At 38.1% G+C, this 72089-nt stretch overlaps 1 pseudogene; it reads left to right on the forward strand.

The window, feature by feature from the left end:
- Positions 1–6555: 6555 nt before the first annotated feature.
- On the forward strand, positions 6556–24839 carry LOC121426053 (annotated as a pseudogene).
- The last annotated feature ends 47250 nt before the right edge of the window (positions 24840–72089 follow it).

Genomic DNA, 72089 nt, shown 5'->3' on the forward strand with positions numbered 1-72089 from the left:
ACTTGTTAAGGGTAGGGTTTCACACGCCAATACTTGTTAAGGGGTGCATTTTCAGAATATGGAAATTACGTGTTTAGGGTGCTTTTCGAGACCCATGCATGGTCGCGCAATTGTATCCACTTGTGAATGGAAGTGGCCCCCGCTAATTTAGGTTTTCCCGTCCAATTTCATCAGAGTTGCAATTAAATTAATGAAAGGACGTTCAAATTCGAAATATTTCGTCCACCCTCTACACACATAGTTCATTTTCATTCATTTAGCATTCAATTCCGTTCTATATCATTCCTTTGAATTTTGTAGAAATTCAATTCAGAGAGAAACTCTTTCAAATTAATGGCCCTAAGGTGTCATTTAATTTCGCGACGACTAACTGATCGTTTAATTTCGCCTGAAACACCATTTTCAATTTCATTTATCGGCACACATATTTGCACTTTAAACTTCCAAATTCAGATAATGTTTCTGCATTCATTTTTTTCTTCAAACTTTACACTTTATTTCTATTTTTTGCGGATCTTTTCAGTTAGAATAATTTTATGATTATGTTTGATAAAGACGTAATTCATGTAACACTTATAGGATATGGTTATAAACGCTTATTCTTTTAGTGATTGAGTGGGCGCAGGGGCGGATCCAGGATTTCCCAAAAGGGGGCACATTTTAGGGAGGAATTTGACGAGTAAAAAAAAGAAGGTTTTTAACCAAAGAATAAGGGTATTTCGTCCACGCAAAAAAAAATAATAATTGTGCTTCTAAAGGGAGGGGGGGGGGGCACCAGTCGGCTGTGCCCTCCCCTGGATCTGCCATTGAGTCTGTCGATGACCTAGTATGCCAATGGTAGGTATTTTTTCTTCATAATCTTGTCCTTTTTTATTTTACATAATTGTATATATTTTAAATCGTTTTGGGGAAGGGATGGGAATCATGGTATTGACCACAGTCTATAGTTATAAAAGTGGAACAAAAACGAGTTGTTGTCCCGATGATGGTCTGTCAGATGTAATATTTCTAACATCCAATTTAGGGGTAAAACGCATTTCCATAATTATTCAAAAGAAGTAAAAAAAAAAAGCAACAACGAAAAACACTGTCCATACCTTGTGCGTGATTGCATATTAATGATTTTGAATTCCTAAACGTTCGCAAGGAATTATGTACCGGTGCGAATTTGAAAACACTACTCAGCTATTTTAATTGTTCGTTCTTTATAAATGTTTAAATGAAATAACTATGAAATCGCGTGCCAGTAGAATTGAATTAAATTAAGTATTTTGCTATTAAATGCTGATCTCATAGGTCATTCAAATTAGTTGCAAATTGAATTATTACATCATTAAATCGGTTGAATTTTGACGAAATTGGACGGAAAACCTATAATAGAGTACTACTGGGTAGAAATAAAAAAGACAACCAACACAAAATAATATACTGTCCATGGGTGAATTAGAGGTGAAGATATCGCGTGTCGTAGGGGTCATTTCCGAGTCCCGTACGACACACAACATTTTCGCCCTTAATCCAGCCATAATCAAATATTATTTTGTTGGTAATCAGTTTTTCACATGACTACCCACTATAACTTTATTATTGACCAAAAAAATTGTTCATTACTCAAACATCAGTTAAGAGACTAGACATTGTTGACAAAATGTCCCGTACGACACGTATGGAATCGCCCTCAAGACTTTGACGATTTCTCCTTTCACCGGTATTTTCACGCAAGAATAGCGGGAACAGGAACATGAAATTTCGGGGTCAGTAGTAGTAATTTGACCATTAAAGCTCGTTCAACATCAAATACATGGATATTTTTTACGCAAGGATATAGCGAGAACCGGAACATAAGATTTCGGGGTCAGTAGTAGTATAATGTGACCATTAAAGCTCGTTCAACATCAAATACATGGACTACCCCATTCCAACTTGCTAAGGAAGTTCATAGGACTAATCATAAAGGTTATGTATGAATTAAAGTTTAAAATTTATACCGTCAGAATGTATTAAAAATAGGTAATTAGTTAAACATCGACCTTTGACATTGTTTATCGTCAAAACTTTCTTTGATCATAATGTCAAACGTGTCTAATCCGTATGCCTTATTTATCATCTAAAACTGCATCAAACCTAATTTCAGCTCTTAACATGCTTAAGGGGATGTGACGTTTAGTGCTTGCGGCTAAGGGTTCAAGTTTTAATTGTTTATTTCATAAACCCTTAAGACTTTTAAGACTTCTCCTTTCACTATTATCACGTAAGAATAGCGGGAACCGGAACAGGAAATTTCGGGGTCAGTAGAAGTAAAGCTTGTTCACCGTCAAGTATGGACATATTATTTCGGGGGGGGGGGATCTTTAATGGTATTAAAGAACAATTTATTTACCACCCGAGAAAAGCAACTGAGCTGATGCCGGAGGTGTTTTGTATTCAAACAAGTCATGTTTAATGATCTGGTCCACGTTGAGCTATAGGGGCTCTTGTTTTCAAAAGACAAGTCAATCCCAATAGAAATATGATTTGAATAGAAATAGAAAAATAAAACAAGAATAACACTGAAAATTTCATCAAAATCGGATCTGAAATAAGAAAGTTATGACATTTTAAAGTTTTTCTATATTTCACAAAACAGTTATATGCACATCCAGGTGAGTATGCAAATGAGGGGAACCGATGACATCACCCACTCACTTTTTCTTTTGTATTTTATTACATGAAATGTGAAATATTTGAAGTTTATCCTCATTGTCATGCAGAAAAAGTTTTATTCCTCCCTGGTCATGTGGAATTCAATTGTTTTAACAGTTTGTGGTTCAAACAAGATGGTCATAAATGTCAAACCCGTAAAAAATGAAATATTGTATAATTAAAACAATGACACAAAAGAAATAGTGAGTGAGTGACATCATCGACTCTCTCATTTGCATATTACTGAGTTGAGCATAGAACTGTTAGTCGTGAAAAATAACCGACACTTAAAAATGTCATAACTTTCTTATTTTCCATCCGATTTTGGTGAATTTTTCAGCATTATTCTTGTTTGATTTTTCTCCATTTATTCAAATCATCTTTTGTCAGGGGTGGACTTGACCTTTACATACTATGCAATAGAATGATTTGAAATAGACCAGGTCCATGCCCCTCGTCACCACCCCTTCCAACTTGCTGAGAAAGTTCGTCAAGGGTGACAGAAAAGGTCGCTTATGATTTTGATTCTTCTCGAATGACCATTATTGTTCGCAATATTCCTGTTTTGATAGAGTGTTTGATACAAGATTTCCTGTTATCGTACTTAAAAATTACAATCATCACAGGTGAAGCGGCCGTCAAAGATAATGGGTCATTTCGTGTTCACTGTTCGGGGTAGATTGCAGGTTGCACGGACCTATTAACGACGGGAATGTAAAATATATTCATTCTCATTTTTTTTTATTGATATAGCTAATTGACAAAGTGTGTGAATATGATTAGGGTAACTACTGAACTTCCTTTTCCCAAATTGGGAAGAAATATTACCAACTATTGAACTATATTTGAATGGTGGAAGGATTAGGGCTATTTTACTGTTTTTTGGATGAATTTGATCCCGCGCGTGCAGGAGATGTTTTCACAAATGCCGATTTATTTTTAAAAATGAATCGGTCGAGGTATACCCTCCGGGTGTACCATTTTCTGGTCAGATATGGATTGTCAGATAAATCCTATCAACTGGTAGTACACGTTCGATCCCTGAATTCCACCCTTATTTTTTACGATTTCTTTTTAAGTGCCACTATTACACACGAGACAATGGGAAATGCTTTAGGCCCATGAAACCTTCAAAAGCAGAATCAACTGGAATTTACAGCCCCTGTGACTCTTCATTTGAAGGAATATTTTTTATTTATTTAATTATTTTTATTTTTTGCTGATGGCGCCCTTGCACAATCTGATGCGCAAGTATTAAGCCGGGGTGCCGTGGCCGAGTGGTCTAAGACGTCTGACATGGAAAGTCCGGGGTACGATCCCGGCCGCAGCACCTATGCGCGTGAGCAAGACATTAAATCGGCAATGCTCTTTTATCCTGCATTCAATAAATGAAAATGCTATATTATTTGTAACTAGGTGTGCACTCGTTTGCTTTTGGATGAAAATAGAATAATAATAAAAAAAGTATTAATGAATAAAATATCTAGTCCATTCTCGGACATATTGATCCGAACTACTTCAGAATATTTAGCAAAATTTTTGCACTTTTAGTATAAGAAAAGTTAATTTCGTGACAGATTTCTATATTCTCGATCATGTCCTTAAAATAAATCGCCAAAACATGTAAACGTCAAAGTAAAAATGCTAATATTGTCGAGGAACATCGTTTTCATTCCCTGTTTTTAATTTACATGTCATTTCAATTATTATTGTTTTCTTTTTGTAAAATTGTGGTCATTCTATGTGGGGTCTCGATCCTGGCATATACCCAATTGCACATGAAACATTTTACGTCAAGATTAATCAGTCATAGCGGCAGACCATAATAGACGATAGAAATTACTCTCGGGCGTTTTTTGCATGCCGTTAAAATGGAGATAATCATAATAATTAATGACAGAGCTGGAATTTGAACTCACAACCTTTCAACCATGTATTTCTAGCTCGTAGTGATTTTAAAAGGGATCACTACGTCAAATATTAGGTTCTTGTCACAAAACTTAATTCAATTGCTGCGGTTGTGAAAGAAGAATGGTTCTATCATTTATTTACTTGAGATCACTCCCCCCCCCCCCGGAAAGTTAACACGTTCGCGTGCTCCCCCCCCCGCCCCCAAACCCCTCATCGTATATATGCGATTGAAATACATGTACATTATTGCTGTTATCCCGTTGCACAACTTACGTCTTCCTATTTTGAGAATATCGCACTTTTTAACCTTCTTTTTTTCCCTTTAAAATTATTTCCTAATGAACGAAGTTTTAAAATAGTTGGGCCTATCTTTATTTACATACAACACCAATAAATAAATAAATAAATAAGTACAATTTTTTTTCGGGTAGGGATAAAACTGGAAACGGGTGTGCACAGCAGACGGTTTATTTCCAATTCATCTATTCGTCCAATTGCCAACTCGTCTATACTATCATTTGATCAACCTTCAGTTCTTCTACTATCCACATGGTCTAATATAATTGCCAATTCGTCCACTTACCATTTCGTCCGATATCTTGTTATTCGAGTAGCCATTTACGGGGCCATTTAGTCCATGTACCAATTTGGTCTTATTGGATTTAGGGGGTGTTGCATGAAAATATTTGCGATCAATTGCAAATATTCTGTATCAATTTTACAACTGATAGACCAACTTTTGATGTAGAAAATCGGAAAGTTAAACCTCTTGTTTAAGAAAATGGGCAGATAAGCCAACAATCACTTATCTGCAATTAAAGGGGAAGTTCACCCTGACAAAAAGTTTATTGTAAAAATAGCAGAAAAAATAATAAAAAATATTGCCGAAGGCTTGAGAGAAATTCATCAAATAATTAAAAAGTTATTAGAATTTCAATTATTTGATTTGTGACGTCACATGCGAGCAGCATCCCTACATAGCGAATGGTAAAAAATCAATGAAATGTCATTTTCTCAGAAAATTGAAAATGGTTTTCACTGTAACTTTTGTATATCAATAGACAAATCGTTTCACACCCGATCATGAAAAGAAAACAAAATTAAGTCATCAGGAACCATACCAAATTTGAAATTCATACATTTTATATTACATAACACATGGGGCAGCTGCTCGTTTATGACGTCACAAATCCAAAATTTTGAACTCTAATAACTTTCTTACTCTTTAACGGATTTTCCTCAAACCTTCACCAATATTTTTTACTATTTTTTCTGCTATTTTTACAACAAAGTTTTCTTCAGGGTGAACTTCCCCTTTAACCGCAAGACATATGATTGATTTAGGGACCAAAAATTGACTTGCGATTGATCGCAAGTTTCTTGCAGCATGCACCCCATTAGCGTTAATATATTGTGCAAAATGAAAAGGAACTTGATATTGGACCAACTGGTTATAGACGAAATGGGGATTAGACGAGGTGATGATTTGACCAAATGATGAACCAAATGGTTGTTAGACGGAATGTTGATGGACGGAATGGCATAAGACTAAACGAAAATAGACCATGTGGTGAGTGGACGGGTATTTTCTATCCAGGAAAAATACGCATATAAGTCGACAATATTTATTTCGTTTCCAAGGGGATCATAGGCTTTCCAAGCTTTGCTTTTGGTGGACCCCTCATTTTTATTCATGCTCAAATGTATACTGTTTTTTACCAAGTAATAATGTTCATCTGTAAAAATGTATCTGATTTATATAGCTTTGTATCATGTTTTGAATGGAAATGGAATAAAGAATTGAATTGAAATGTCAGTAGACGAATTGGCAATTTAAATAGCAATTCCCCCGGTAGACTAAACAATATACATTGCGCCCTCACTCTGTTAGGTGTGGAAAATTCGTCTGGGGAGAGATCTAGAGAGAGTATTTTCGCCGTGCGATGACTTTCATATAGCGAGCTACATATTTTCATGTTCTGTGTATTGATATGTCCATATATCAAATTCATGGTGCAAAATGCCAAGATATTTCCGGCTATTCAATGGCGACGATTCGTCACTCAACACCGGTTACATTGATGATGGTGAGTGTATTCCAGAATATTATAATATCCCAATAATGGGTTCAACAACTACAAGTCTATTCTGTGATATGAGAGTAAACACCCCCGTTCAAAACATGTTGACTTACTATACATGCTATAGTACTGCCTATATCTATGAAAAAAGATCAATAGCTAGTGAATGAATGGAGGCAGTGCCGTGTCGTACGCTCTATGCATCGCAGTGTTTTCTTGTTTTGTATATTTGAGTAGTATTATGTATGCCCATGGTGCTCCACGGTTAGTCTTGAGGACGCAATGATGATGATTTTTTAGATATGTCATGTACTTCTTCTTCTTCATGAAGAAGTATATCATCATCATTGCGTCCTCAAGACTACTCCACGGTATGGTTTTGACTAAGTGTGAGATCCACGGAAAATCCCAGTGAAATCGAGTATGTAAACACGATGACAGTCTTCATGGTCTTACAATCTTGTGATTGAAATGATGGTTTTTGCCGTACCCACCCACTACAATAGAAGTACTAGTAGCATGCTAGTGGTGGTAGTATAGTAGTAGTAGTAGAAGCAGTAGTAGCAGTAGTAGCAATAGTAGTGGTAGTAGTAGTATTAGTAGTAGTAGTAGTAGTAGTAGTAGTAGTAGTAGTAGTAGTAGTAGTAGTAGTAGCAGCAGCAGCAGCAGCAGCAGTAGTATAGTAGTAGTGGTATAACTTAGTTACAGTAGTATTAGTAGTAGTGGCAATGGTAGCGGTAGTAGAAGCAGCAGCAGCAGCATCAGTTGTTTGTTATTATTGAAATAGTAGTAGTAGACTAGTAGTAGTAGTAGTATAGTAGTAGTTGTAGTAGTAGTAGAAGTAGTAGCAACAGCAGCAGCAGTAGTAGTAGTACATGTAGTAGTAATTGTAGTAGTAGAAGAAGTATTAGTAGTAATTGTAGTAGTAGTAGTAGTAGTTGTACATGTAGTAGTAGTAGTAGTAGTAATTGTAGTAGGAGAAGTAGTAGTAGTAGTAGTAGTAGTAGTAGTTTTAGTAGTACTAGTAGACAGTAGTAGTAGTTTTAGTAGTAGTAGTAGTAGTAGTCGCAGCAGCAGCAGCAGCAGCAGCAGCAGTAGTAGTAGTAGTAGTAGTAGTAGTAGTAGTAGTAGTAGTAGTAGTAGTAGTAGTATAGTCGTATTAATATAGGTTTTCCCATCCATCCAATTTCGTCAAAATTTCAACCGATTTAATGATGTAATAATTCAATTTGCAAGTAATTTGAATGACCTATATGAGATCAGCATTTAAATAGCCAAATACTTAAATTAATTTTATTGTACTGGCACGCGATTTCATAGTTATTTCATTTAAACATTTATAAAGAACGATCAAATTAAAATAGCTGAGTAGTGTTTTCAAATTCTCACCGGTACCTTCCTTGCGAACGTTTAGGAATTCAAAATCATTAATATGCAATCACTTACAAGATATGGACAGTGTTTTTCGTTGTTGTTTTTTTTTTTACTTCTTTTGAATAATTATGGAAATGGGTTTTACCCCTAAATTGGATGTTAAAAATTTTACTGAATTTTACATCTGACAGACCATCATCGGAACAACAACTCGTTTTTGTTCCACTTTCATAACTATATATAGACTGTGGTCAATTCCATGATACCCATCCCTTCCCCAAAACGATTTAAATTATATACAATTATGTAAAATACAAAAGAACAAGATGATGAAGAAAAAATACCTACCACTGGCATACTAGGTCATCGACCCACTCAATGGCGGATCCAGGGGGAGGGCACAGCCGACTCGTGCCCCCCCCCCCCCTTTAGAGGCACAATTATTTTTTTCGTGGACGAAATACCCTTATTCTTTGGTTAATAACCTTCTTTTTTTTATCGTCAAATTCCTCCGGAAAATGTGCCCCCCTTTTGGGAAATCCTGCAACCACTCATCAATCACTTAAAGAATAAGCGTTTACAACCATATCCTATAAGTGTTACATGAATTACGTCTTTATCAAACATAATGGAATAAAATGATTCTAACTGAAAAGATCTGCAAAAAATTGAAATATAGGGTAACGTTTGAAAAAAAAATACAATATATATAGGTTTTCCCGTCCAATTTCATCAGGGTTGCATTTAAATTAATGAAAGGACTTTCAAATTCGAAATATTTTGTCAACCCTCTGCACACATGGTTCATTTTCATTTATTCATCATTTAATTCCGTTCTATATCATTCCTTTGAATTTGGTAGAAATTCAATTTTGGGAGAAATTCGTGCAAATTAATGCCCAAAGTCGTCATTTAATTTCGCAACGACAAACTGATCGTTTAATTTCACCCAAAATACCATTTTCAATTTCATTAATCGGCACACATATTTGCACTTTAAACGTCCAAATTCAGATAACATGTTTCTGTGTTCATTTTTCTTTTATAACGTTATACAATTTTTTTTTCTCCAAACTTTACCCTACCTTTTTTTCTGATCTTTCAGTTAGAATAATTTTATTCCATTATGTTTGATAAAGACGTAATTCATGTAACACTTATAGGATATAGGATATGGTTGTGAACGGTTATTCTTTTAGTGATTAATGAGTGGGTGCAGGGGCGGATCAAGGATTTCCAAAAAAAAGGAGGCATTTTCTCTAGGAATTTGACGAGCAAAACCGAAGGTTTTTAACCAAGAATAAGGGACGGTCCACGATTTTTTTAAATTGTGGCTCTCAAAGGGGGGGGGGGGCACGGACACGAGCCGGGTGTGCCCCCCCTGGATCCGCCAGTGAGTGGGTGGATGACCTATAGACCAATTTCACGGCCGGTTTATGTATTTGGCCCTCTATCGGCGACGCCATTGCTGCGGTGGGCAAGTGCGCTGACCGCGATTGGCTCTGTGTACAAATTCAATGAAAGATTACAGATAAGCTCTGATATTGTGTCATTAACTTCATCATAAATCAATAAAATAAAGCATGGACACCTGGGTAGACGATGTAAGACAATGGCCATATCTGACCGATGAAGGTATGATGAATTTTTGCACTTTGGCTACTTTTCCCCTTAGTTTTGTCAGTAAAAGTGAGTTGATGATGACCAAGAATCGCTGTTGGTTTTCATCAGGGAGCTCACTTCTTGTTGCTAGGAAATTGTGTTAGAGTAGCGGGAGAGTGAACGAGACATAGAGTGAGAGAGGATGAGAGAGAGGGGGGAGAGAGTATGTGTGAGAGGAGGGATAGTGAGAGGGAGAGGGGGAATGGTGAGAAGGGGGGGGGGTAGTGAGAGAGAGAGAGAGGGGGGGGGGGGCTAGCGAGAGAGTGTGTGAGAGAGGGAGAGAGAGGGATAGTGTAATACAGAGAAGGGGATAGTGAGAGGGAGAGAGAGGAGGGGATAGTGTGAGATAGAGAGAGAGAGAGAGAGAGGGACTGATATTTCCATCTAAGCATGATCAAATAAATCCCCCTCCCTCCCCCCCACAAAAAAACTGTAGTAAGTAGTTACTATGACTCTCAATAAACTACTCTTTGAGACAGTGGGTTTGTAAACTATGAAGCTGAGTATATATTCTCGTTTCTCTCTGTCGCGCTGCTTACATTCAGCCTTTGCGATATTATACTCATGTCATGTGTTTTTCTGCCAAGAGGTGGCGCTGCACCTCTTTACATCTTTCCCTTCATTTTTTTTTTTTTTTTTTTTTTTTTTTTTTCAAATAAGGTCATGAACGAAATACTTTTTTTTTTTTTTTTTTTTTTTTTTTTTTTTTTTTTTTTTTTTTTTTAAATGTACCACAAGTTAAATTCAGGCCAGATTCTTTTAGAGAATTTTACTTTTGGGTTGAATTGTGTCAGTGTAAACTGGAAGTTTACTGGATCCAAGTCAAAACTGAAAATTTGTGAAACTTGATAAGCAAATAATCAAGACTTTACATAGTGGCAAAATATGTCAGATGCCTGTAAGGGATTTCAATGTAACAAGGCATCAGTTTGTTTTGTTTTTTGTATTAAACAGTTAACTACAAAGAAAATACATACAAACATAACAGATATGCAACAAAAAAAAAAATGATAACAGTCCACTTTCACTGTAATAGTGTTGAACAGTCAGTAATTCGACGAATGTCCCAACAAAATGTCCATCAGTTTGTATCTATCAAAAGTTCAATAACACACTTGAATCATCTTGTCCAGCATAATCAGTTCCTTAGTTCGTATTTCACATTGAATTCTTACTTCACAAAGTCTCGGAGATAGGCAGGGGGGTGGATAGTGCGACCACATCTTGTCTTTACTTCCTGCCTCTCTTGTGTTTCAGATCGGTCATCACACTCATCATCTGGGTTTGTCTGCTTATTTGGTTCAATCATCACTCCATCATCTGGTTCACGACGACTCCAGGTTTCACACACTAATCGCAGATGTCTGCGATTTCTACGATATGTAGCTCCATCCTCTGTCATCACCACATATGAGTGTGGTTCTGTTGCCATACGAAGGACCTTCGCTCTGCGCCACTCCCTTTGCCTATTGTGGGGTTGGATGCGAACTACATCTCCTGGTTTCATTGAAGGCAGTTCTTTGACTGAGCGATTGTAGTGATGAGCTTGTTTCTCCTTTGTCTTCTCCCTCTGTTCTTTCACACCAGTGGGAACTGCAGGTTCAAGCAACTTCGCAGTTGTTGGTAGGGTAGTGCGGGTTCTTCTATTCATTAAACGCTGCACTGGACTAGAGGAGAATCCTGGTGTTGGCGTGTTTCTGAATGCCAACAAACTCAGATATGGGTCATTGTGTCCTTCCTTAGCCTTCTTGAGTAGTGACTTGGCAGTCTTCACAGCATTTTCCACTTTCCCATTTGCCTGAGGATAAAGTGGAGATGTAGTTGTGTGCTTGAATTCCCACTTGGCTCCAAACTTGGCAAATTCATCAGAAGTGAATTGTGGGCCGTTATCTGTTACAACTTCCTCTGGAATTCCGTGTCTGGCAAATTGGGCTTTCATTTTGTGTATCACACCAGATGAAGTTGTAGTTGTCAGATAGTCCACCTCAATGAAGTTGGAGTAGTAATCTGTTATAACAAGGTAGTCACGTGAGTCGAGGACAAACAGATCAGCACCAACTTTGGCCCATGGTCTCTCCGGTATCTCATGTTGCTTTAGCGGCTCCTTCTGCTGTCTGGTTCCCATGGCTCTACATACATCACATCTTTGTATGTAGTTCTTTACTTCACTGTTCATATTGGGCCAATAGAGGCATTCTCGTGCTCTCTTCAGACAACTGCTTTCCCCTAGATGTGATGCATGTAGTCGTTCTATCATGCCTTGTCTCATGCTCTTTGGTATCACTACCCTTTCACCTCTGAAGATGAGACCATTGGCGATGCTTAACTCATCCCGTATGTGAAAATAGGGTATGACACCAGATGGAAGATCCTGTTGCCTCATTGGCCATCCATTCATTACTACTGCCTGTATCTCTTGCATCACCTCATCCTTTGCTGTGCACTGTTTTAACTCTTCCAGCAGAGGTCTTGCAATTGGCAGGTGATCCACCAGGTTGACCTGCTCCATCTCTGTCTGTTTTCCATCCACTTCCAACACAGGAAGATACGCTCGGCTTAGCGTGTCAGCAATGTACATCTGCTTGCCTGGATGATAAATGATATCAGCATCATAAGTTTGCAAGCGAAGGATGAGTCTCTGAAGCCTTTTGGGAGCTTGATGCATGTTTTTTTTTGCAATGATCTCCAATGGCTTGTGATCACTTTGAACAGTCACCTTCCTTCCATAGGTATATTGGTGGAATCTTTCCAGTCCAAAGGTAACTGCAAGCAACTCCTTTTCTATTTGTGCATAGCGACTCTCTGCCTCAGTGAGCGCCCTACTTGTATACGCTATCGGTTGACCTTTCTGCAGGATGGCTGCTCCCAGGCCCTTTTCTGAAGCATCTGCCTGCAGAACGAGCCCTATGTCCTTGTCAAAGTACCTCAGAACTGGTTCTGATGTCACAGCCTCCTTGATGCTTTTGACTGCAGCATCATGCACGTCCAGCCAGCACCATTCTACATCTTTCTTGGTTAGTGATCTGAGAGGTTCACACATCTCACTCAGGTTGGGGAGGAACTTACTCAGGTAATTTACAAATCCGAGAAAGCGTTGTACCCCAGCAACATCTGTTGGATTCTGCATGTCTCTCACTGCCTTTACCTTTGCTGGGTCTGGTTTCAATCCTTCCTCAGTTATCAGGTGACCCATGAAAGACACATCTTTCCTTTTGAATTTCAACTTCTGTTTGTTGAGTTTCAGATTTTTCTCCCTGCATCGTTCCATCAAAGCTCTCAGCTTGGTGTCATGGTCTACTTCTGCATCTGTCATTGTGTCACCCTCACCATACACCAGGATGTCATCTGCTATTGTTCTTACTCCTTGCAGACCTTCTAGTGCTTCATCTAGCCTACGCTGAAATTCCTCTGGTGCCGATGCAATACCGAATGGCAGCCTCTTCCATCTGTAACGCCCAAACGGGGTGTTGAATGTAGTTAGGTACGAGCTGTCCTCCTCAAGTTCTACGTGCCAGAACCCATTCTTTGCATCGACTACTGAAAACACCTTTGCCCTGGACAAATCTGGCAAGATGTCTTCTATTATCTTCATTGGGTAGTGGTTCCTTCTGACTGCTTTGTTCAGGTCCTGAGGGTCTAGACAAACCCTCAATTTGTTGTTAGGTTTGTTGACGCACACAAGACTGGAGACCCATTCTGTTGGAGTATCGACTGGGGCTACAACATCTGCTTCTACCAGTCTCACTAGCTCAGCTTTCAGTCTCTCTTTAATAGCAACTGGTACCCGTCTTGGAGGATGCACAACAGGTTTTACTGTTGGGTCCAGTTCTATCTTGTACTGGCCAGGTAGCTTCCCAACTCTATCATCGAACACATCAGAATACTCATGGCTCAGTTGCTCCGCTGAGCTCAGCCGTGGCAAGTCAGTCACCTCCATGATGTTTTCATGTTGCACGGTGATTAGGCCCATCAATTGACTGGTTTCACTACCCAGTATAGGAGTCAGCTTCCCATTATCCACAATGATGAACTCCACATCAAAGATCTCTTGATTCTTGGGATTGACAACTTCTATCGTGCACTTTCCCATTGGTTGTTCTGTACTCATATTGTACATTGACAGCAATCCCTTGGTAGGCTGAAGCGACATGGTACTTGTGTCAATGCATGAAGAAGGAAGCACGTTGCAGGTTGCCCCACAATCTACCTGAAATCTCACTGAATGCCCACGGACCATCATGTTTGCAAAGATCCGTTTCTTTGGCCTTTCTTGAATACTTTTTATCTCTTCTGGTTCAAGGGTGATCACATGTAGAGTGAAGTCTGGATCCTCCTCTTCTCCTTCTCTGCTAACACCATGTACGTTGCTCAGCATGGTCTTACACTGGTTCTTGAAATGGTTATATTTCCCACATCGTGCACACTGTTTCCCATAAGCAGGACATTTCTCCTTGATGAATTCATGCTCTTGCCCACAGTATCGACATTTACGTGGTTTGCGGGTTCCAGGCTTCTGCTTTGTTGACTGCTTATGAGAGGAGTGCTGGATAGAGGACTCCCTCACTGCATGCACTGCGTCTCCATCTAATACACCCATTCTACTCTTTGTCAGTTCGGATGCACGGCAAATCTGGATGCACCCCTCCAAAGACAACGCCGTTTCTCTCAAAAGCCTCTCTCTCAAGCTTGACTCTCTAATTCCACATACAATGCGGTCTCTTAGTAGACCATCTGCAAGCGTAGAAAAATTGCAGTTGGCAGCCAGCAGTTTCAATGCTGTCAAGTACGTGTCAAATGTCTCTCCAGCTTGCTGATCCCTTGTGAAGAATTTAAACCGATCCACAGTCTCGTTGCGGGGAGGATTGCAATGATTGTCAAATGCCTTGACAACTTCCTCCAAGGTCTCTGTTGCTGGCTTTATGGTTTGATAAAGCTCTCTCCCTTTACTGCCAACAAGGTACAGCATCATCTTTACTTTTGTCTTATCTTCTTTGTCAGCCATGGCAAGGTCAAGATATAACATCAATTCTTCCTTCCAGAGTGCCCATACCTGCGGGAGGTTTTGTGCCTCCAAATCAAGCTGCTGGGGAGGTTTTAGCGCTTCCATATTTGCTTACGCTAGGTCCACTCGACACTGGATGGTTCAAATCAGGGTATGTAGCCAAAGGCAGAGTCAGAGATCAATTCACTGTTTCAAGCAAAATCACTGGTGCCAACCCAAATCTCCTTTGAATTCATATATGTCATGGATGCTCTAATACGGGCCAGATCCAGTCCCGATATGATTTATTTCTCGTTATAATGAACATTGACAGGCTTAATGAACTTAAGGCTATGGATGTAGAGTTTACTCACGTTCATTCTCTCTGCCTCTGACAGGGCAGTCCCACAGCTACAGTCTCGCGTAGGGTGCCTCAAATCTAGCACAAAATAAACACGTAACAGCTCCAAACATCGCCACCACTCCTGACACCATGTAGTAAGTAGTTACTATGACTCTCAATAAACTACTCTTTGAGACAGTGGGTTTGTAAACTATGAAGCTGAGTATATATTCTCGTTTCTCTCTGTCGCGCTGCTTACATTCAGCCTTTTCGATATTATACTCATGTCATGTGTTTTTCTGCCAAGAGGTGGCGCTGCACCTCTTTACAAAAACCACCACCACCACATTTTATGCAGGCCTATAAGTATCCAAAAGGAGGGGGCAAGGCAAGAGAATAAAACAGAGAGAAAGGAGGAAGGGGAAGAGAGGGGCCAGGCCCTGTTTCATAAAAGTTGTTATGATAGCAACTCCACACTATCTTTCTTAACTTTAAAGTCCTTTCTGTTGATGTTTTTTTATCCACTGGCGACGCATTCCTTCATTACGGCCTGGAAACCTATGCAGGGAGTACGGCTTCACACACAAACAGGCTTCATGAGTCCAAGGCGAGTGAATTTCACATTCACTTTGCTTCCAATCCTGAAGCTTTCTCCAATTGTTGTGGCAATTGAACACAGCACAGCTGCGACCTGAACTTCTCCGATTAATGTTCATTGTGAATCTTACAAGAAATCTGCTCAATTGGTCCAAAATAAAAAAAATCGAACGAATGTACCAAATACCCTATTGACTTGTGTACTATAAAAGTTGATTCGCCCACCGCAGCATGGCGACCAGTCTGCTGCCCTCTCACGTTGTGAAATTGGTCTATACCAATGGTAGGTATTTTTTTTCATCATCCTGTTCTTTTTTTATTTCACATAATTGTAAATTATATCGTTGTGGGGAAGGGATGGTATTGACCACGTTCTATAGTTGAATGAAAGTGGAAAAACGAGTTGTTGTTCCGATGATGGTTTTTCAGATGGATGATACATTTCAGTATAATGGTAAACATCCAATTAAGAAGTAAAACCCATTTCCATAATCATTCAAATGAAGTAAAAAAATAAAAATAAAAACGAAAAACACTGTGCATATCCTATAAGTGATCGCATATTAATGATTTTGAATTCCTAAACCTTCGCAAGGAGGGTACCGTTGCGAATTTGAAAACATCTCTTCGGCTATTTGAATTTGCTCGATCTTTATACTTGTTTAAATGAAATAACCATGAAATCGCATGCCAATATGATTAAATCAAATAAAGTATTTGGGTATTTAAATGTTTATCTCATAGGTCATTCGAATTAGTTGCAAATTGAACTTTCACATCATTAAATCGGTTGAAATTTTGACGAAATTGGACGGGAAACCTATAGTAGCAGCAGCCGCAGAAACAGCAGCAGCATTAGTAGTAGTAGTAGTAGTAGTAGTAGTAGTAGTAGTAGTAGTAGTAGTAGTAGTAGTAGTAGTAGTAGTAGTAGTAGTAGTAGTAGTAGTAGTAGTAGTAGTAGTAGTAGTAGTAGTAGTAGTAGTAGTATAGTAGTAGCAGCAGCAGCAGCATCAGTAGTAGCACACAGCAAAAACTGTGGTGTTAGCCAGTGTACACAGAGGACCATACCACTTATTTCACACCGATGTTAAATTTGTGGTGTTAGTTTTACACCTATAGGTGTTATTACAGCACCATTGGTTGTTACATTTACACTCTTTGGTGTTATGTTCAATCTCTAGGGTATTATTTTAACACCTTAGGGTGTGGTCCTCTATATTAACACCAATTGGTGTCAGTTTTAACACCACAGTTTTTACAGTGCAGCAGCAGCATCAGTGGTTGTTATTGTAGTAGTAGTAGCAGTAATTGTAGTAGTAAAAGTAGTAGTAGTAGTAGTAGTAGTAGTAGTAGTAGTAGTAGTAGTAGTAGTAGTGGTATACCCAATATTTGACTATGGGGGGTATGGGCAACCGAACCAAAAGAGTTTTCATTCAAATGCATGCCATTGCTCAAGACACAACTTTGGAAGTTTTAAATCTACAGTACAAGTCCAGGTGCTGAATATTTTCAAAAAAGAAGAACAAAATCAATCAAGCCCACACGAATGAAGTAAAGGATCATGCACGTTCTTCATTGACCTCCATTATGTGCGTGATTTTGAGACCACGTACATTTTTACCCTTCATTTCTACTGCAGGTGCGGCATGGGAGTCGGAAGGTGTCGGGAGCCTCGAAACAGAGGACCTTTCTTACGAACCAACGTCTAATGGGGGCGCACTTCGATTGACCACGATCAGTGAAACGGATGCTCATGAAAGAGATGGAGAGGAAAGGAAGAATGACTGTGGTTTCTGTCAATGGTAATTTTAAAGTCAAACTTTTGATGATGGTGGTGGTGGTGGTGATGATGATGATGATGATGGTCATGATGACCATGATCATGGTGATAACGGTGATGATGATGGATGATGATGGTGATAATGATGATGACGATGTTAATGATGATTACGATGATGATGATGATAATGATGATGATGACGATGATGATGATGGTGGTGGTGGTGATGGTGATAATGACGATGATGAAGATGATGATAACTACGGCGACGATAATAATGCAGTTCTGATTTATCTCTGTTTCCTTCCTGTATTTCGTTTATTCCTAATCACCATATCCCATTCTGAGAAAGCTAGGAGAATTAATTATCTCAGCCTGCAGGGATATTAACCCTTAGCAGACTGGGATATTTCGACGCCTAAAGGCGACCGCACACCTTACGATCGGTCTGTGACTCAATTTACGAATAAAACATAGTATAATTTGATGCTAATATTGATATTTGGAATATCTTGTGTAATGTTCGAAATCATCGTACGAATACCTATGTTCAAATATGTGACTATCCTATCAGCCTTCTTAGAATAAAAGCAAATTTAATATCTAGTCATAATGACGTCATAGCAGCCGTACGATTTGAAACGAATTTGGCCTGTACTCCAAAATAGAGGCTTCCAATCTTACAAAATTGTTCTATTCGTATTCTTTCAATCAATTTTAACCTCAAGTAAAAAATGATATATTCCATTCACATTTTCAGAAAATGAGCAAAATGCGATTTGTTTCAAAATCGGATTGCAAACAGTCGTAAGGTGTGCGGTGGCCTTAAGAAGACTGGGGGAGGGGGATCTCGGCTGTCGGTCGCGTGATTGCGACGACAATCGGCACATGCGTTGCCAATGGCATAATCTACAAAATTGTAAGATCGAATTCTTCATAAAATCTCATTTCTAATTATTGTGCTAATTTATGCATAAAATCAAAAGGGTTCTCTAATTAGATAAATAAGGCTCATAAAATGCTACTTTTTATAGGATTCTGATCAAAATAATGTACTAAAAAATCAATATCAAAATTATTTCCTTGTGTATTATATTTTTCATTGGAAATTGTCGGGGATTTTATTTTTTAAATAAACAAGATGAGATTAATTAAAATTTAATCAGAGTAAGGAGAAAAATATACATTTATAAATTTTGGCTAAGAACACTATTTTGCTCAAAAACGTGAATGAAAGCATAAAACATTTGATTTGTACACGAATTCACGTTTGTAACAATTTTTGGGTCTGCGTGCACTAACGAAATGTTCCATAATTTCGGATCCGGGGTCACAATTTTGATCTCAGAAGTTGCGCGAGACTTGACTTGAAAGTATAAAGTCAGCGAGCGACGCGGTCAAAACATTTTATGCGGCGTATTTTTCGCGATTTTTTTTATTCTATACGCTTATTGATTGCTGTTTTTTTTTATTATTCAGCAACGCAGTATTCTCTTTGTATAATGAAACTAAAATAAATAAATAAGACATTCACACTGTTAATGATGAAATTTCAGTGAAATCGGCCAGTTATTGAATAACATACTGTGATGGATACAATACAACGACTTCCCCAAAATACTTACTTTGTAATCGGCGACCTTCCACCCTATACGCCAGTGTAATGACCCGTCGGCGCCATTGAAATCCCTCCCCAAAACGCAGCATAACAACAATAACAACAAACAAACAACACCAGGGGCCTGTTGCATAACACTTTTTTTATGTGTAATTTTCAATGGCAAAATTTTGTTTACCAGAGTTTGTGTTTATTTGTGGCAAAGGTTTTATGCAACGGGTCCAGAAGTAAGGGAAGAAGCCGAAAAGAAGGCGGAAGGAGGAGGAAGTATGGAAAACAAAACTAATGCATCGAAATGATAACAGGAACTGAGTATTAGGCTAAAATGGGGAAGTAATATATGTGTGACAATGTTTCTTAAATTTGTATTTTTCATCAGGTATGCCCAATTTCTAAATCGCTTTCCAGTCCTCTTCTGCTTGATTCTGTTCGTCATGACTGCCGGTGGGGGCGCTGCTGCATTTGTTTTATATGACATCCCATCATTTAGCGAACCATTGAAGGTAAGTATACACCGCAAAAAACTCCGGTGTTGATTTATACCAGCCCGAAATCTATATATGTCAACACCAGAGAAGTGTTAAACAACACCAGTTTCGATTTGGTGTACCACCAAAAATGTGTTTATACAACACAGATTAGTATAAAAACAGCATCAGTTTGATTCCAAACTGTGTTGTTTTTCAATACTTCTCTGGTGTGGACATAGATTCCGGGTTGGTGTTAAATCAACACCGGAGTTTTTGCAGTGTAGAGAGAAGGGAATGTAGAGAGGTATCGGGAGAGGGAAGGGGTGGAGAAGAAAAGAGAAACTTTGTTTATCTTCCTACATGTAACTATGAATGTTCTTACTCTTCTCACAAAAGTAAGGTCTCGGGTGAAATGACCGAGAATAATTATTGCTTTTTGTTATTTCAAACGACATGAACAACGGAGCCTTTAAAGTGCGATCGACTTGACGACTTGGCGAGATGCGTTATCTCGCCAAGTCGACTAACAAAAAGTTAGGCCCTGTATGTCAACTTGACGAGATATTTGGACTCTCGCCGGGCCTTTGGCACTTCATATCTCGCCATGTCGACATATAATGTTTTATAATTGATTTGGCAAGATAAACATATCTCGCCATGTTGACATAAAACGTTTTATAAGTCAACTTGGCGAGATAAGGTATTTCGCCATGTCGACATATAGATTTTAGAAAAATCGTATGATGCAAAAACCAAGTATTGAAATAAAAACAGAAGCGAGTCAAATCACCATTATATCGAGAATGATAATCATACTAATTATTGTAATGATTATAATGACAATCATAATTAACCCTTACCGGTGAATGCCGCCTTGAAAGTATCGTAATGATTGAAGTCAAATGTTAAATTCTTAAGTATTACGTTTTTGCAAACACGTAAATCAACACCGTTCAATTCTTTTCGATTCTGATTCCTTTTTTTTCTAGGGACGTTATATTTCACTTTATTACGAAAAAGTGATTTTTTAGTGTTATGTCGCATGGCCATAAATGATAACCGGGCACTTAAAATAAAGAAAAATAAAAATGATCAAAGGGGAAGAATTTGATGATAAAGATATGATGAGGATGATGAGGAGGAAGATGATGAAGATGATTATCATAATGATAATGATGATGATGATGATGGTGATGATGATGATGGTGAGGATGAGGATGATGAGAATGAAGATGAAGATGATGATAATGATGCTGCTAATGATGATGATGACGATGATGGTGATGATGATGATGATGATGATAATGATGAGGAACAAGGGGGGAAGGGTAATTATAGGCCTGAAACCACCTTCACATCATTCTTTTACCTCAGCGGTAAAGAGAACATAGTGTAATTCATTCTCCATCTTTCCCTCCCTCATCTCAATAGGGATTCCAAGCTCGACAAACAGAGATCAATGACAGAACCTCAGCACTCGCTCACTTTCACCAGACCAGGAACGATAGCCATTTTTACACCACCGCGGCAATCCAAACGGGGTGTGGTAGGCGTTCAAGGCCCGCAGTTGGACATTCCTCCACTGACAACACCAACCAACGGCCCAATCAACCAAGGTCCAGGCCAAGGTGAAAATGATATACCGTCCTCCCCGCCACCATCAAACAGATCGCCCACCAGGATGTCAACCCCAGAGTCCTGGCCAAGATAGCACCACTGACAGCAGGTTCAGCAAAAGCAGTACCCTCACTGATGAGATCGCCACCGTTGGCAATACCCCTAGCACTGATGATGCTGTCACCGACATCCCTATTGATGAAGGAAGCGAGAGTTCTTTTGATTATAGCCATATCAGTCCTGTAATCCCAACCGTATGCAGAGAGCCAGGTAGGGACCATGAACTATTAAGTCATAACCTTGTAAAAGACAAGAAATGTGAGTGGAGAGGGGGTGGGCTGGGACAAGAAACACGATTTGGCACTATGTGTTCCATTAAAAAAATGTTTATTCTGCTATGGTAGATATTAGCGATTCTAGGCTACAAAACATTGAGTTTCGGAAGGGTCTTAATTTTTTTATCTTTTTATTTGTAAGCATATAATCATTAAAGATTTGTTAGATTCTTCTTTTTCACCCTTTTCTTCTCTGTTCTCCCCTCCATGACGATCTGAAGACGGTTACATTCATACAACATGTAGAGTATACGAACTAGGGGTACAGGGGTGTTAATATTTTAGAGAGAAAAAAACATATTTGCCCCCCCCCCCCGTGCCCATTCCTCCTTTGGCCCTGTCCCCGAGAAAGAACAAAATGTACTGGCTCCGAACCATGAGCCGACCAAGTAATGACTTTTATGTTTGTAGCATGCAGATAATCCTATAATCTCCTTCGTATCTTTCACTATAGTCTCTTGTATTAGATGGAAATCCTAGGAGGGGGGGGGGGGGGAGTCAGGTATATTTGTAGATTTCTCTACATTTGCCACTGTGATTCCTCTTTTCCTTTATTTTTTTCTCTCAGCCGAGGGTGCCCAGTACAAGGTTCGTTTGGTCTTCTCTCGTTTGGACAATGTAGACTTATTCAGCATCGAGGCATTGTGGTCCATGTGCAATTTATACACCACTCGTGTCTTGATGAATGCAACAGATTTGCCACAGTACTACCAAGACTGTGAACCCTCATCACTTGGAAGCTATGCTGCTCTCATCGGCGGAAAGGAGTCGTGTTTGTATATCGTAGAAGAGGACGTCGCCGAACTACGGTACCTGCTCCAGGAATGTGCGCCGTTCTTCGTCAGCAAGGAGTTGACATCGGACTGCGGTGGAAGCAGTTGTCAAGGTGTCCCTCTAAATTGCACCATTGGGAATGTGGTGTACGATACCTTTCACCTCTTGCCATGAATTCTGCAAGCCAATTGCTGAGGGAGATTTCAAGTCTGTTCAACATGCATTGATGGTGACACCATTCCCCCGATACAGCAGTGAGGGACAGGATATTTATAAGAATAACGTTATGAGGCATGACATAAGTGATGGTGTCACCAAGCTGTCTGCAGTTGGTGCAGGGTTTAAATTCGACTTATTCTCTGATTTTCTTGTCTTCAATTGCATCTACCTGGTGATTGGGATTGGACTGATTCTTTTGATCGTGTGGCTGTACACAGGCTCGTTGTTTGTGACCTTAATGACAATACTAGACATGGTGATGTCTTTGATCTTTGCTTACTTCCTGTACACCGTTGTCTTCGGACTGCCTTTCTTTCCCTTCATGAACGTCCTCGCGTTTGTCTTAATCATTGGCATTGGTGCGGACGATGCCTTCGTTTATGTTGACATATGGAAGAAGATGAGAGAGCGACATGGTGGAGCACCTGAGAAGAGGGTGTTGGTCCTCCAAGATACCTTGCACCATGCAGCAGTAACCATGTTTGTTACCAGCTTCACCACATCTTCTGCCCTTTTCTCCAGTGTCATCAGCTCCATCACGGCCCTACGATGCCTGGCAGTGTACGCAGGATGCGCCATACTCATCAACTTTATCTACACTGTAACTTGGCTCCCTGCAATTGTCGTCATAGAAGACAAGTACCTGCAGTTCCGGATGTGTCGTGAGAGAATAACACCGATCACGTGCTACGTCAAGATAAAGGAGAAGACAAAAGCTCTGACTGGGTGTGTCCGATCATTCTGGGAGACAATGTTACCCTTGGTTGTATTCAAGCTTAGGTACTTCTGGATCATTTTATTCACGCTACTTGGGGTAGGTGGGGCTTGCTGTATATTTGTCAAGCCAAAGCTGCAGTTGCCTACCAAAAATGACTTTCAAGTGTTCATATCAAGTGATTTTATGGAACAATACGATCAGATATATAAAAAGGACTTCCTGTTCGAAAGGGGAGACAAGAGAGTGATGCCTATATTATTTGTTTGGGGTGTAGTACCTGATGATAATGGAAATCCCTGGGACCCTGACGATGAAGGGTTTATAGTCTTTGACAGATCATTTAATCTATCCAGCAAGGACTCGCAACAATGGCTATTAGACTTTTGCCATGATATCCGCAACCAAACATTTTACTCTAAGGCGGACAAAGCGTCTGATTTTTGTTTCATTGAAATACTGAAATCTGCTATGGAGACACCATGTAACAACCCCGCTCTCCCATTCAGCCCTTCCCCCTCATGCTGCAACCAAACTAAATTTCCCTACGACCCAGAGCTCTTTGACCACTGTGCACCATTTTGGACTTCTAGTCTGCGCCAATTAAGCGGTAGCGTTCGCTTTGGAGAAAAGACGAAGTTCAAAGTTCAAAGTTCGATGATGACTGGTTTACAATTATCTTTCACCAGCACGACCACTGATACACTTGTGTATGAAAACATCAGTGAATTCTGGTACCAAATCGATAACTGGGGTAAGGAAAAGATGAAGAATGCGCCTCCGGGCATGGCTGGTGGCTGGTTTGGCAGTTACAGCAACAACCAGATGTATTTCTTTGATCTCCAGGAAAGCCTAGCCAGAGGAACGAAGATGTCCATTGCATTGTCCTTGGGAATGGCCACGATGGTTCTCTTATTCACCACTAGAAATCTACTCATTACTCTATTCGCCACCCTATCTATCGGCGGGACCGTCTTTGTGACCATTGGAAGCTTGGTACTCTTGGGTTGGGAGCTGAATATACTGGAGTCCACCGTGATGAGTCTTGCGGTAGGACTCTCTGTGGACTTCACCATCCACTACGGAGTGGCTTATGGTCTCGCCCCGCACAAGGACCGTGCCTCCCGCTCCACCTTCGCCATGGTTCAACTCACTTCTGCCATAACCACCGCGGCGCTCTCAACGTTCATCGCAGGAGCTGTGATGCTGCCCTCTGTCGTTCTTTGCTATCAGCAGATTGGCATTTTTCTGACTCTTGTGATGACTGTCAGCTGGTTCTATGCCAACTTCTTCTTCATGCCCCTCTGCAGGGCCTTGGGTCCAGAAGGCAACTGCGCCAAGATTCCAGTACCTTCTTGTAGCTATTGTTGTGCTTCAAACCAGACTTTAAGCGCCGACCAAATGTGTTGCTGTTGTGCAAATCGACAGGGTCATAGCTTATTAGATGAAAGCCCAGCTGGGGACATTGATCTTGGCTTTGTAGCAGACACGTGACTTAGAGCTAACATTCCATACACCTCATATCTAGCTGATCTTTTCTTTCATACTCCCTATATCTGCAGGTATAATCCTTTTCCGAGGACGTATTTGACAGTAAAAACACTGTTTAAAATTTTCATACGATGCTGTTTATCTGATGAGTAGTTCATCAGTATCAATACTTGTTTTAACAGTTTAAACAAGTGCATAAAACCTTAAACAACAAAGTTTAATTTTCAATACTTAATTCTCAATAAATAAACCATGGTTGTTTAAACTATTAAACAACTACTGTAACGTTCATAGTGAACAAGCGTTGTATGAAAATTTTAAAAAGTGTTTTTTTTTCAATGTGTATTTTAGTCATGTGTGGATGCATTAGTGCAGTGAAGTACATCAACTGTAATCTGTACTTCGTTTTTTTCTCATTTCTGGCTCTCTTGATGTTGGGCGTTAAAAGAAGGAATGTGATATTTGTTGTTGAGCATGAAATGTTCGATTACCATAATGTTATGATGGTCACAATCCCAGTAATTATTTTCAAACATGGTGAACAAAGTCAGCTACAATGAGTCACCAATAAATACGAAAAATCAGAGAAATGCTAGAGGATGTTCACATATTTTACAAATGCATTACCACATCGGGACCATGGTATTTCATGCGATCGTATTCTTACGGGACGTTCTTGATGGGAAACACTTCAAAATTAACCGTAAGGCACAATATTTCAAAATTTATATGGATATTTTAAAAACGTACAGTGATAATTCTTTATTAGCATATAATATAGAAACGGGAAAAAAGGTAAGGCATTTTCAATTTTCCAATTGAAATCAGCCTTGTGCTGATGTTTTTATTTTACATGTACAGCTTTCATTTTTGATGTTCACAACTTAATGATAATCAACATGGATATTTGTTTGATATGCAGCGAAGGCTGAATGATCACCCGTTAAGAGAAAGTGATCAAATTTTTCTTAGTACGGCGCAGTCACATTTTTCCCATAGCGGCCCTACGGCAAGTCGAATACAGTCGTTTTAACATTTTTTTGTACCAGCTACATATAGGTGGTTTGAATGAAAATACATAAAAGGGGAAATGTGACTGCAGAGGAAAAGGGCAGGTTTTTCCTGTCAGCTGTCTTTCATTAATAGGCGAGAATGTTTGTAAGAAATATAAATTCAGTACTACAATCTTATGTATGTCTTAGAATGTTTCATCGTAACCATTGCTAGCTCTAAGCGTTTATTGCTGTTTGATACATGTTGCAATACTTTTTTTCTAATACAAAAAGTTACAGCTGATCAAGAATCTATTTTTTGTATTTTTTTATTTTTGTATCGTCTTAATTCTCTTTGAGTATTTTATAAAAAAAATGTTGTTTATTTATGAAGAAAGATAAGGCGCAGAAGTTCATCTCGAGTTATTTTTTTGTCATTGTAGATCATTCTTTTCAATGTGGGCATTAGATTTAATAATTTCAATTTTTGCCCCTATAGATCTTTATAGTTTTTGGTTGACATTGAATTCAATAAATGGATCGTCTTTTTTTAGCCATCATGGACCAATGCTTTATGTGCGCATTAAATTCAATACTGTAATTTAAATTGTAGTTTTTGCCATTTTATAGACCAATGTTTTTAATTGGGCATTTAATTCAAATACTTTAATTGTTTATATAGATCATTTGTTTTGATACTCCACTTAGACCAATGCCTTAAGTCCGCATGGCATTAATTTCAATAATTTAGAAACCTGTGATATCGATGTTTTTTTATCAAACAATGTAATGGGTTGATTGTCTTATTCGAATTCTGTAATACTAATTGTCTAGTCTATGAAGCTCTCGCTAAGATATGTATTTTACTATTATCACTACGCTAAGTACTCTTACATCAGTGGCGGGCCCAGAAATCATTGTTTGAACTTTTCTACGAGGTCAATTGTCTTGTCTTTAGATCACCAATTTTGGTTGATTTGGTTTGCTTTTGACATAGAAATTTGTTACACGAGGTTTGAAAGTTCAGGATTATATTGCATTATTTTCAGATTTGCCCCATTATCTTTCAAATCGCATCTTGCCTCATTATGTCAAGAGAAAATATAATTCTCACCGAAGAGCATGTTAAAAAAATATTTGAATATATATAGAAAAGATTAAAGGAAAAAATCTGAAAATTTGTATACAAAATAGAAGCAAAGTTCGATGGACCAAGTAATATCAGATAAAGGGTTGCAATCAGAAACCTCGATGTCGATTGTGTAATTGGTTTCCATGCATCGTTCAAAACGTAATACATGTCCCCGGGAAGCGCGGGTGATGGGCGTACAGTATTATTGGTGGTGATTTTTGCTTACCTGATTGCTAAGAAAGCATGAATGCTTGTAAGCAAGCACACAGAGGACCGACGGCTTAAGGTCCTCTCCGAAGAACCTTGTACTGAGGATTAATGCCTTACCAAAGGGCACTAGCGCACCAAGTGGGAATCGAACCCGGGTCACCGGAATTACGAATCTCCCGCTCTACCAACTGAGCTATCGCGCCTCCTGTATTATTCCCCATAGGCATCAATCCCTGGAATTCTGGTAGGTGTGACAAAATGGACAATTGTAACCAAAATGACCTAAAATTTGTAGCTTTCGAACCAGTTTCTTTTTGCTCGTCCAATTTCTCGGAACCAAAATAACATTCATTTTGTGGTGCCCGGCCCCCACCCTTTTTTCCACTTGTTTTTTTTTTTTTTTTGCTTGTCAAATTTACACCAGCACCCCCTGTAAAAAAAAATCGTTACCACTTGGGCCCTGAGATCCGATAGGATGATAATTAAGCTAAGTTGTTGCATTTTCCATCGATAAATCTAATTTTTAATAATTATGATAATTATTATCCATATTTTGTTGTTCGAAATTTTAATCGGAAATAGAAATCCTTTGAAATTTTATTTTGCCCACTGATCATGAGCCCGGTAGCCACTTGATGGCGCCTACTTAAAGTTGCTCTATTCTTTAAATTGGTTAATAGGGGTTTTAATGGATTAAAAAGGACTGAATGTCTGATGATTTTCTGGCTCCATAATTATGGCAATCAATACATAGGCGGAAATCTCTCCCCAAAGGTAGGGAGACCAGGGGCAGGAAAATTTTACAAACAAAAAAGGTTATCACCCAAAATGTCAGGTCATTTCGACCAAAATATTTCTGACAAGCAAAAATTAGGGTTATCACCAAAAAAGTAAGGTCATTTCGTCAAAAATACATGCTTTATTTTGATTTTGGATGAGGTATTTCTTTCTTTCATAACATACCAGAAATAGTACGGGGACATTTGATATTGTGTCCGCCCTACTATTTTGGGTAGGGAGGACACGTCCCCCTGTCCCCCTGGGATTTCCGCCCCTGAACCAATGGAAACAACGCCTTGGTTGCTATGATAATGAATGACCGTGAAAACATTTTCGATTCGTCATTATTTGCATTTTTCACGTGCTCATTTTATATAAATCAGGGGTCCGTAACACAAAGCTTACCAATCATCGTAAAACATTTTTTTCACGATTGATTGCATTGACTATGCAATATACATTTAATCGTGAAAATCAAGCGTACGATTGATCACTTATTTTTGTGTTACAGGACCCAGATCACCCTTTTTGTTTTAATTTCGTCTTTCCCTTTTTTTAAGTTAGATAATGTCCAACCATCTTGCCAGCATCAAGCCAGGGTATGATTGGAGCATGTGGGGCCCTTTTACACGAAACCTAGCGATTGGTCGTTGAGTGGGATACGAAGTTGTTTGAACTTTTTGGAATTGTTAAGACTTTTTAAACAAGTTGTTTCAAAAATTTAAGAAGTAGTTGTTAGAGTGACTGGAGTAAGCAAAGTGCTTCTCGGTGTTAATAGCGATTTATTTCGAATATTATTGTATTCTACGTGTAAGTGATTCAACGTATTAATTATTTAGTTCAAAGTCAATTGTGATCTTTAAAAAAAGTCACGCAAACTATTCGTAGGCCAAAATTTTGAAGCAATCTAGAGAAAATTTCTTAAAGCATTGAGTATTGTCCAGTTTTTTATGGTTTCAAAAGCGTTTTATTTTTTATTCATGTTGTTTCTTATGCTTTAACTATTTGATTTGCTTGTGCTTTGTGGTTCAGAATAATTGCATTAGTTGGGTAATAAATGGAACTTCGTATTTAGGGGGTTTATTTTTTATGGGTTAGATGTCTGATGCTATTAGTGCCATGGATGTCTCGCTGCCGTTCTTATACTGCTATGTTACTAAAAATTGTTTTATGATATGTATGCATCTACATCTAAAGAAAACAAACATTTATGTGGCTTATTAATATATTCACCGTTATTTTGAATAATCAAATTCATCAAAATTTTTGTAGCAACGTTGATGATTTTTTTTGTAATGTTGGCTGCCATATTATTTTATTTGGGGGGATAAAAAAGAGTGCGTGAGAGTGTAATGAGAATAAGAAGCACATTCGATGGCAACACCCCTCCCCCACACGCACTGACTTGACATCGTCAACTAAAATGGTGATAGACATGCATAGAACTGTTTCAAACCTTGAAAATGTCATTACTTCAATATTCTTTGTCTGAAGTTGATGAAACCTTCAGTGGTTTGTTCGTCTAATTCTACATCTGTTCATATCCTTTACAATGAAAAAAAAACGAAAAAAAATAAAACAGATTTCTGAGCGTTGATGAAAATCCATTAAATAATGAATTTAGTATACTCTTAAAAATGTTGGGCAACATACTGTGCACACTACAATTGGTTAAAACTTTAGCCTCTGCAATTCTGGGTAGTTTAAAACCAATAACGTGTGCTTTGGATGAAAACTACACAGTAATTAAATGATTCGTTGAAAATTACCCAGAGTTGGATAAATATTTAAACCAAATGTTGCGTGGGCTTTATGTTGCCCAACATTTTGAGAGTGCATGAATGGAATGATATTTCTGATTATGTATGGAATGCACGGGTAAAATAACTTCCGAAATATTTTACAAAATAATACATTTTATCGTTTTTATCTTTATTTTCCCTTTTTACTGCATGGTGGGCCTATTCAGCTGCATGAAAAAGATGACAGACAGACAAAAAGGAACAGATATAACTCAATTATTTTTTTCATTGCTATTTGCCAAACCTTCTTTACATTTCTCTCATTTTATTTCATCAAAGCCTCTATGTTGACGTCAGTGGTGGTAAGGGTGAACATTCCCTTCAATAAATGCAAGTGATTTAATAGATTAAGTCTTCTGTGTGCTTTGGGGGCAACAATGTAAATATTTCTGTAAGTCTCTCTCTTATAATTGATGAGCTAAAAATGAGAGAAATTGCATTTATGTTAAATTGATTATCGATAATCGCCGCAATCGCATCAATACCACGCCCATAGGCATATACGACCGCCACATAGTACCGTGTTGGTTTAAGGGTGCGCCTCAAAGAAAAGTAAGTTTACATGTCGGCTTAACTTCAAACAAACATTGTATAACACCTTTTTATAGACGACGTCTTCAGTCGGTACGGCATGATTCAGCAGGGAAAGTGTACAAGGGGAAGGGGAAGTTGTACCCCTATTGAATAAATAAATAAATTACATTTCCACATATATATTAGATATACAATGAGAACATAAACACATAAATATATCCGACTACAACTATTTTAATTTTGTAAGCAGTCTGAAGAAGAATAACTATCCATTTGATTATTTGTTACCGAAAGGGCCACCTGTCCTACCCCCAGTGCTCGCGTTGACCACCTTGCCCTAATTTTGGGCCCTTATTATGTCACCCGGTTTCAAAAGTTCGTTGACATTGTAATGGAACCATTGTAGGTTTATGTGTTCAACAGCTGCAATTGAAAACTGATGATAGTCTAAATTAAAAATCCATTTAATTTCCATGATTTAGTTTGTTTCCAGCCATGGCGTGGTTCTTTCAGCAAGAAATATATCCACATTGTGCTGCACTTGACCCAAGGTGAGCTGACTGGGTAGGCCTACCCGGTAGGATTTATTCTTCGACACCTTACACACTAAGAACCCCGAAAGGTTGATGCAGAATCAGCGCCCTGTGGGGTAAAAATTGAACCCCTGATTTGGGGATCAAAAATTGAACCCTCTGGCTGGTGTTCATTTTTACACACTGTGGGTTCAAAACTGCACCCCTAGGGGTTCAATTTAAAATTTAGGGTGCAGTTTTAAGCCCGCAGGGTGCAAAAATGAACACCAACCGCAGGGTTCAATTTTTGATCCCCAAATAAGGGGGTTCAATTTTTTAGCCCATAGGGTGCTGATTTTTCATCAACCTTATGGGGTTCAATTTTGAACTTTTATTTCTTAGTGCGTAGAGCCAATATGGCGGCTTACCCATGTCAGTTGCTCTGGCGGGAGAATAATGAATTATGATGCCACGTATCAAAGCACATTTAAATACAAATTATGCACATACTAACAGTGCTATAAATATTGAAATATTATTATTATTATTCACACTAAGAAATAAAGGTTCAAAATTGAACCCCTAAAGGTTGATGCAAAATCAGCACCTTATGGGTTCAAAAATTGAACCCCTGATTTAGGGTTCAAAAATTGAACCCTGCGGTTGGGTTCATTTTTGCACCCTGCGGGTTCAAAACTGCACCATTAAATTTTAAATTAAACCCCTAGGGGTGCAGTTTTGAACCCGCAGAGTGAAAAAATGAGCCCCAACTGCAGGGTTAAATTTTTGAACCCCAAATCAGGGGTTCAATTTTTGCACCCATAGGGTGATGATTTTGCATCAACCTTTCGGGTTGTTTCTTAATGTGTTTGGAATGGACACTATATTTTAAGAATTTTCACATTCGTCGGAAGGGACACCGATCAAATGCGTTTCACCATCGTAGACTGACAGAATTTGCACTCTGTGAAAAGATATACAAGTTTCCATGACAGTTTCGTTTTTTTTTTCGTTTTCGTATTTCCTTTGTATCTTCATTGTTTAAATTGCCTATTAAAAGATAATGATAAGATTTCACGACTATTTTTATTCCCCGCCCCCTTCAATGATGATGAAAATGAGGAAGGATTTTCAGGAAATGATATATAACGAAAAATGCTCAAAACTCCCCACTCCTTAAAGTGTTACTCCACGCTGAAGATATTTTTATCCCCCAGAATAGAGTAAAATTCACAGAGCAAAATGCTGACTGAAAATTTGATTAAAATCGGATAACAAGTAACAAAGTTATTGAATTTTAAAGATTTGCATTCTTCATGAATATTCATTAGGTGGGCTGGTGATGTCATATCCCCACAGTCTTGTTCTTTTGTATTTTATCATGTATTTTATCAACTAGGTTCATTCAAGCATGTTCTACCAAGATCTTAACTAATTGGATTGACAATTACCGACTAAGTGCATTAATTATTTTTTGCTGGATTTCATTTCATCATATCAATGGAGACACATCATTTACACATTTATGACAAATGAAACAATAATGGAAAGTGAGGATGTGACATTATCATCAGCCCACATAATATTCATGACAACGTGCATATAACTGTTTTCACATGATACTGCTAAACTTGAAAATTCAATAACTCTTTGTTTTAATCTAATTCTCTGATTTTTTTTTAAAAAGGTAGTATCAAGCACTTCAGACATTCTAGGCCTACCCCCCCCCCCTACTTGGATTCCGGTATTTGCCTCGGTGGCTATAGAAAGCTAAGAGTTTTCCAGAACCTCTATGAATAAATTTCAATAAAACTTGTTAAAACTCTATTTGTGTGTTTCTTTTTCTGTTTTGTGTGTCTTTGTTAGGTCTAGGTTACCACTTTTGGTGTCAGAAAGTTCGTTGTCATCGGCGTCAGACCAGTATGTTACCAATGACAATAGTTGAAATAAACAGTTCGGGATCCCTCATCCCGATTAAGAATCTTTACACTCCCTTTTAAAGTAGGCCTAATAAACCATGTAAACCATGCTAACTGGGGAATATTCAAACTCCTATCATGTTGTTGTATTGAGAGTAATACATTACGAATCCCCATTTCGAAGCACAGGCCTGTAAGCATAGGAATATGCGCTTACAAGAATAAATTATGAGGAAATTCCAAACAAGTACAATGTTGCGATATTTTCGACGATGTTAAAGTAGTATTGCTTCATATAGTGTGAACAGAGTAATCATAAACCCTGAACCTGATGGAAGATTTAAAATCGACTCTCAATTTACTAGTGTCGTTCTGAGGAAGTGTCTAATCTTGTACAACTTTCGATGCAGACCTGGGTCTTTTGCTTTTTGAGACCCTTGGATCATATTTACCTTAGATAGATGTTTTTTTTTCAGATGATACGGGCCTTTGGGCTTGAGAAATTTAAAGGCGTTCCCATATTTTGCCTTTAAAAAAAAAAATTTGTCATTTTGTACGGCTACAGCCACTGGTCATTGATGAGGAACATGGTTTGGGATAGAGGCGCCCAAAAGTTCGTTGACGTCAAAGGGAACAAAGAATAATCGAACTTGTTTACAAAGCGAACTGAATGCTTAATAAAGAACACTCTCCTTTATCTGTCGCCTTCCACAAAGACGCACATCATCTGCCGCCCTTCCCCCCCCCCTCTTTTCTCTCTCCCTCTGTGTTATCACCAACTCTTCCCCCCCCCCCTCCCCCTCTCTCTTTCATATAGTAACTTTTTTTTCATTATTACCATTGGTCTACTCTTAATATGTCTGTCTCTCCAGCCCCCCCCCCCCTCCGTCTCCCACCACTGCCCTTTTCTTTCGGTTTCTCTTCGCCCAACGATGATTAATTTTAAGACTTTGGAAGATGTTTAAAACATGTGTTTAGTAATAAAAAAAAAATAAAAGAAACCCAACAATCTATCAATGATGCCATCATCACGATCACTATTTGCTTTATCAACCCAGGAGAGGTGAATCTTTAAAAATGATGCGAGGAAAAATATCTTCAAAATGCGCCAGTATCACCTGAGTGTAATTACGTAATCGACTAATATTTGCCAGAGAGTGCAAACTCTATAACTTTCAGTCGCAGACGATGACGGCGTGGTATTTTTAGTCGTGATCATTATAGTTCTATTCATTCGGTGAATTGTGCTCGTGCTATCTTTTAAAAGAGCTTATCGATTGAACATCCCTCATTGTGTAGAAAGATTTTTTTTATTATTGTCATATCAGTTGAGTTTCAACATAAGCATACATTTTAGTTAAATGCCATAAGGCCGAGAATTGGAATAAAGGCATAGCATGGGTATTAGGACTTCAATTGACCATCGCCTTGGATTTATACAAATCTCAACTTCAAACGAATAGTGCTTGGAGAACGTGCACTCGTCTTGCAATAAAGTTCGTTTCTCCTCATGTTTACAACTATCATAGCTGAGAGTACAACACCAGAGGAATGACTGTATTATTTTCTTGAAAAAAAGTTTTTAAGAGTAATATCATTATAATGTTTGTCTACCACAGCAAGGATTCCACAGCAGTCGTGAATTACGTTCCTCGATATGATAACCAGAATGCTTTAATCACAACTGGTAAGACCCTTATTTTATTTTTTCTTCCCCTTTTACATTTTATTCTTTTGTATCGCCTGTTTTAGTGGCAAAAGTGAGACATCGGCGCGGCTTTGCGAAGCCTCAGCGGCGGCGGTGGTGTCGTCAACATTAAAAAGAATATTGTAACCTTAGAATCTTACTTTTTTTTTACATGTTTAGTGTAATTTCTTTGAAAATATAAAGTCCTATATAAATATAAACTTGGGCTTAAAGGGTATTTAAGTGGAATATATAATTTTGCCATGCAGTTCAGCCCACAAAGTCAAGTTCAAAGATGATATCTTATCATAATGTTTTAGTAAATAGAATTATCTAACCCATTCACTGATGCAAGCTGGGGTGTATCCATGCAGGTTTTACGAGCTCAGAACAGAAAATTGTAATTTATGTGCCGAGTGTGCCGCCAAACATTTCAGAGCGATGATGATGAATATGAATAGAACTAGTAGAACCATCTTCTTATTCCTGTACATACAGCGTGCTTTAAAAGCAACCATGATAAATAATTTCTTTAAGACTGAATTCGTCAATAAGGAAGTACAAGTGTACAACCCGCTATAACTATGGTGAATGTTCATAAAGCATCTCAACATTTAAAGATTAAAACACATTTCCTTCATTGATAAGTGTAAATTTATCATGTTTATTCTCGTTATAGCTGAACTGAACTCGTAAATGGAAGCGATAACTTCCCTGTTTGTAAAAAAAAGAAAGTTAATTTTCTCGGCCAGACAATTTCCCTGACTGTTTAGCTTTCACGCAGGCGTGTTCGTACAGCAGCATAACAATAGGACTCGGCGTAGAGGACGAGTAGACAATAGACACATGTTGTCTAACTTTTGCATATCAAAAGCACCCGGACTGCATGTGGAGTACCCTTGAAGAGAATTTCAAGTTATACAGGGGAGGATAGATACATGTAGAACAGGGAAATGGAATGAGTACAGGCGATCGAGTAAAAAAATATATTGGGGGGTGTAGAGCTGACATAAACTAAATGACAGACTGGTGACAAAAGAAAACCTGTTCAAAAAGCAAATCAGTAACCTGTGTTAATCGAATTCGGTATCAAAAAAATTCCAAATGGGCACATCAGAGTTTATAATTAGTTCGTTTTACTGTAGGCCCTATGTTGTTGATGACTGGAAATTGGCTTACTGTTATTCACCTTTAATTTAATGATGGGATTTGTGCCGAGCCGGCACTTATATTACTATTCACACAAAGTGTCATAACGCTCTCAATGAGGAGCGTTATTTTCCTAAATTTTTCGAACGAGTAAAAGCGGGCGAGCGTAATAAAATAAAGATTTTGAATGACAATTTCTTTTTTTCAATTTATTCATAGATTCAGCATATACGACAGGCAAGTCAGAAAGATATTTAGGAAAAATGCGATGTGAAACAGAACGTTAAAACTGAAATGATTTAATGTGGCTCCAAATACACCAAATGTAATAGCTAGGCGATATAGCCTTCATCTCGTTGATAAGAAAAATAAGAGTTGTTGTAGAAAATCAAGCAATCAACTATAGCCAGAAGATGAGTAGGTGCTTATCTCCACAACAGCAACAATAATCTTTTCGACCATTGAATCAATTAATGATTTAACATTGCATTTTATACATTATTGTTCGGTCTTGCCATTTTTTATTCGTGTTTATCCTCGACATCATGTAATAAATATTTATGGGTTTTCCCCCTCTGTTCATATGATTTTCAGGATTAGATCGGCAACAATGGGAGGAGAATGGATTCATCCTTGTAAGAGATGTTCCCTACACTTTAGGCGAACCTCCCTACCTGGAGCGAAATCCACTTCCGGAAAGAACAGGTTCGCGTGACAGTCGTCGCCTTCAATGGCTCGGTGGAAAATCACCACGATATTCTGACTCGTCGTCGTTTAGAAATGACCGAAAGCGGGATGAACGTCGAATTCCAATGGATGGCATCATCGACCACAGCATCAACGTCGGATTCACTCACCAGGCTCCGAGTTTTCGGGACACGAAGCTGAGGACGTTGTCGGCGATAAGCGGTGCTGTGAATTACCACGGGGCAGGAAATATTGTCTACGACGAGTCCGTTGACGAAAAGTACGACCCCTGCGATGAAGCGCAAGCTCCATCTTACCACACCTACCCTAACGATTTAGGCTTCGATACCGTAGATGGTGGCATGGGCCCAACCGTGTATGATGTCATCGATGATTATGAAGGGGGTGATCTTACTATGCATGACATTCACATTCACACATCAGTAATGACTAGTGGCATCACAAACTCTGCGTATTATTCTAAAGGAGACGAAGAGATCAAATCTTCGAACGATGTTAAAAAGCATGCAGAAAAGGATAATGCAAAAGATGAATCGGAGAGACTGCAGAACTCAGGCTTCTGGTTCTGGTGAGTATATCATTTGCCTACGAAACATTTTTAAAGCAACTTTTAAGGAGAACATGTGCGTGGCAGTTTTAGAGAGACATTGTGCGTTGTAATAGAAGGATGTGTAATTATAGTTCAGCCATAGACTTACTATCCACGGGGTTTGACACTTGCTAAAAAGTAATGTACTGTACCGTTTGAATAGTAGATGGAAGTTTCCTTTCAGTCCTCTCCGAAGGAAAATGCGGATCAGTGCATTTTCTTAGGTGACAGCTTATCAACTTTGGTTCTGGGGTCCGTTAAAAAAAGACTGACGATTATTGTAACCTTTTTCATTATTGTAGCTTGCATGAACCTTAATCATGATCGGCTACTGACCGATGTTACCATATACTATTTATTATATTAGCAAAGTTGTCATAGTTGTAACTCTTTATGATACGGACCCGTGGTGCCAGAAGTGCGCGGAGGTTGGACATAAGATTTATATTTTATCATTCCCTTTTTTAATCATGGTTAACAAAATAATTATAGGCACTGATTTCATAGTTTACTTGGTAATTCATTTTTTCCCTTGTGCCGTGTCCAGGTACTCAAAGTTCATCGTTCGCTTTCCCGTGTTGTTTTGTGTGGCCATCATTCTGCTCACCGTCGCAGCTGGCGCTGTGGCGTTTACGCTTTACGACATTCCACAGTTTGATGATCCTGAAAAGGTAAGTCTCTTCCAATCATGTGTTTTATCCAATCAGTCCTTTTCTCTACTTGTCTTTGGTCCCCCCCCCCCCCCCTCCTTTGACATTCTTTTAAAATTCTATTTGATTTTCGTTCTGCACACGCACATTTATTTTACTTAGCGATTTACCCAGAGTAGGGTAAGGATACATTTCAGTACTATTAGTGGTGGTAGTAGTAGTCGTAGTAGCAGCAGCAGCAGCATTGGTTTATATCACCAGGGCTTTTCTATAACTCATTTTTCTGCAGGGATTCGAAGCGCGACACACCCCTATTCGGGATCGTCTCACGGGACTGGAGCTATTCAGCAGGATCACCGATGACGATAACTTTCACATCATTAATAACCATGACCACCACACGGTGTCGAGAAGGAGTGTGCTAGGTAATTTCACTTTGCCGACGCTGCCGACGGACGTACCGATGTCGACTAGAGTTGTTACGTTGGATGACAGTCTTACAACTCAAAAGCCGTCTTTAAGTGAGAATGTGACAAATCAAGCTCAAATTGAATCTTGTGTTGAACCAGGTAATAAAAGTATTATTATGATGATTTTTATTATTATAATTATTATTATTACTATTATTATTATCATTGCTGTTGTTATTATTATCATTATCATTATTTACTTTTTATCATCACCATCATAATCGTCGTCGTTATTATTATTTTTATTATTGTTGTTGTTATTAGCACACCTATAACAACTGCTATTAGTTAAATATGACTACACTACCCTTGCTGAATTATGACAATGCAATGATTGACACCCTGCGTAGTTATTGTAAAGCCAACTGCTTTCAATTTTCACGTAATACCTTTCCATTCCAAATTAATATTTATAAATACTAAATAGTCGGATGCAACAAAATATGTATACCTAAATTGAATAGATGTAAATTTTGATCAGTGTGACGGGGAGGGGCTTAATCATTAACAGTCTTCTGGATTATGTTTTCACTTAAAATGTACCTCATGATAAAGCACCGATGAAGACCGTTTCAGCTAATACAATTCAGATTGAAAAGCGCCATTACCAATAACGCCATTACATCATTTGTCTTTAATATCCTATCATTTTACAGGACTACATTGGCACAACCTCCGGATAGTCTTTTCCATCGTAAACCCACAAACATCACTCTTTTCCGTTGACGCCTTCCATTCAATGTGTCGGCTGTTCCACGAACACGTCCTCCCAGGCATCTCTGAGCCCCCGACAAACTGCCAACCAGCGTCTTTAGGAATGTACGCTGCTCTCCTCCAGAACAAAGCATCTTGCTACGACACCACCGAGGACGACGTCACACACCTGGTTGATCTCCTGACAGAATGTGCCCCACACTACGCGAATGGTTCCCTCCAGTATGGCTGCTCCCTTACCTCATGCCCGACAGTGCCGCGGTACTGCATAGACCGAAATGCGGTCTACAACATCTTCCACTACCTACTGCCGTCAGAGTCCGCGTCCCGCTTTGAAAGAGGTGATTTGGATATTTCCTTCAGCTTGATGATAACCCCTATTTCTGGGTACGGCTCCACGACTGGCCAGTTGTATACGGATAGGTTACAAGGGCGAAAGGACCTCCGTGACGACTTTATGAAAATAACTGCTATTGGTGGACAGTTTAAGTTTCTTCTCTTTTCCTCGTTCTTGATTTCTGACATAGAGCTAGTAGGCCTGGCAGTTGCAGTTGCAGTCTTCATCATTTGGCTCTACACAAGATCACTATTTATCACGCTATTGACTATCGCCGACATGGCAATGGCGTTAGTATGGGCCTATTTCGTATACGTGGTGGTCATCGGACTGCCGTTCTTCCCGTTTGTCAACATCCTGGCCGTAATACTCGTAATTGGCATTGGCGCCGATGACACATTTGTCTACATGGATCTTTGGCGAAAGTGCGGAGAGAAATACTCGAACAGGGAAGAGAACATGGTCAAGATCCTGCAAGAAACTTTGCACCATGCCGCGATTACAATGTTTGTTACGAGCTTTACGACGTCCTCCGCGCTTTTCTTTAGCATCGTCAGTTCAATCACAGCCATTAAGTGCTTTGCGGTGTACTCCGGATGTGCTATCCTCTTTAATTTCTTGTTCACTCTGACCTGGCTTCCTGCCATCGTCATCATTGAAGAAAGATACTTACGTTGCAGGAAGTGTCGCAATCGCCATTCGTTGAAGTGCTCAAGTCTTAAAGTAGTCACGCAAGCTCTCGAAACAGCGTCGATACACGTCTTTGAAAAGGCTCTCCCCCAAATTGTTTTCAAACTGCGCTACGTTTGGCTGATCATTTTCACGTTACTGGGAATAGGTGGAGGCTGTGCTATATTCATATACCCAAGGCTACAACTACCAACTCAATCAGTGTTTCAAATTTTCATAAAGTCAGATTTTCTTGAGCAGTATGACCAGGTTTATGTAGACCATTTTGATTTCGAGCAACTCGAGCAAGGCAAGATGCCTATGAAATTTGTTTGGGGGCTTGAATCAAAGGACAATGGAAATGCATGGGATCCTGATGACAGGGGTAGTCTCGTGTTGGACGACCTTTTCAAATCTCATCTCCCGATTCCCAAGAATGGCTACTAAACTTCTGCTCTGATGTTAAAAACCAGTCATTCTACTCCCCGCAGGACAGTTATCAGGATTTCTGTTTCATCGATATCTTCAGGGAAATCATGATGGAATCTCCATGCAACAACCCCTTGTTTCACCAGGACGTTTCTCCATGTTGCGAGAAGTTTGACTTTCCCTATGAGCCAGAGCTCTTCGAACATTGTGCTTCCAAGTTTGTGACTTTAGCAGGTTTAGAGCCCATGACTCGCTTTGGTGAAGGACAGAAACTAACCGGCCTGTTACTTTCATTCACCAGTAATACGAGATATTCATTGAACTATGAAAGCATTGATACTTTCTGGAACGAAATTAACCAGTGGAGTAGGACAGAGATGGACAAGGCTCCAGAATCGATTTCGCATGGCTGGTTTGTAAGCTTCAGTGAGAACCAGCTGTATTTCTTTGATCTACAACAGAGCCTCGTAACAGGGTTCCCCTTCTCCATCGGGATGTCTCTTGGCGTGGCCGCCCTGGTGCTTCTTTTCACCACTTGGAATGTCCTGATCACTCTCTTTGCCATTCTTTCAATATCAGGAACGGTTTTCGTGACTGTAGGCTCTCTGGTCTTCATCGGATGGGAGTTAAATATCCTGGAGGCCACCATCATGTCCTTAGCTGTTGGTCTGTCCGTTGACTTCACAATCCATTACGGTGTTGCTTATCGGATCGCACCGACTGGTGATCGTGTTGCAAAGTCATTTCATGCCATGAAGCAGTTGACTGCCGCCATATCCACTGCTGCATTGTCCACCATCGTGGCTGGGGCCTGTATGCTTCCAGCGACAGTTCTCTCCTACCAACAGATCGGGGTCTTCCTCGCTCTAATCATGGGCGTGAGCTGGGCATACGGGACATTCTTTTTCATGTCACTTTGTATGGTTCTCGGTCCTGAGAAGAACTGTTGTGGTGTAAAACCCCAAAGGCACCAGTTGTTTTTGTTGCCGCAAGACAGAACCAAACAATAAAACTATAGAAAAACGGAGATATGCGTCGAATTTTCACAATATGTACACATATTGAAAGTCTGATAATATCTATTACTATCATTTGACAGTCATCTAAGTATGAAATACTTTATTATATAAATATATATCGGACTTGTATTCATTGAATTTATTACACGGGCGTCAATCCATTCTCTATTATGAACACGATTTGCTTTCGACATGTCAGAGGTTTCCATGATTTAGATATGAAGAGCAAACAAATTACGTTATTATACCTTATTAGAAATTTTATGCATATTCCGGTTACCCGGGTTCGATTCCCACTAGGTGCGCTAGTGCCCTTTGGTAAGGCATTAATCCTCAGTACCAGATCCTTCGGAGAGGACCTTAAGCCCTCGGTCCTCTGGTTGCTTGCTTACAAGCATTCATGCTTTCTTAGCAGTCAGGTAAAAAATCACCACCAATCTTGATTTGGAAACTATAAAGGCAAAAGATATTTGTTAGTCAGCTGCTGAATTTGCTTCTTTCCAAAATACTTTTATCCTACCATTTGGTGGTAGAACTGGTACTTTTTTTTTAAACAGGCGCCCCTCCCTCTAGCCGATTGACGCCCATGTATTTATGATTCACATGCAAGTAATTGTGGTAATCTCATGGTCATTTGATTATTGACAGCTTTTATCATGTTGTGCCAAACTATGTTTCGATGTGAATATTATCAGAGTGATATTGGTTAAACCACGACGAGAACTTTATATGACATTTTTTATCAGTGATTGCACAAAATAATCATAATCAATTAGGCATTTACTCGTATTTTAGTGATTATTGTGAAATCACAAAAGTCGTTTTACATTAAACAATTACTGTATAAGGTAATACATTATGAACATATTACACATCACTTTCATTACAATTATTCTTTTTTCTGTCCGTAGTCGTAGATTAGCAACAAACATCACCCTCTTGCCATTTTTTACAATTTAATATTCTATTATTTTTCATTTTCCTTCTCTTCTTAATTCCCTTCCTTCTTCTGTTACGTTTTGGGTTTTTTCTCCTAATTCTTTAAAGCTTCCTCATCTCCCAATAATCCTATTTCATCAGTTTGTGTTCACTATATTTCGTTGGCATGTTTTATTCTTTTATATCTCTCTTTACTGATTTTTTTTTGCGTCTCCTACACCCCAGTGTTTATATTCCCTGAGGAGCACATAATACCTAATCATGTTCTGCCAATACATTAACAATATGAAACTTTGGAGAAAAAAAAATGTCAGTCGTGACACACCCCACAAAATCTTCCTAAGCACGTAAGCTAAGTCTACTTGCTTTTGTAGATAAATATGGAGAGGGTAGATCCATTCTGACTTGTATTGACTTTCATGTTGCTTTTGTTACCCCTCTATAGGTTCTATATCACGCTAATATTCCATCCAAACATTGGAATAATTTTCCTTCATTAATAAGCAATGCACCATCCGTTAGTTTATTCAAAACCTATATAAATACCCTCTCAGCTTCCAAGAGAATTTTCAACATTATAAACAATGCTGTTGTGATTAATTTTTTTCTGAAGGTTATGAGCTTTCATGCTCTCCCTTTACCTATTATGCTTAAACTATATCGGCAGTATTCTATTTTTTGCAGTTTATTGTTATTGATGCTATACATTGTGATGACGAGTTGAGTATATCCATACGAAAAAAAAATATCTCAATAAAATTAACAATTTTCACAATAATCATTAACAAACACGAATATCAATTCGCATCTCACTAAATTATCATTGGAGAAGACATGACACCCTCTTGCAAAGAATTGTGAAAAGTTCATATAGGTCTTTAATGTCAATTATATCGCATTTTGAGTTTGATTTGAAATTAATCTACCGCATGTCTTCATCAGAACTGACCCTTGTCGAAGTTATAAATATGTACTCACAAAATGGTATGATTTAAGGAATCCCTTCTCGAGATGCGCAAAGTTATTACGCTTTGGAAATAGATTTGAAATCACTAAAGCATGATAGGCATAGCCATTTTATATTGTTATAAAAAATTGTTACTGGCAATAAATACATATACATTTTGGCCAGGGATTATTCATTTATTACGTCTATCAAAGTAAACCAAAGGAAAAAAAAGACTTATTGTGTTCTAACCTTATCAAATGGGTTGAAGCTATCCTTTGCCGGTATTTTTAAATGAAATGTATAAACGCTAAAATGTTGAAAGAAGAAAAGAACATGTTATGATAACATTCTATGATTGTTTGGTAGATAAAAAAAAATACTGTTATGATCAGTCAACCATTTTTCTGGCGAAAATTGAACAAATTTACGTCTACTCTTCGATACCTTGGAGAGTACATAAATGAAAGACGTAATCGGTTCCTATATTGACATGATTAAAGAATAATTTTGATGATCAACATGAAACATTTTACTTTTTGATTTATTTGGATATTTTTTTGAAAGTCATCGTCGTATTAGAGCCACCATGACTACATAGTACCGTATGTCTTCTGACCTTTCCTCTACAGATGTACAATAGTGAGAAGCTGAGGCAATATTTAATCATAACGCCTGATAGCCAAATATTGCACTGATATATTATACAGACATAACAGCAGAATCTCTTTAATCTGATCCGTTTACTTTTTTTTTCATATAACACATCTTTGAACCAATGCAAACTGGGCGTCTTAACCTGATTAAATATTATCATATATATATATCATATATCATTTCAATCTGTTAAGTTTTCTAAGCAGGGTTAGTCTGAATTCCATCAGCAACTATAGAATTTATTTCCAAAGATAGCTAACAGGCTAACGTATCCAGTAAACTTTCAGAAGTGACATTAAGATGGTCGTAAACCTTTTTATGCATTGTGTGAATAATTACGAGGATATAAATCTTCTATCGGTTCTCTGTAGATGTTGGTACAAGCAAGATATGTTCACTTTTTTAGCAATTGAATAAAAGTTAATTGACTTAAAATAATATGAATAAATAAACGTATTTCGATATCAGTTGTTTTGTATTTATATATACACCCTAAAATATAGTGCTAATTTATCATTTAAGAAGCTTGTATAGTGACTGCACTTCAGAGTGCTGATTTAGTAATTAAGTTTTGTACACCGTGTAGAATAACTGGTGTGGTCCTCTATGTACACCGGTTAAACAACCATGGTTTTTTGCTGTGTAGTTTGGAAAAGGCGTCGCTTGAATGAAATGAGAGTGGGAGAGAGAAGGTGGATATGCAGTGGAAGAGAGGATAAGAGAGAAAAGGGACAAGCTGAGATTAACTTAATTCATAAATGACAGAACACTTTTATTTTAACCCCAACGCCGAGTCTTTCAACACCCCTTTCTATGACGCAAAAAAGTACAAATATTATAAGGAAGTACCTTTGAACCTTCTTAGACGCCTTCCTTCTAAGTAAAGAGTCTGAATGTTGACCAATCATGAAGATGACGACTATGGAAAATTGACAAAACAAATACAACTGAAAAGGAGAATTCCATCCAAAGACGACGCCTTGGCTTTAAATAATCCATATATAATTGGCAAAGAACAGCATCATGATCATTTGATTTGAGGAGTGTAAAGTGACTTACAAGAACGGGTATATATCACATTGCAATATATGAAGGCGTTTTTTAAAGAATTATTTACCATGTAAGTATATGAATTTCATTTTTCACAACAGTACGTTAATAGTTTTTTTTTGTTCCATCGAGCACAGAAAGGATATCTATATTTTATAAACAATTAAAAGATATTTCTAAGGTACTGTTCATGCATTCATTACTGCTTTTAAAATTGAATAAATTTTTTTTTTTTAATTTTTAAAAACAGTAACCGTAGCCCTTGGCAACCCTTTGATTCTAGATGTCAGACAAAAAACAAGGTGTATTTTAACAATTACCATGAATATCCATAACAAGGGGGGTTGTGTGAAAGTAAGTCCATTACAAGAACCGTGAATTATAAGTATAAACCATTCATCAGCTATCGGTTTCCTTTTACAGTGTTTAATTATTAGAATCCTATTCATATAAGTTAACTACATTAAAAGGATTTTTATATTCACAATTTACAGATCTTATAATGGGAAAAGTCTCTGTCCTAAACAATAACAGTACAATAACAATATTACTGGCCAAAGGTTTTCTTTCACGATTAGTTATCACTACATTCTTTACTAAATCTATATCCTTTTTTAATCACAGCAACCCCTGCTTTGTGGACCTTGCCATTTATTTCTTGTCAGTGCATTGGTATAATTTCATCGTCAACCATCGTTATCATTTAAACCACACAGTTGAAGGTGAGACCTTGTTTATTTTGTTGAATACAACAAAATTTGCATGATATATAAGACAAAGGCTTTATTATATGTGTCTTAAACCTGATTTTAAAACAAGTTTCAAAATAATTATAATCTTTTTCTTCTCTTTATTATGTTTCTATTTCCTTTCTATTCTTTTATTCGCCAAGAATATCTTTTAAAGATGTATATCAAATTATCAGCTCATTACAGATGACGTGCCCATATAAATATATTAGCATTGTGATTCAAAACTCAATTGGTTGCCCTCAAAAGTAGAAAATGAATTTCCATACCGGAATGTGCTACCGACAGCTGAGTTAAGAACAACTGTTCCATGACAAAATGTTCTTGGCCCTGTACCCCCAAAATACTTGAGGATTTATTTCAAGAGCTAGTGTTACAATTTATTCCGTTCGTAATTTTGTGCAAACTTCGGTTGAAATCCTCTGTATTGCTATAAATCGCTAGGCTTATTGTCACGGGCATTAGGCAATATGAAAGAGACGCGATTTTACAAGAAGGGAGTGTTCCCGAAAGTTACGGTCAATACTACAATAATATTTCAAACAATATTGCAATTTTGAGCATGTGATTCCTAAGATATCGTTTTTCCTATTTATTGCAGAGTCTGTCCATGATGGAGCAGCATACGTATGGCGTTGTAGTGCTCATCAAGACACTGATTCTTCTGCTGATCACGATACACGAGAACGGGGTGGCTGGCCAGACATGCCCCAGTGATTGCCAGTGCTACAATTTCAGGTTAACCTGTCAGCCAGCACTGCCAGATGGGAGAATACCCGATTGGATACCCGGCACTACCACTGTATTGACACTGCTCTCACATGATATTACTAACATATCCGCTTCAGATCTTGGAGGACTTCCCAACTTAATGGAACTTAACATCATATCACGTAATATCAAATATATCGAGCCCGGTGCCTTTGCACCGCTGCAGAATCTCACTTCCTTGGGGATTTTTCGTGCCGGAGCCATAACGGCGATCGATGAGAGCCTACTTCTAGGAATTCCGCAGTTAGAGTTCTTACGAGTCGAGGGTACGTCTGCTGATCATGTCACCGAGGGTGCCTTTGCTAACCTGCCAAATCTGCGTCGACTGAATCTCATTAGCAACAGATTCCGGTCTTTACCAAATAATTTTCTTTCGGGATCTAATATCACACATTTGGATATGAGCACTAATTCCATGTCAGATATATCAACGGATGCATTCAAAGATCTTTCGGGATTGATTGATTTGAGTTTAGCAGACAATGTTATATCGGTAATATCGGGTGATATATTTCAGCACCTTAGCAGCTTGGAGGTTTTGAACATGGAATCCAATCGCATTCGATTTGTGAATTCCTCTACTTTTGACGCACTTGGGGGTCTTCGTGTCCTGAATTTGGCAAATAATGTGATCGAGTTTCTTCCATCCGATACCTTTCAGAAACTAACCAACCTAACAGAACTGAACCTCGCATCAAATTCATTATCAATTCTCCCTCGTCGTCTTTTCGGGGTACTCTTGGACTTGTCGATTTTAGACTTGGGCGGAAATAGTCTCACGACTCTCTACAGGGCAGTCTTTAATTTTGAGAAAGACATGGACCTAGTCCGTATTGATCTTACAGGAAACCCATTGCATTGCGATTGCCATGTTAAATGGTTGCAGTCAACTTTGGAGACCAATACAATAACCTGTGCGAGCCCAGTTGCTTTGGCTAATACACCACTGTCCGTTTTAAATGCAACTGATTTTGAATGCACTTCTATGGGATCCCTCGGAAGCAGTGTCCTGCTTGTGTGCCCAGCTGAATCGAATCCGGATTGGCAAATATCCTGGGAGCTACCTGGAGGGACTTTTTTGCCCCCAGGCACAGCAAACGAAGTACATCAGGTAACGTCATACGGCGATCTTTTGATCCTCTCTGCATCCCCAGCTGATGTAGGAGAATACATCTGTGACGTCTTAGATGGTCGAAATATTGTCGCAACTGAAACTATTTCACTGGAACTCTCTGTTCCGCCGGAAAGTACAACCCCACATTCCCAAAGCACCGAGTCTAGATCTTCAACATCAAGATCAAACTCTACACCGATGACAACAGCGGATGCCGCAGGGACTAGCACGCTGTCTTCACAGTCGAATTCATACGATGCGGATATAGTTCCGGGAACTTTAGGACACATTATTCCAAATAACCAATATCCAGAAAGTTATAATTACATTTGGATAACTCCAGGGGGGCTCCGAATTCAAAAGAATGAAAGTGTCGACAGATTTACTGTGTTAACCGATGGTAGTCTAGAAATCAATCTTGTAATTGAATCTGATGCTGGAATATATAGGTTTTCAGTGATCGATTTAAATGATACTGTAGTAACGTCGACAGTTGTTCGTGTATCTTTGAGGCAGGATGTAAGAACAACCATCCAAAGTCAAACAGAATCATATGAAGCTGTCATTGTTTTGGGCGGAATAGGGTCCATTTTACCAAATATTCAATTTCCACAAGATTACAATTACATCTGGATAACACCAGGTGGAATCCGACTACAAAAGAATGAAAGTATTAATAGATTTTCTGTCTCGACTGATGGTACTCTTGTAATTAATCGTGTCATCATGTCTGATGAAGGGATATATAGGCTGTCTGTGATAGATTTAAGTAATATCGTTGTTGCATCAGTAATTGTTCGTGTGAGATTCCCCACTAGCATGACTACTTTAGCGTCAACAGAATTTTCAACCGATGCTAAAAGCACGGCAACTCCTCAAAGCAAACAACCATCCTCTCCAGGAACGCTAACAGCAGAGTCTGATATTCCGTCACGGTTATCAACAAATGCTCCATCTACTTCAGCTCCAACTCAGCCAAGGACATTTACAACTGATGCTAGCACCAAAATGACTTCTCAAAGCAGCCTTTCTCCAAGTACGTCAACAGAGGGATCAACTGCCCCACCACAGCGCTCAACACCCCCTTCTTCACAACCTGTGACTGGGCAGATATTTTCATCGGCAGACCCCTCTGGTATCATTCTTGTAGATCGGAATGGGGCAGTACTTATTTCACCAAAACCAGCAAGACAAGTCGATGTAATTTTCCGATGGGTAACCCCTGACGGTCAAATCCTATTTTTGAACGACACAAGTGACCCATACAGCGTTTCCTCCGATGGAGATCTACAGATCATGCCAGTAGGTGATATGAACGTTGGAACTTATGTTGTATTTGTCACTGATATGTCGGGGTTGGAATTGGACTTTAAAGTATTTAGAATTCAAATATCATCGGAGTCAACTACCACATTGGAGAGAAGTACGAGAGCTGTTTCGAGTGAATGGCCATCCAGGACATCATTTACTGCAAGTGTAACCCCTAGGGAAGGTAAGACTACAGCAGATTTTAGTTTTCCAAGTAGACGAACTACTCTCGACCCATTACTATCAACGAAAAGCGATGTTGTTGACAGGGATTCATTCACTGTTTCAATCACTTCTTTAGAAAGTGTTGTGCTTTCTCCAGAATATCCAAATTCGCAAAATCTGGTTGTCATTTGGGTAACCCCAGATGGCACGCGTGTTACCAAGAATCAAACTTTCTTTCCATTCAATGTTTCCAATGATGGTTTCTTGAAAGTGGAACCGATGACTGAATCTTTGGTTGGAGTGTATACAGTTGTCATAACCGACAACGGTGGGGTAGTCTTGGATGTAAATGTTATTCGCGTGGTTTTTATGTTACCTACAACAAAACCTACAGCGAAGATAACCACTTCTCAAACAACTGTAGTCGTGACTACTTCCCCTGAAGGGACTGCTACTATACCCATTGAAGAAAATACAACTACCAACGAATCTGAACAAGAAACAACAACTATAACAACGACTAAAATTGTTACTGATAGGGATTACTTCACTGTTATTTTATATTCTAGAAATCAAACCATTTTGTCACCTAGATACCCATTTGACGTCGAGGTAAACATCATTTGGGTAACACCTGATGGTGAACGCTTGGCGGAGAATGATACGACCGGTCCTTATGAGGTTAGATCCGATGGTCATCTTCTGATAGAGCCTGTTGAAGATACAAGCCTCGGAGTTTACACTGCAACGATTACATCTCTCGACAACACACTTATAGATCTTAATATCATCCGCGTGGAACTTATGACCCCCTCAACGGGGTCTCCTGACTTAACAACAACAGACACCACCAATACAACCACGTCAGTAGAAGCAATGTCAACAGGTTTTACGTCCGTATTTTCCAACTACACGAATACAGTAAGTTCTTCACAGCCAACTGAATCATCCGAGTCCACCAATAATCCATCAACTGTGCCTACCTCGGATGCACCAGATGAAGACTTCTTCGTTGTGTTACTTACACAAATTGTTCAAGCTGTTCTTTCACCGCGTTATATTATTACCAACAGTTCTGATGTAATTTGGATAACACCAGACGGGCTAACCTTAAGAAAGGACGAGTCAATAGGGCCTTACAATGTAACCGATGATGGAATACTAATCATACAACCAGTGAAGGACGAAAATCTTGGAACTTATACAGTGTCCATTATTGATGCAGATGGTTATCTCCGAGATCTGAATGTCATTCGAGTGCAGTACTCCGAGCCCACAACGCAAGTCTCAGGCACGGAATCAACATCTGAATCTCGGACCCCTATCACACCTGATTTAAGTACGCTTTCAGGGAAATCGGATAGTGGTACGCAAACAGAAATGTCAGCGTCATATACGCCGACCCAAATCGTAACATCTAATTCCCCAATACCATCTTCTAATGCCAACCCGTCTACTGACTCGACGATTATACGAACCACATCGAATCCTTCCAACACTGGTGATAACTTCACTACCCGAGAAATATCAACATATATTTCATCAATTTTATCCACGGAAACTAAACGTACAACACAAAATGTTCCGGAGACAACTTCAAGAACTATTCCAACAACAGTTGCATACCCGGAAGAGTTATTCTTAAGAGAGGGTCAAACAAATGTCGTTTTCCCCCGTATACCGAATGGAATCAGTGTAAACGTTGCTTGGGTAACGTCCGATGGATCCACGCTCTCTAAAGGTGATAGTGTAGGTTCCTACTCCGTCAGTAACCTTGGCCAACTTCTGATATCTCGTGTATCAGAATCGCATGAAGGAACGTACAGTGTTTTGCTGACTAACTCACTTGGAGAATTCATAGGCCTGTATGTCATTCGAGTGATCGTTTACAGCACTACCAGTCAAGAACCAACACAAACTCCTATAACATCGACAGATAATTCTAGCGTAAGTGGGACCCCATCGTCAGAATCCACCACGGATATTAGACAACCTACAGTAACCACGACTAACCTTTTTTCTGCAACCAGTTCATTTGAAACAGAAACATCAACACTGATTTCCAGGTATGATGCTACTATGCTATCTTTAACAAGCAACCCGGTTTTGTCATCCACAGATACTACGCGCAGTAGTACTGGAATGGCGTCAAGTCCTACTTCAACAGCTTCTATTATACCCGAAGAGCTCTTCTTCACAGAAGGTCAAACGAACGTCATTTTCCCTCGCATACCTAATGGAATAAATTTGAATGTGAGTTGGGTAACGGCTGAAGGTTTTATACTCTCCAAAGGTGACATTATCGGTTCCTACTCAGTAAATAACGTTGGGCAACTCATCATATCTCGTGTTACGGAGGAACATGGAGGAACGTATAGCGTTTTACTAACGGATTCATTTGATCAGTTCATAGGATTCTACGTCATTCGTGTTGTAGTTTACAACGTTACCAGTCAGGAGCCAACGCAGACGACTTTGACGTCTATTGTCATATCTTCCACTAACGAAACGCCAGTGCCATCTGCTGCACAATCTAGCACGGATGAAAGACAAAATACATTCACATCTTCTGTAACGTCTAATTCCTTTGAAACCGAAAGGGCAACGACTATCATATCTTCAAGACCAGGATCGACATCTGACGCGGCATCTTCGACACACCTACCTTCAACTTATACTACAAGCTCAGTTAGTCAGGGCAGCACAATGTTAATGGAATTCACGACACGGGAAGTGGAATCGTCGACATCGGGTTTTACATCATCTATGCTTTCAACTGCAGATGCGATATCCACAACTTTAAAAAATAAAGACAATACATTCCCTTCTTCGTCATTGCCGATCTTTCAAACCGAATCCTTTTCTACAACACCAGAGTCAGATGGAAGTCCTTCTAGTTTTCCAACAGGTTCTACATTGAATGAAGCATCTACTTCTGTGGAGTTGACTATGGAGCCTTCAACATCAAATGATTTAGAGCTCACATCTTTAAGTGCTTACTCTTTAATGTCAACAAGTTCGTTACATGCATCACAAAATATATTGACAACTGAAGAAGCTACAACTGAAAATGAAAGTCTGATTACTACTGATGACGTGTCACCTGAAACGTCTTCTGTAGCATCTCCATTAACAACAACAGACTTTTTAACATCAACAACAGACACTTCAGGAAACACTGCTCCCAATTCTTCCCCGATATCTGTACGACAACAAACAATGTCTCAAAGGACAGCATCACAGGGACGTACAGAGGGTCGTCCAAGCACCAGTGCGTCTACACCTGCTGGGACCGAATCACGCCCGAATTACATCATCCCATTGTCTATTGGTATTTCTCTAGCTGGTGTAGCTTTCATTCTCCTTTTCATCTCGTTTTGTCTTGTACTTGCAAAGAGCAACCGAGAGGACTACGGCGTCCGTATCGCCGAACAAGAGAGGAGGCAAAAGGGAGAACTCATACCCATCAGTGATGTTGATGAGGAGTCTGGTGGACTTGACAACCTTGGCAGTAAAGGGATAGAAGAAAATGGTACATCTAATCTGTATTCCCTGGAACCAGAGCGAGCTAATGACAGTGCCTCAGATTCTCGCATAGTGTCGGTGGTTGGTCCGAACGGGAACGGGTACGATACGATTTACTACGTTGATGGCTCTGCGCAAGACGCAAATCATAAACAAAGCGATAACGTTTTCTATTAGAAAATTACAAGGAAATTACAAATTACATTTAATTGTTACATAAAATGAGAAAGAGAGAGAGGTGGGGGTATCAAGGATGGAACTACCATGCTCTTTCCAGCAAAATCACTATTTTAGTATTTGATAAATTTTGTTTGAAAAAAATATGAATGATTCAGTCTTTACTCTCGTAAAATACTTAATGTTGTTTTCACAATAGGGTTTAGGAATTTGCATGAAATACCTATTTGTTATCCAGCAATGCAACTTTGGCAATTCTGTCATGCAAGAAAAATATTCATGCTCTTATAAGGTATTGATAATTTATCAAATGTTCATGTAAATATAGGCAAAGTAATTACCGTGAATGTCGAAATTTAGATTTAGGGCATCACTGATTCGACATTGCGTGTGAAATCTTCACAAGTCATATAGTTATTACTCAATTATTCAGACATCTATTAATATTAAATAGAGATGTTATAAAAGTTGTATAACTGGTTAAAAGTTACCCATAGTATTTCCTTTTGGATAACGACTGGCCTGGATATTGCAAGGAAGCTGGATTTTTATTGTTTGTATTATCATTTTGATGGTGATCATTTAATTGATCTTATTAAGTATTCTTCCTTTTGATTTCGTCCATCTTTATGCAGCTTTCATTTTTACACTTTTCATATATTTTTGAATTCCCCATGAACGATGCTATATTGAGGAGATCATGCTCTTTTATAAATGCTTTTTGGTGTAAATCTGGAAGCGATATAGGGAAATCTGATGGGACCGTATTTAAAAATCAGTAAGTTATCGGCCTATCTTAGGAGGACATATTATTGACACGTATTATGAAGTCTGGTTTAATTTACCGTCCTTTCACGCGGGAAAAACAAATCGTAATCAATCATCATTACAATGACGATTCAAAATTCACGTGTGAAAAGGCGACCATGGTCTACCCTTTGCTGAAATCACGGGAAGGCGAAATTTTTCTTTTTGTTTGATTGTTAGCCGCTTTTAACACAATTGGCTACTCTGAGGGCCTTTTCACACGTGAATCTTGAATCATCATTGTACTAATAATTGCGATTGTAACCGTGATTCTAGTCATGTTCTAGTTTGGTTTCATATGTGCTAAATGTCGTCATTAGCCTTATTTTTCACTGGAATCATCATTTATATTAGGGATTTTTTTACCGTGTGAAAGGGTTGAGACTCGAATTTGAATCAAACCCGAGTTCAGAAAAGGACCAATGGGATTAAGGGGAAGAAACGTAAAAGGAATGCTATTGAGGCGACAATGGCAGAGACCTTTACAATGAACTCGAGAAGAGCGTCTTGTGCACCCGAATAGGTCCATGATCAAAGAGACTGGAAGATCTTTATTGAACTGCTTCTTAGTCCATGTGATGTTCCAGTGTTTTTCAAAACGGCTTCAGTTAAAATGGTGGGTAGTTATGGAAGGTTTCTGGGATCAAGACCCATGTTTTACCAGGAGTATCGCTTTTCGTACTTTATATGTCTGGGGATGTACAAACTGTTTTTGTGGAGAGATAGCGAACTCTAGCATTTTATTTTGAAGAAAGAGATAAGTCTTTTGGAGTTTAGAAATGTTTCCTAGAATATGACGATGACATGCTGCCAACCCAGTGCTTAAAATGTTTCCGTCTCTTCGTTGCCATATTTGTAAGTAATAGTTTTTTTTATATATACAATTTATATAAATGTGTTTTATATGTTCGTAATTCTAATTCAATTTTACCAGATATCATGAATTTGTCCCCGTTTCATATTGCATAAAAAAACCCTGTAAATTAAGTTTTTGTTTTTGAAAGTTATGTTGTTTTTGTACATTTCATATATCATGCTAATTCATTAACTTTGTCACTAAAATGCCACGAATAAGAAGATAAAATGAACGATGTATAGGTGGCGAAATGATAATGGGAATTCATTTCTAGCCTTACCGATGTTTTCATGTTAATGTACCTCATGATTTGTAAGAAAAAAAACTTGCTTCTCTGAATGAAAACAAGTTCTTGTACCATGCATCAATTATATAATGTGTATTAGTTTTAATATATGAGCCAGTATAATTCAGTTACTAGTTTTGTCAATATTTACATAGTGTAGTTTTATATTGGCGAAACATCTTCTAAGCCCCCCCCCCCTCAAAAAAAAGATAAACAAGTGAAAACTGTCATACGCATGATTTTGTAAGACAAATAGCAAGTGTTATACAATTCTGTGCAAATTGTGCAAGGGTATCTGTCGGGGGGGGGGGGGAGTGATCGCCCGGAGATGTTTTTTCCGGATACGATTTTTTTTTTAAATAATGTATCCGAAATTAGAAATTGTCTATTAAAAATACGTTATGCCTAACTATGACATTGAAAATAAAAGGCATGAAAAGGCCACTTGCGCCTTGCAATCATCCTGCCTGTGGGGAATCTGCAAGTAGGACTATGGTATGCCAATGAAGTACACAACATTCACTTTGAATTGAAATAACACTTTTGTGACCAAAAATGCTAATTTCCATACAGTTTCAATTTATTCTCCATTAGTGATTTGGGAATAATTTGTGTATTCACCCGAGCCACTGCGCTCAAAAACTTGATTTTGGGGTATATTTTTGTGAACGCCTTCTATTGGTGGAAAGTAGTATGACAAGACATTTTCCATATTTCAATCTCCATTTTCAATTAAGAAAAAATAATTTAACAAATAAAATTTACTTAGGAGCCAAGTTATATGATGATTAGCTGTAATGAAATCTGACAGTGTCAAACAATCAAGCATTTTTTTCAAAAAAGGGAGAAAATAAGTCAAACATTGCCAACCTTATTTTGCCACACATGGAGTACTTACAGAGAACAATGTTATAATTATAACCTTGTTAATTGAATGAGTGGACAAGGCCCTTGATATATATCATCTACGTTTAAACCTAACAAAACTTGAAAAAGTGGTTTTCGTGTACTCGCATAATATGCGAGTAGGTTTTTTTTAGAAAAATATACAATATTCGATTTCATTATCGTGATATTATCACGATAATGAAATCGAATATTGTATATTTTTCAAAAAAAAACCTACATGCATGTTTTTGTTTTACTTTATTGTATCATATACATCGTTGTTTTTGTGTAGTATGAAATTGAAGTAAACAAAGGTACACAGTTTTATAACAAGAAAAAGTTAAAATTCTGCGTCGTTTCTCTTTGTAACCCAAAGCATGTATTCATGTATATCCTCTCCTAAACGTTATTTTACGTAATCCATATCAATATCTGCGTTAATCCACTTTATCCTTCTTGTTCAATGAATGACGCACCCCATTTGCTGCGGGTGCAGGCCCCATTTTCAAACATGATACCGAAACGAATCGATCAATGGTCTCTCCATGCTAAATATCAAGTTACAATGGAAGGGGCGTCATCAATCTTTGTCTGAATGGAATTGAATTAATGACAGAATTACGCTGTTATTATGTTGATCATACAGCGAGTTTCAAGTATACGACACACCCAATATGTTTTTCCCGTGGGACAAACCTCTCACACGAAATAATGCGACATGACAACATTTAATTAGAGAAATTGAGAAATGTTGACAATTGAAATGCTCGTGAATTAAACAAATTCCTTTGTAAGAGCCCTGTCAATACTACTAGTTTGGGGGCCACAATTGACAAACATGATTCGTACAATAGAGTGGCAAATCGAGATTTGAGTGGGTAAATAGTAGAAATATTCTCGCAAGGTCAAGAGATGGTGCAATATGGGGATATCTTTGTCAAACGTATTTGTATTTCCCTTGGCTAAATAGTGAAGTCCGACCACCAGGTAGGATGGTCTTTCAAGGGGATTTTCAAGATATTTGGTGAATGGGAGGGGGGCATCAACTGAACTGTAGCAAAAAATTGCATACCTCGTCGCAAAGATCACCTACAGGGGGGGGGGGTAGGAATATAATGATGTACCCAAAGATGAGTGCGTATACAAGTCACCAGTCCTGTTCATGATTTAATTAATTTTACGCAACCTCCCAGCTTTTTTTGATGGTTCTGAATCCGCCGGAGTTGGAACGTGATCCGCCGCAGATAGTGTTCTGAGAACCGTATCTGCCTAGGACCGAATCTGCATAGATATGCATACTATAGACTCGCCAGTGAAATCATAACAATAACTCTGCTTAAATAAAAAACTTTATTTTTTGGTCTCTATTCTTTATAAATGTGTCAAAAGTAATTTATAAAATCGGAATTCTCTGAATGAAAACTAAATTGAAAAGAATATGACTTATTAAAATATTAAGCTCAATCAAAATATCATTTCTTGAGCAACTGTGTGTGTGCAATTTAACTCAACTTCTTCATATCTTGTTTGCATATGAATGCATTGTCATCCCGCCCCCATTGTTTGAAATGAGAATAGCACATTCTTTTATAGGAGCCGATGCTGGGGGCAAAGGGTGTATAATCCATGCCCCTCTCCATTAATATCACAGGTGAAAAATATATAGAACGAAAAAAAAAATATTAAAGAAAGACGTGTGTACAACTACTAATGTTTTAATAAATTATAACAGGAATTTAAATCATACTGTATAATGTGTTGACCCAAATAAAGCCCTATTTCCTTAAAACATCTTCTCAGACATCTTCGTAGCGCTTATAAATGTATACTGAGGGTCATACGGGTAAAGAGCATTTCAATATGCAATCCCTTACTACGGACCAAACTTCCGGATAATATTAAAGAATGCTCTCTATTTATTCAAGTCTATGTTAAAGTCATATTTCTTCATATATTTCGATTGTTTTATACGATATACAGAAATCGTAATTTCCTTCAATTTTTATAATTAAATCTTGATTTATATTGGGGTTGTTCGATCCAGCATATCCAATGAATTCAAATGTCCGACTGGCCGCAAAGTTTTATTCAACTTTATGGTATTAATGAGAGAGCTATTCATGCAGAATCGCGTTTCAATTTCATGACTTGCCTGAAGAAGATATATTTCAGATAATCAGGTGTAAGATCATTCAGGTATTTATATGCTTGGATCATTCTATTTTGATTCCTTCGAACGGGCAGTTCTTGCCACTTTAGTTCTCTGAACACATCAACTACTGAGTTCGTGGGTGTGCACCCAGAATCATTCAAGCCATTCTATTGTGTAACATTACGAAAATCTATCGAGATTTGTCGATGAGGCATTTGACCATTCAACATCGCAATAATCTTGAAGTTGCATTATAAAAAAAATCATAACATCTTCAAAATTTCATTTGGGAAAACCGGTTTTGCAGATTATCTTACAAACCCTATATTCTTTGATATACTCTATTGGCTGTGCAATCGATGTGCTCTTTCCATATTAATTGTTCATCAAGCATGACACCAAGATGTTTGAATTTCTTAACTCTCTAGATGTGCCCATTGAAGAGCATTTAATACAGATTATGATTTTTAAATAGTTTTTTTCGAGTGCCTAGTAACATAAATTTGGTTTTCTTTAAGTTTCAGTGTCACCTTATTATTTGTAAACCATTTTTCTGCCACCTGTAGACCAACTTGCATGTCATTTTGTAATTCATCAACACTTCTTTGCTCTAAAAAGCAAGACAGTATCATCTGCATACATATGTACTTTGCATTCGAGATCAGTAAAAGTCAATGGAAGACTATTGATGTAAATTACAAACATTAAAGGCCCTAATATTGAGCCTTCAAGTACTCCAATGGTAACATTGGCGAGCGAAGACATACGATCATATATTACTTGTGCTCTCTTTTCTATATACGATCTTTATCCCACCACCTTTGACACCAGTATGATATATTTTTTCTAATAGTATGATGATGTGGAGCGTTGTGGCCCAGTGGATAAGTCTTCTGACTTTGAAACAGAGGGTCGTGGGTTCGAATCCTAGCCATGGCGTAATTTCCTTCGGCAAGAAATTTATCCACACTGTGCTGCACTCGACCCAGGTGAGGTGAATGGGTACCCGGCAGGATTAATTCCTCGAATGCATGAGCTAAAGCCGGGGTAATAATAATAATGACAACGCGCCTCGGAATAGAATATTTCTAGATAGATGACGCTATATAAATGCCAATTATTATTATTATTATTATGCCTTAGTATGTCATATACCTTGTATGTCTTATATGCCTCAAATGCCTTACTAGTATATGTCATATTGCCGCCAACGGAATACATATACGTTAATGAAGATTACATGGCGCTTAAACTGTCTCATTTTTTTTTATAGCGGACAAAATATTTAAAGGGATGCTTCGGGCTGAAAATGTTTATATCTAAATAAATAGAGTAAGTTCACAAAGAAAAATTCTGAAAATTTCAACAAAATCGGACAACAAATAACGAAGTTATTCAATTCTAATGACTTACATTATTCCGATGAAACAGTTCTAGGCATGTCTCATGAATATTCATTAGGTTGGCTGATGATGTCAAGTTGTTGAATGTATATGACAAAATATGGAATAGCAGTAATGATGAAATACGTTTGACTGTTGATAGTTTTAATGGGAATTTATGGAGAGTATTGTAAATATTTAGAAAATGCAGGGATTAAAATTTTGAAAAAGATCAATTAATACATAAATGAATTCGTCAATATCTGCATGCGATTAGCTTCATATTTTGGCAAAATTTAATTCAAACACTAAATAATATATTTAACAGTAAATTAATTGGGCTGTTTGAAATTGATACATTAAGTAGATAAAGTACAAATTTCAATTCAATTCAAAATGGTTTATTAAAATATTTTCTTTGTGGCAAGAGCCGGAATGCAAGAATTTATATTTCAACAAATCATCAATAGCAAGGTAAAAATAACAATACTACGAAAAAAATTGAATATAGACATTATTGTAACAAAGTGTATCATAAATAAATTCAAATCGATGCTCATTGATCATATAGGAAACATGCAAAATGCATGTAAATGTACCCAATGTGTTACCATGATCATATTGTATTATTTTGTGAGAAATGTGTAAATTTATACCTGATATTAAATTGTAAAAATAGTATAATATTGGTTAAAGTGGGTGTGTTTGTAAAGAGAGAAAGGGAGAGACAGATAGAGATGGAACGTGAGATGTAGACAAAAAAAGAAAAGCAAGAAAAGGGCAGGAAGATGAAGATAGAAGAAACAGGGAAAGAGAAGAGGGAGAAAGAGAGAGGGGGGTAGAGGGAGGATCACACCCAGCTATGCTTTGTGTGACAAATGGCAAGGCATGATAACTTAGAATTATAAAAAAATACATGCATATAATGTTCACATTTATTGGCTAAGAATAAACTTATCGGAACACAGATGAGTGGATACATGAAATGAATTGGAAAGCAGAGAGCAATAGAAATAGTGGAAGAGAGAAGAGAGGCAGAGAGAGGGGGGGGGGGGAAATGAATTGATGGGTGGAAGAAAGAGAAACAGGCGAGGATGCAATTAGGTCATATTTTTCATACATATTGCAATGATACATATTTTGGCATTTTTTTATTTTAATGGAAATTTTAAGTTTATGGCTAGATATCAGTGAATAATTGCTCGTACGAAAGAAAAATATTTTGATTAACAAACTAAAATCAAATGAAATTTGAGTTCGCGAACATGAAAAGAAGAGAGAGAGAGAAAAAAACCTCAACACCAGAATCATTATGTAATCTACATTTTGAATGAGTGAGATTGCTATAAAATATAATTTATATTGTAAAGACGTTCGATTAATTGGAGTTATTTGATCATGATGGAAATTCATTTTTAATTTCATAACGTATCTATACTTGAAAAAAAATACAATGTATACATCATAATAAACAGACAATGCCTTTTTGGTAATCACGGTTCATTAATCAGCTTGATCAAGTAGGGTACTAGACTAACACAAAGTCAGTCCATACGTCTTAAATCATCTCTGCAGTATCCTTTTCTTTGCTTTGGAGCCTCATATCTTCGAGCGCAGTTGGAAAGAGGTGGTTGAATCGAGATTTCTTTTAAAGTTTGTAACGCCGATCAACAAGGGTAGCCTTTTCATAATAATTAATGCAAAGCAAAAAAACTCCAAAAACGTCACACTATATGGTTCCATTCTTACGTGCACGAAACGAAAACAAAGTCTTTTTATTTATATCAGAATACAGCATTTACAGGAGAAACGGGATTTTGTTGACCCATGAGTCAAGGGTGTGCCTTCGTTAGCAGCCAGGGTCTTCCGAGAGATGGCAATCTTGCTCGAATCTCTTACAAAAGCTCGTACGTCTCCTATAGAGAACCGAGTGATCTCCTGGCAAGTAGGGCAGATGACTCTACAGCTGTCTTCTTTACTGTCTGTTAGTCTCAAGACAGCCATTAAGCACTCCGTGCAAAACGTGTGGGGACATTTGAGATACCTTGGTTCTTCCAGGATGTATACGCTGCAAATGTCGCATGCTAACACCCTTGTCATGGTATCCGCAGCGGTCGTGGAGGATACTGCCATAGCTCGGGTGATCTGTGAATAGGAAAGTTGCAAATGAAGAAGCATTATGAGAAGCGTGGAATATTACTTTAAGGCCCCACCAGAATGTGAATGAAGTTGGGAACTTCAGTGGTGGTGATGCAGAATGAAACTTGAAGTGATATAGATTTCAATTTATATCTAAGTAGCTGTTTGTAATGTACGTGTATAAAATTTCGTATCCAAAGGAGCTGTTGCTGCGCAAGCAACATGAGCGTCTCTGGACGGTGCATGCGCTCAATATTATATCACTATTATTATTTATTTGTTATTATTATTATCTCTTGAATAAAATCTATTTGGAATAAACAGCCATTGATCTCGAAAATATTCCAACTACCCCCATTCTTACCTACCGTCTTCGGAAATGATATATGTAGTAATAATTGTTGGAGTAGTAGTAGTAATATGAGTAGTAGTAGTATATTAGTAGTATAGTAGTAGTAGTAGTAGTAGTAGTAAAAGAAGTGGTAGTTGTTCTTGTTGTAGAAGTAGTAGTAATGGAAGTAGTAGTAGACGAAAAAGAAGAAAGTAGCAGCAGCAGTACTAGCAGCAGCAGCAGTAGTAGTAGTAGTAGTAGTAGTAGTAGTAGTAGTAGTCGTCGCCGTCGTCGTCGTCGTCGTCGTCGTAGTAGTAGTAGTGGTAATAATAGTAGCAGCAGCCGTATTAGTAGTACAACTTAAGACCTGTTTGTTCAACCTTTAATACCTTCAAAACTAAATCTGTATACACTGTATAATTATGAACATTTTTGTTTTGTATGCATTTAAAGTACACTCACTGACATCAAACGCTGGTTTGACTGGCTTCCTATGGGGGCTAGAGCTCCTGTGAGTACTGAGCTGACCGGGCTTGCCCCTTAAATTGTCGGTGACTGGTGCAGCAAACACAAGGGCACCAGGCCCCACTAGCATGTAGCTGGGAACTTCAGTAGTGGTGATGCAGGATGGTACTTGTAGTGATTTAAGATTTCTATTTACATCTAAGTAGCTGTTTGTAATGTACGTGTATAAAATGATTTCCAAAGGAGCTGTTGCTGCGCTAGCGCCATCAGTTTCTCCGGACGGTTTGTGCGCTCAATAAAATAAAACTATTATTATTTATTTGTTATTATTATTATTTCTTGAATAAAATCTATTTGGACTTGAAAGCCTTTTTTGTCGAAAATGTTCCAACTACCCCCAATCTCACCTACCATCTTCGGACATGACAGATGTAGTAAAAATTGCTGGAGTTGTAGTAGTAGTAATGAGTAGTAGTAGTAGTAGTAGTAGTATAGGAGTGGTATTATTATTATTATTATTGATAGTAGTAGTAGGTAGTAGTAGTAGTAGTAGTATAGCCGTAGTAGTGGTAGTAATAGTGGCAGCCGTACTAGTAGTACACCTTAATACCTGTTTGTTCAAACTTTAATACCTTCTCAACTAAATCTATGTACACTGTATAATTATGTACATTTCTTAAGAAATGATTTTGTTTTATATGCATTTAAAGTACACTCAGTGACATCACACGCTGGTATGACTGGCTTCCTATGGGGGTTTGTGCCCTCAATAAAATAAAACTATTATTATTTATATTTGTTGTTATTATTATTTCTTAAATGAAATCTATTTGGACTTGAAAGCCTTTTTTGTCGAAAATGTTCCAACTACCCCCAATCTCACCTACCATCTTCGGACATGACAGATGTAGTAAAAATTGCTGGAGTTGTAGTAGTAGTAATGAGTAGTATAGTAGTAGTAGTAGTAGTAGTAGTAGTATAGGAGTGGTATTATTATTATTATTGATAGTAGTAGTAGTAGTAGTATAGCCGTAGTAGTGGTAGTAATAGTGGCAGCCGTACTAGTAGTACACCTTAATACCTGTTTGTTCAAACTTTAATACCTTCTCAACTAAATCTATGTACACTGTATAATTATGTACATTTCTTAAGAAATGATTTTGTTTTATATGCATTTAAAGTACACTCAGTGACATCACACGCTGGTTTGACTGGCTTCCTATGGGGTTTGTGCGCTCAATAAAATAAAACTATTATTATTTATTTGTTATTATTATTTCTTAAATGAAATCTATTTGGACTTGAAAGCCTTTTTTGTCGAAAATGTTCCAACTACCCCCAATCTCACCTACCCTCTTCGGACATGACAGATTTAGTAAAAGTTGCTGGAGTTGTAGTAGTAGTAATGAGTATTAGTATTAGTAGTAGTAGTAGTAGTAGTAGTATAATATGAGTGGTATTATTATTATTATTAGTAGTAGTAGTAGTAGTATTAGCAGCAGCAGTAGTAGTAGCAGTGGTAATAATAGTAGCAGCCGTACTAGTAGTACACATTAAGACCTAGGCTATTTGTTCAACCTTTAATACCTTCACAACTAAATTTATATACACTGTATAATTATTTACATTTTTTAAAGAAATGATTTTGTTTTGTATGCATTTAAAGTACACTCTCTGACATCACACGCTGGTCTGACTGGCTTCCTACGGGGGCTGGTTTCCTTGTGTGCTAGAGCTCCTGTGAGTACTGAGCTGACCGGGCTTGCCCTTAAATTGTCGGTGAACGGTGCAGCAAACACAAGGGCACCAGGCCCCACCAGGATGTAGCTGGGAACTTCAGTGGTGGTGATGCAGGATGGTACTTGTAGTGATTTAAGATTTCTTTTTTACATCTAAGTAGCTGTTTGTAATGTACGTGTATAAATTTAGTACCAAAAGGAGCTGTTGCTGCGCTAGCGCCATCAGTTTCTCCGGACGGTTTGTGCGCTCAATAAAATAAAACTATTATTATTTATTTGTTATTATTATTATTTCTTGAATAAAATCTATTTGGACTTGAAAGCCTTTTTTGTCGAATATGTTCCAACTACCCCCAATCTCACCTACCATCTTCGGACATGAAAGATGTAGTAAAAATTGGTGGAGTTGTAGTAGTAGTAATGAGTATTAGTAGTAGTAGTAGTAGTAGCCGTAGCAGTGGTAATAATATTAGCAGCCGTACTAGTAGTACACATTAAGACCTAGGCTATTTGTTCAACCTTTGATACCTTCACCACTAAATTTATATACACTATATGATTATTTAAATTTTTTAAAGAAATGATTTTGTTTTGTATGCATTTAAAGTACACTCTCTGTCATCACACGCTGGTTTGACTGGCTTCCTATGGCGGCTGGTTTCCTTATTTGCTAGAGCTCCTGTGAGTACTGAGCTGACCGGGCTTGCCCCTTAAATTGTCGGTGAACGGTGCAGCAAACACAAGGGCACCAGGCCCCACCAGGATGTAGCTGGGAACTTCAGTGATGGTGATGCAGGATGGTACTTGTTGTGATTTAATATTTTTATTTACATCTGAGTGGTTGTTTGTAATGTACGTGTAAAAAATTTTGTATCCAAAGAGTTGTTGCTGCGCTAGCGCCGTGAACGTCTCTGTACGGTGTGTGCATGCACTCAACAAGATATCACTATCATTATTTATTTATTATTATTTGTATTTATTGAATAAAATCTATTTAGACTTTACAGTCATTTTTACGAAAATGTTCCAAAAACCTTTAATCACACCTCCCCTCTTCGGACATGGCAGATGTAGTAATAATTTTTGGAGTAGAATTAGTGATAGGATAAGTAGTAGTAGTAGTAGTAGTAGTACTAGTAGTAGTAGTAGTAGTAGTAGTAGTACTAGTAGTAGTAGTAGTAGTAGAAGTAGTAGTTGCAGCAGCAGTTGGTGTGGTGGTGATAGCCGTAGTATTAGTAGTGATAGTAATAGCACCAGCAGCAGCAGTAGTAGTTGTATTAGTAGTAGTAGTAGTAACAGTAGTAGTAGTAGTAGTAGTAGTAGAATTAGTATTAGTATTAGTAGTAGTAGTAGTAGTAGTATTAGTAGTAGTAGTAGCAGTAGTAGTAGTAGTAGTAGTAGTAGTAGTAGTAGTAGTAGTAGTAGTAGTAGTAGTAGTAGTAGTAGTAATAGTAGTCGTCTTTTGTCGTAGTAGTGGTAGTAGAAGCCGTGTACTAGTAGTACACATTAAGACCTATTTGTTCAACCTTTAATACCTTTAAAACTAAATCTATATACACTGTACAATCATGTACAGTTTTTTTTTAACAAATGATTTTGTTTTGTATTCGTTTAATGTACACTCTCTAAAATCACACGCTGGTCTGACTGGCTTCCTATGGAGAATGGTGTCCTTATTTGCTAGAGCTCCTGTGAGTACTGATCTGACCGGGCTTGTCCCTTACACCTTAAGATCTATCTGTTCAACCTTGAATACCTTCACAACTGAATCTATGTACACTGTAAAATTATGTTCATTTTTAAAAGAAATGATGTTGTTTGTGTGCATTTAAAGTACACTCTCTTACATCACATGATGGTCTGACTGGCTTCATGTGGGGCTGGTTTCCTTATTTGCTAGAGCTCCTGTGAGTACTGAGCTGACCGGGCTTGCCCCTTAAATTTTCGGTGAACGGTGCAGCAAACACAAGGGCACCAGGCCCCACCAGGATGTAGCTGGGAACTTCAGTGGTGGTGATGCAGGATGGTACTTGTATAGTGATTTAAGATTTCTTTTTACATCTAAGTAGCTGTTTGTAATGTACATGTATACAATTTTGTTTCCAAACGAGCTGTTGCTGTACTAGCGCCATGAGCGTCTCTGGACGGTGCATGCGCTCAATAATATATCGCTATTATTATTTATTTGTTATTACTATTATCTCTTGAATAAAATCTATTTGGAATAAACAGCCATGGATCTCTTCCAACCACCCCCAATCTTACCTACCCTCTTCGGAAATGACATATGCAGTAATAATTGTTGGAGTAGTAGTAGTATATTAGTAGTATAGTAGTAGTAGTAGTAGTAGTAGTAGTAGTAGTAGTAGTAGTAGTAGTAGTAGTAGTAGTAAAAGAAGTGGTAGTTGTTCTTGTTGTAGTAGTAGTAGTAATAGAAGTAGTAGTGCAAGAAGAAGTAGTAGCAGCAGCAGCAGCAGCAGCAGTAGTAGTAGTAGTAGTAGTAGTAGTCGTCGTCGCCGTCGTCGTAGTAGTAGTAGTGGTAATAATAGTAGTAGCAGCAGCCGTATTTTAAAGAAATGATTTTCTTTTGTATGCATTTAAAGTACACTCACTGACATCACACGCTGGTTTGACTGGCTTCCTATGGGGGCTGGTTTCCTTGTTTGCTAGAGCTCCTGTGAGTACTGAGCTGACCGGGCTTGCCCCTTAAATTGTCGGTGAACGGTGCAGCAAACACAAGGGCACCAGGCCCCACCAGGATGTAGCTGGGAACTTCAGTGGTGGTGATGCAGGATGGTACTTGTAGTGATTTAAGATTTCTATTTACATCTAAGTAGCTGTTTGTAATGTACGTGTATAAAATTATTTCCAAAAGAGCTGTTGCTGCGCTAGCGCCATCAGTTTCTCCGGACGGTTTGTGCGCTCAATAAAATAAAACTATTATTATTTGTTATTATTATTATTTCTTGAATAAAATCTATTTGGACTTGAAAGCCTTTTTTGTCGAATATGTTCCAACTACCCCCAATCTCACCTACCATCTTCGGACATGAAAGATGTAGTAAAAATTGGTGGAGTTGTGTAGTAGTAGTAATGAGTATTAGTAGTAGTAGTAGTAGTAGTAGTAGTATTAGTAGTAGTAGTAGTAGTAGTAGTAGTAGTAGTAGTAGTAGCCATAGTAGTGGTAGTAATAGTGGCAGCCGTACTAGTAGTACACCTTAATAAGTTTGTTCAACCTTTAATACCTTCTCAACTAAATCTATGTACACTGTATAATTATGTACATTTCTTAAGAAATGTGCTTTATATGCATTTAAAGTACACTCACTGACATCACACGCTGGTCTGACTGGCTTCCTATGGGGGCTGGTTTCCTTGTTTGCTAGAGCTCCTGTGAGTACAGAGCTGACCGGGCTTGCCCCTTAAATTGTCGGTGAACGGTGCAGCAAACACAAGGGCACCAGGCCCCACCAGGATGTAGCTGGGAACTTCAGTGGTGGTGATGCAGGATGGTACTTGTAGTGATTTAAGATTTCTATTTACATCAGTAGCTGTTTGCAATGTACAAGTATAAGATTTTGTATCCAAAGGAGCTGTTGCTGCGTCTCTGGACGGTTTGTGCGCTCAATAAAATAAAACTATTATTATTTATCTGTTACTATTATTATTTCTTGAATAAAATCTATTTGGACTTGAAAGCCTTTTTGTCGAAAATGTTCCAACTACCCCCATCTCACCTACCAACTTCGGACATGACAGATGTAGTAAAAATTGCTGGAGTTGTAGTAGTAGTAATGAGTAGTAGTAGAAGTAGTAGTAGTAGTAGTAGTAGTAGTAGTAGTAGTAGTATAGGAGTATTATTATTATTGATAGTAGTAGTAGTAGCCGTAGTAGTGGTAGTAATAGTGGCAGCCGTACTAGTAGTACACCTTAATACCTGTTTGTTCAACCTTTAATACCTTCTCAACTAAATCTATGTACACTGTATAATTATGTACATTTCTTAAGAAATGATTTTGTTTTATATGCATTTAAAGAAAACTCACTGACATCACACGCTGGTTTGACTGGCTTCCTATGGGGGCTGGTTTCCTTGTTTGCTAGAGCTCCTGTGAGTACTGAGCTGACCGGGCTTGCCCCTTAAATTGTCGGTGAACGGTGCAGCAAACACAAGGGCACCAGGCCCCACCAGGATGTAGCTGGGAACTTCAGTGGTGGTGATGCAGGATGGTACTTGTAGTGATTTAAGATTTCTATTTACATCAGTAGCTGTTTGTAATGTACAAGTATAAGATTTTGTATCCAAAGGAGCTGTTGCTGCGCTAGCGCCATGAGCGTCTCTGGACGGTGTGTGCGCTCAATAAAATAACACTATTATTATTATTTATCTGTTATTATTATTATTTCTTGAATAAAATCTATTTGGACTTGAAAGCCTTTTTGTCGAAAATGTTCCAACTACCCCCAATCTCACCTACCATCTTCGGACATGACAGATGTAGTAAAAATTGCTGGAGTTGTAGTAGTAGTAATGATTAGTAGTAGTAGTAGTAGTAGTAATAGTAGTAGTAGTATAGGAGTATTATTATTATTATTATTGATAGTAGTAGTAGTAGTAGTAGTAGTAGTAGTAGTAGTAGTAGTAGCCGTAGTAGTGGTAGTAATAGTGGCAGCCGTACTAGTAGTACACCTTAATACATGTTTGTTCAACCTTTGATACCTTCTCAACTAAATCTATGTACACTGTATAATTATGTACATTTCTTAAGAAATGATTTTGTTTTATATGCATTTAAAGAAAACTCACTGACATCACACGCTGGTTTGACTGGATTCCTATGGGGGCTGGTTTCCTTGTTTGCTATCTAGAGCTGTGAGTACTGAGCTGACCGGGCTTGCCCCTTAAATTGTCGGTGAACGGTGCAGCAAACACAAGGGCACCAGGCCCCACCAGGAAGTAGCTGGGAACTTCAGTGGTGGTGATGCAGGATGGTACTTGTAGTGATTTAAGATTTCTATTTACATCAGTAGCTGTTTGCAATGTACAAGTATAAGATTTTGTATCCAAAGGAGCTGTTGCTGCGCTAGCGCCACGAGCGTCTCTGGACGGTTTGTGCGCTCAATAAAATAAAACAATTATTATTTATTTGTTATTATTATTATTTCTTGAATAAAATCTATTTTGACTTGAAAGCCTTTTTTGTCGAAAATGTTCCAACTACCCCAATCCCACCTACCATCTTCGGACATGACAGATGTAGTAAAAATTGCTGGAGTTGTAGTAGTAGTAATGATTAGTAGTAGTAGTAGTAGTAGTAGTATAGGAGTATTATTATTATTATTATTGATAGTAGTAGTAGTAGTAGTAGTAGAATAGCCGTAGTAGTGGTAGTAATAGTGGCAGCCGTACTAGTAGTACACCTTAATACCTGTTTGTTCAACCTTTAATACCTTCTCAACTAAATCTATGTACGCTGTATAATTATGTACATTTCTTAAGAAATGATTTTGTTTTATATGCATTTAAAGTACACTCACTGACATCACACGCTGGTTTGACTGGCTTCCTATGGGGGCTGGTTTCCTTGTTTGCTAGAGCTCCTGTGAGTACTGAGCTGACCGGGCTTGCCCCTTAAATTGTCGGTGAACGGTGCAGCAAACACAAGGGCACCAGACCCCACCAGGATGTAGCTGGGAACTTCAGTGGTGGTGATGCAGGATGGTACTTGTAGTGATTTAAGATTTCTATTTACATCTAAGTAGCTGTTTGTAATGTACATGTATAAAATTATGTATCGAAAGGAGCTGTTGCTGCGCTAGCGCCATCAGTTTCTCCGGCCGGTTTGTGCGCTCAATAAAATAAAACTATTATTATTCATTTGTTATTATTATTATTTCTAAAATGAAATCTATCTGGACTTGAAAGCCTTTTTGTCGAAAATGTTCCAACTACCCCAATCTCACCTACCATCTTCGGACATGACAGATGTACATGTAGTAAAAGTTGCTGGAGTTGTAGTAGTAGTAAAGTAGTAATGAGTATTAGTAGTAGTAGTAGTATAAAAGGAGTGGTATTATTATTATTATTATTAATAGTAGTAGTAGTATTAGTAGCCGTAGTAGTGGTAGTAATAGTGGCAGCCGTACTAGTAGTACACCTTAAGACCTGTTTGTTCAACCTAATACCTTCTCAACTAAATATATATACACTGTATAATATTGTACATTTTTTAAGAAAGGATTTTCTTTTGTATGCATTTAAAGTACACTCTCTGACATCACACGCTGGTCTGACTGGCTTCCTATGGGGGCTGGTTTCCTTGTTTGCTAGAGCTCCTGTGAGTACTGAGCTGACCGGGCTTGCCCCTTAAATTGTCGGTGAACGGTGCAGCAAACACAAGGGCACCAGACCCCACCAGGATGTAGCTGGGAACTTCAGTGGTGGTGATGCAGGATGGTACTTGTAGTGATTTAAGATTTCTATTTACATCTGAGTAGCTGTTGTCATGTACGTGTATAAAAAAAAAATTATCCAATGGAGCTGTTGCTGGACTAGCGCCTTGAGCGTCTCCGGACTGTGTGTGAGCTCAATAAGATATCACTATTATTATTTATTTGTAATTATTATTTCTTAAATAAAATCTATTGGGACTTATTAGCTATTTTTCTCGAAAATGTTCCAACCACCTCTTATCTCACCCACCCTCTTCGGAAATGACAGATGTAGTAAAAAATGTTGGATTAGTAGTAGTTATAGGAGTAGTAGCTGTTCTTGTTGTAGTAGTAGTAGTAGTAGTAGCAATAGGAGTGGTATTATTATTATTAGTAGTAGTAGTAGTAGTCGTCGTCGTCTTCGTCGTAGGAGTGGTAGTATTAGTAACAGTCATACTAGTAATACCCTTAATACCTATATGTTCAATCTTGAATACCTTCACAACTAAATCTATATACACTATATAATATTGTAAATTTTCTAAGAAATGATTGTGTTTTGTATGCATTTAAAGTACCCTCTCTGACATCGTACGCTGGTCTGACATGCTTCCTATGGGGGATGGTGTCCTTATTTGCTAGAGCTCCTGTGAGTACTGAGCTGACCGGGCTTGCCCCTTAAATTGTGGTGAACGGTGCAGCAAACACAAGGGCACCAGACCCCACCAGGATGTAGCTGGGAACTTCAGTGGTGGTGATGCAGGATGGTACTTGTAGTGATTTAAGATTTCTTTTTTACATCTAAGTAGCTGTTTGTAATGTACGTGTATAAATTTTGTATCAAAAGGAGCTGTTGCTGCGCTAGCGCCATGAGCGTCTCTGGACGGTTTGTGCGCTCAAAAAGATAACACTGTTTTTTATTATCATTATTTCTTGAATAAAATCTATTTGGACTTAACAGCCATTTTGATCGAAAGTGTTCCAACTACCATCAATCTTACTTACCCTCTTCGTACGTGACAGATGTAGTAATAATTGTTGGAGTAGTAGTAGTAGTAATAGGAGAAGTAGTAGTACTATTAGTAGTAGTAGTAGTAGTAGTAGTAGTACGTAGAAGTACTAGTAGTACTTGTAGTAGGAGTAGTAGTAGTAGTAGTAGTAGTAGTAGTAGTAGTAGTAATAGTAGTAATAGTAGTAGCAGGGTGACCAGATTCACAAAATGAAATACGGGACAATCAACAAAAAAGATCAACAAAGAAGGTTACACAGTGTTACACCTGTGAAAAATTATAAAGAATTGGAAGGGAGGGTGAACGAAAGAATGAAGGAGAGAAAGAAAAGACGAAAGAAAAAAGATGAATTGAGAAGAAAGAAAGAAAAAATGAAGGGGAAAATGAAGGGAAAATTTAAAAAAAAAGAATAAAAGAAAGTTAGAATAAAACGATGAAAGAAAGAATAAAAAGCGAAAAAAGTTTCTGTCATTCTTTGAATGGAATACCGAAAGAAAGAAAAAGAAAGGAATGGAAGAAGAATACATGTGTGAAAGACAAAATAAAGGAGAGAAAAAAAGAAAGTAAGAAAAAGGAGGAAAAAAAATGAAGGAAAGAAAAATGTTTCCTTCATTCTTTGAAAGAAAGAAACGAACAATTAAGAAAGAATGAAAACAGTAAGTGAGGAGGGAAGGAAGGAAGGAATTAAGGGAGGGAGGAAGAGAAAGAATAAGGGAAAGAATTAGAAGTGAAAATAAAATAAAGAATGAAAGGAGGAAAGAGAGGGAGAAAGAATGAAGTAAGGAGGAATGAAAACATAATGGAAGAAGAGAAAGAATTAAAAGAAAAAGGAGAGGAAGGGAGGGGAGAAAAAAGTTTAAAGAATGAAAGAATGAAGGAAATAAAAAAAAGAAATTTGATAAAGACAGGTAAGAAAAAGGATAAAAGAAAGAAGAAATGAACAGAGAGTGAGAGAGAAAGGATCAGGAAAGAAAGATAGATGGAACAAAAACGAGCAAGCAGGAAGGGTAGAATGATGAAGAAAGAAGGATAGAAAAGTAAGAAAGAGGAAAAAAGTTCAGACTTCAAGCAAAACAAAAAATCGGCAATCATCTAACAAAAATTCATAATGATATTTGTTTTTTTTCAAATATATTATAAAACTAAAAAAAAAAAGTTTTAGAAATGAATAAAATTTGAAAGTGATTTTCTTTTTATTTAAAAATTAGATGAAGCATCGCAGCATCATACACGACAAGACTCAAAACGA

Source organism: Lytechinus variegatus, chromosome 13 (assembly GCF_018143015.1).
Source record: "Lytechinus variegatus isolate NC3 chromosome 13, Lvar_3.0, whole genome shotgun sequence".
Classification (NCBI taxonomy): Eukaryota; Metazoa; Echinodermata; class Echinoidea; order Temnopleuroida; family Toxopneustidae; genus Lytechinus; species Lytechinus variegatus.